Genomic DNA, 72,089 nt, shown 5'->3' with positions numbered 1-72,089 from the left:
GACATTGTAATATAGACTTTCATTTTTGAACCCTACTTCTTACTACTTCTCCCATGACTGGGAAACACTTATTTGACAAACGTAGTTAGGAATACACTAACGTGTTGTTTCACTGAGGTGGCGGTACGATTGTGCGCGGTGGCCAAATTATTAATGAAATGCTGCATAACATGCAAAGATGTTTATTTTCATTAGTTAAAATCTTATGTTTTCTTCATTTTTATGGTGATGGAACCATCAGCTAATATTTTACCTCGGTATTATTTGTTTATTCTTTCACTCCCTGACATATCTGTTTAATGTGATATAGCTTTGTGCAATCACTGCGATTTTCTCTTTTATCGTACATAATAGTAGCAAGTTTTGTACCGCTCTGTTTTAATTGTAACCGCACAACTGAAATTATTCAGTTTCGTTATTTTGTCTTTCATCTGTTCAGTGACAGCACAATATTTCGTAATCGTTTACGTTCATAGCTCACGGTCATTCTGTATGGGCACATTTACTGCCGTTTTTGGCTATGTGTATACAATTACTTCATAATCGTTTGTGTAATCTAGCGTCGGTACAACCTTGTGTAACCTTTGGCACATGTTCTTTTCATGTACAGATAAGTACGTAGAAAATTCAATACAGCTCGCTTGTAATGCATTAGAAACACGTGACAAGATCTATCCAGTTCATTTATGTTTTGTCCTTTTATTAGTTCAATCACAACACGTTGTTGGTTGTAACTGCTTCTATTCTGTAGTTTTATATAATCACAAGTACTGTTTGACTTATATTCTATGTAATTACTTCAGAACCTATATTATAATAAGTCGAATAGTTTTATCAACCTAATGACGATAAAGTTTCGGGTAGCAGGTGACATTTGTTCTCTTCCACAGCAAATAATTGTAACAAGTAAGTCAGCTCGTTCGTAATTTTACTAACAACTTTCGACGATAACCGCCAGTTTGGTTGTGTTAGCTCTTTTACATTATCATTTACATTGCGTCTTTCGTAAATACGTTATTCATGACTTATAATCGTTCTATTAGGTCGTGTTTACCGTTCCTCATATATTTTATATAATTACTTTGTAACTGTAGTTTACAATTATCCACTTATTGTCATACCTGTCAAATGAAGACGCAGTTTTTTGTAAATAGCCACTTGTTCCTTTGTTATTAAGCATAATTATTTGTTCCTATCTATTTCTCAATTTTTTGAGTCCTTGTGTAGTGGTTTCTGACTCTTTGATATCAGTTCTGTAGTTAGTGTTTGTTATTGCTTGTAACATTTATGATCGCGCTGTCGATTATCGCCCTCTACAGAGTGCAAGTACTACTGTTACATGTTTACCTATTTCGTGGAGCGACTATATTTGGATACTTTACTTTTCCAGCGTACTGTGCCTGCTCATCATGCTTCTGCCAAGCGGTAGGCAAAATATTTGAAATCATTGTTTCTGTATTTGACATTTAACGTTACATACGGCAACCAGACCATTTATATTATGACTGTAGCACAACTAAGTGAGGATTCGGTACAAAACTGATGTCAGTTTGAGCTGTTTATTTCATTATTTAGAATGCCTTAGCTTCAGTTTCATTTCTTGTTCATTTCACTGTAGGCAGTATGAAAAAGATCCGAGAACGAAACTATAGCGCAATAAACGTGTAATAATACAGGTGATTCGGTTCACGTTAAAGTTTAAAGTCGGTGTTAGCTGTGGTGCTCATCATGATCAGGATTTCATCTCGCCTACTTTCCAAATTTTTCAGGAAGTTTCCAGAGTCGCTAACGTTAATGGGAATAACTTGTAATCATTTCCACTGCTCTCACAATTTTCCATTGAAAAATCAACAGCACTGTCATGGAGAGTGCTACAGGGGCCACGTGCCATGAAAGAAAGAAATCCTGATGTGTATGCCTCCCATGATCTCTAGGCAGTGCTAACAGTATCGGACCAATTTCGTACATAAAAGAAGCGGTGAGTCAGGTCATCTCCTGTGAACGGCGTCGGCCTCATTAAAAACGGGCAACGGGGCTTCTTCTTGGAATGGTAGTGCTCATTTAAGTAGACACGAGGGCTGCTCTAGATCTTACGTCTCTGGCTCAAATTTCAGCGCTCTGCAAAGAGACAGGATTAACGGCGCATAATAAACATTTCTGCTCTGTACTGATTAAAGTTTTCTGCTTGGCCGGCTCCTTTCGAGTTCAGAATGCAGGCTCCTTTTAAATTTGCATACACGTAAGCTGAGGCAGTAGCTCGTTAACAGGAAGCGGTATCTGCAAACTTCGCCACGCAGATAAAACGGTTTATTTCATATCTGCCGTTGCTCTGGTAGTCTGCGTGAGCTACGCGATAATTCGCCGATTTAGTTACGAATGAACTACCAGAAATCGAAAGCGACTAAATAATTCGGCATTTTTACCTTGAGCTTACAGGAGCTATCCACGTCATCCTTGTACTGTCTTTGCTTCCTCGTTAAGAACCACTTCACTAACATAACGGTTATTATCTCCTTCTCTTCCATATTTCAAAGCACCCCCTCTTACATTTGCATCCCCACCTCCCACCGCACACACACACACACACACACACACACACACACACACACACACATTTCCCCCACAGACACATAATACTAATTGTTGCACACTAGATATGGTGACAAAAATGTCCCAATCCGTAACGGATCTTGCGGACCGTTATTAAGTACTGTATTAGTCGATAGGATCTTAACAGTTTCTCTGTAAGGAGAGGGGGGGAAGGTTATTTTGGACTGTTTATAAAGTCGTCTAATCTAAAGCAGAACCCTAATTACATCACATACACAGTCAGTCAAGTTGGTAGCAGCATCTGTTGTGTAGTGGACTCTTAAGCTATTTTAGAGGGCCCAACAGTTCTCAGCCGAATGGTACAAGCCTAGGAATACTATGCATAGCTAGTCAGAGGTCCTTCGATGACTGTGGTTCAAGCCCATGGAAATCAATAAGAAACCAACGGTCGAAAATAAATATTTCATGTTGTATTCGTCTTGAACGAGCAGTCCATGAGACTCATGAGACTGTGGACTGCTTCATTAAAAATCGTCTGCCTGCTGCATCGACTTCGGTGGCGATACCCCAGATTTGTTTGCGCTCTCTGTAGATTAGTTCAGACGCTCTTTGCAAAACAGTTTTTAGCATGGATAGGGACTGCAACTGCTGTGTTCGGATGCAGGCTGAGTTGGCATCCCTTCGCTCACAGCTTCAGGCAGTGTTGGCTTCGGTCACACAGCTTGAGGCTGTTGCCAATGGGCATCACTGTGGGGGTCCGGATGGGGGTTTGTCGGGGACGGCCAGCTCGTCCCACGAATCCCTGATCGGACTAAGACTGTGGTTGCCCGGGATACTGCCCGCATTGAGGCTGATCCCTCACCTGTGGTAGAGTGGGAGGTCGTTTCAAGGTGTGGCAGGGGGCGAAAGACATTCCGGAGGGCTGAACGGAAAGCCTCTCCAGTCTGTCTGACGAACCGGTTTCAGGCTCTGTCTCAGGCTGATACTGATCTTCGGCCTGACACGGCTGCTTGTCCCGTTCCAGAGGTTGCCCCTCAGTCTGCAAGATCCGGGCAATTGCAGAGGGTGGGCTTACTGGTAGTTGGGAGCTCCAACGTCAGGCGCGTAATGGGTCCTCTTAGGGAAATGGCAGCAAGAGAGGGGAAGAAAACCAATGTGCACTCCGTGTGCATACCGGGGGGAGTCATTCCAGATGTGGAAAGGGTGCTTCCGGATGCCATGAAGGGTACAGGGTGCACCCATCTGCAGGTGGTCGCTCATGTCGGCACCAATGATGTGTGTCGCTATGGATCGGAGGAAATCCTCTCTGGCTTCCGGCGGCTATCTGATTTGGTGAAGACTGCCAGTCTCGCTAGCGGGATGAAAGCAGAGCTCACCATCTGCAGCATCGTCGACAGGACTGACTGCGGACCATGGTACAGAGCCGAGTTGAGGGTCTGAATCAGAGGCTGAGACGGTTCTGCGACCGTCTGGGCTGCAGATTCCTCGACTTGCGCCATAGGGTGGTGGGGTTTCGGGTTCCGCTGGATAGATCAGGAGTCCACTACACGCAACAAGCGGCTACACGGGTAGCAGGGGTTGTGTGGCGTGGGCTGGGCGGTTTTTTAGGTTAGATGGCCTTGGGCAAGTACAGAAAGGGCAACAGCCTCAACGGCTGCGGGGCAAAGTCAGGACATGCGGGGACCAAGCAGCTATCGGTATTGTAATTGTCAACTGTCGAAGCAGCGTTGGTAAAGTACCGGAACTTCAAGCGCTGATAGAAAGCACCGAAGCTGAAATCGTTATAGGTACAGAAAGCTGGCTTAAGCCAGAGATAAATCCTGCCGAAATTTTTACAAAGGTACAGACGGTGTTTAGAAAGGATAGATTGCATGCAACCGGTGGTGGAGTGTTCGTCGCTGTTAGTAGTAATTTATCCTGTAGTGAAGTAGAAGTGGATAGTTCCTGTGAATTATTATGGGTGGAGGTTACACTAAACAACCGAACTAGGTTAATAATTGGCTCCTTTTACCGACCTCCCGACTCAGCAGCTTTAGTGGCAGAACAACTGAGAGAAAATTTGGAATACATTTCACATAAATTTTCCCAGCATGTTATAGTCTTAGGTGGAGATTTCAATTTACCAGATATAGACTGGGACACTCAGATGTTTAGGACGGGTGGTAGGGACAGAGCATCGAGTGACATTATACTGAGTGCACTATCCGAAAATTACCTCGAGCAATTAAACAGAGAACCGACTCGTGGAGATAACATCTTGGACCTACTGATAACAAACAGACCCGAACTTTTCGACTCTGTATGTACAGAACAGGGAATCAGTGATCAGAAGGCCGTTGCAGCATCCCTGAATATGGAAGTTAATAGGAATATAAAAAAAGGGAGGAAGGTTTATCTGTTTAGCAAGTGTAATAGAAGGCAGATTTCAGACTACCTAACAGATCAAAACGAAAATTTCTGTTCCGACACTGACAATGTTGAGTGTTTATGGAAAAAGTTCAAGGCAATCGCAAAATGCGTTTTAGACAGGTACGTGCCGAGTAAAACTGTGAGGGACGGGAAAAACCCACCGTGGTACAACAACAATGTTAGGAAACTACTGCGAAAGCAAAGAGAGCTCCACTCCAAGTTTAAACGCAGCCAAAACCTCTCAGACAAACAGAAGCTAAACGATGTCAAAGTTAGCGTAAGGAGGGCTATGCGTGAAGCGTTCATTGAATTCGAAAGTAAAATTCTATGTACCGACTTGACAGAAAATCCTAGGAAGTTCTGGTCTTACGTTAAATCAGTAAGTGGCTCGAAACAGCATATCCGGACACTACGGGATGATGATGGCATTGAAACAGAGGATGACACGCGTAAAGCTGAAATACTAAACACCTTTTTCCAAAGCTGTTTCACAGAGGAAGACCGCACTGCAGTTCCTTCTCTAAATCCTCGCACAAACGAAAAAATGGCTGACATCGAAATAAGTGTCCAAGGAATAGAAAAGCAACTGGAATCACTCAATAGAGGAAAGTCCAGTGGACCTGACGGGATACCAATTCGATTCTACACAGAGTACGCGAAAGAACTTGCCCCCCTTCTAACAGCCGTGAACCGCAAGTCTCTAGAGGAACGGAGAGTTCCAAATGATTGGAAAAGAGCACAGATAGTCCCAGTCTTCAAGAAGGGTCATCGAGCAGATGCGCAAAACTATAGACCTATATCTCTTACGTCGATCTCTTGTAGAATTTTACAACATGTTTTTTGCTCGCGTATCATGTCATTTCTGGAAACCCAGAATCTACTATGTAGGAATCAACATGGATTCCGGAAACAGCGATCGTGTGAGACCCAACTCGCCTTATTTGTTCATGAGACCCAGAAAATATTAGATACAGGCTCTCAGATAGATGCCATTTTTCTTGACTTCCGGAAGGCGTTCGATACAGTTCCGCACTGTCGCCTGATAAACAAAGTAAGAGCCTACGGAATATCAGACCAGCTGTGTGGCTGGATTGAAGAGTTTTTAGCAAACAGAACACAGCATGTTGTTATCAATGGAGAGACGTCTACAGACGTTAAAGTAACCTCTGGCGTGCCACAGGGGAGTGTTATGGGACCATTGCTTTTCACAATATATATATAAATGACTTAGTAGATAGTGTCGGAAGTTCCATGCGGCTTTTCGCGGATGATGCTGTAGTATACAGAGAAGTTGCAGCATTAGAAAATTGTAGCGAAATGCAGGAAGATCTGCAGCGGATAGGCACTTGGTGCAGGGAATGGCAACCGACCCTTAACATAGACAAATGTAATGTATTGCGAATACATAGAAAGAAGGATCCTTTATTGTATGATTATATGATAGTGGAACAAACACTGGTAGCAGTTACTTCTGTAAAATATCTGGGAGTATGCGTGCGGAACGATTTGAAGTGGAATGATCATATAAAATTAATTGTTGGTAAGGCGGGTACCAGGTTGAGATTCATTGGGAGAGTGCTTAGAAAATGTAGTCCATCAACAAAGGAGGTGGCTTACAAAACACTCGTTCGACCTATACTTGAGTATTGCTCATCAGTGTGGGATCCGTAACAGATCGGTCTGACGGAGGAGATAGAGAAGATCCAAAGAAGAGCGGCGCGTTTCGTCACAGGGTTATTTGGTAACTGTGATAGCGTTACGGAGATGTTTAATAAACTCAAGTGGCAGACTCTGCAAGAGAGGCGCTCTGCATCGCGGTGTAGATTGCTCGCCAGGTTTCGAGAGGGTGCGTTTCTGGATGAGGTATCGGATATATTACTTCCCCCTACTTATACCTCCCGAGGAGATCACGAGTGTAAAATTAGAGAGATTAGAGCGCGCACGGAGGCTTTCAGACAGTCGTTCTTCCCGCGAACCATACGCGACTGGAACAGGAAAGGGAGGTAATGACAGTGTCACGTAAAGTGCCCTCCGCCACACACCGTTGGGTGGCTTGCGGAGTACCAATGTAGATGTAGATGTAGATCACGTGATCTGGGGTGATACCTTAAAAAATTATAAGCAGTCGTCTGTGATACGTATATGATAGAGTTGTTTGATTGAAACGGAGCATTGCTCGATACAAGAGCTGGAGGCATGAGTCTATCGTATGAGCAAAATTTAACTCGTGGAACGCAGAACGACTGCAAAGAGAGTAGTCATCATAACCTCAAGATATTTATCGTCGTTGAAAGAAATTTACAAGAACATTGCGTACCGCAATTCGAGCTACAGAGCTGAGCATCTTAGAAGGAATTTTACGTCATGAGGTGTAGCAGATGGTGATGTGTTCTTTGAGAGGAGATGAATCAACATGCAACCGTCAGCTTACCTGTATAATTCCCACTACGAAGAATACTATGTGGGGAGTAACACCAGTTACAATCTTCATCACGAACGACGTGTGCAACCAGCAATCCCGAATGGTTTAAAACCGAGAGGTCAGGCATATCACTGGACTATGTTGAACAGCGTGGAAAAGAGTGTGCGTAATTTTCTACAGTTTAAATGAGACAGAGATTTGTCTCTAAAAATCCAAAACTAAATATTTATTACGGACTCCTTGCTGTTTTTCTTAAAGTTTTCCGTTGAGGATCCTCTATCAGTTGTATAAATTTCGTTCTGAAGGTTTGAGATCTTCTACACAAAATGTTTAGGTTGACTTTATAGTACAAAATGTCAAGAGCATGTACAGAAGAGGTTTTCCATCTTGCAAATCTCTTTGTTCACGGATACTGTTCCATACGAACATTTGTAAAACTAAACCCAAACATAATTCTCAGTTTAGAAGCCTTCATGAAAGCCAAAGCAATAACTTAAGGCTTCTGTCATAACAAGGCAGAAAGGTCGAAAAAAGTAACCAATATTGATTAGACTTAGCCTCGCTTCTGGCAGTACTTTGATGGTGCCCATTCCTTGACCATGTGTGGTTAACACACTTGCCTTGTGCAACTATTTCTCATGGCGTGTGAAGAATAAAGAAGATAATATTGTGAAACTCCATGCGACTAACGATTTTGGCTACAAAACCCTGTATGAAATTATGAAACAGTGTGAAAGCAACGGAGTTGAAAAAGTTTGGAACACTTCATATCTCATTTACAGCGTTACATATTTCATTAACTCTTTTGGGGAGGGAGGTGGGGTGTGTGTGTTTGGGGGGGCGAGGGGGGGGGTGTTGGGTTGCGTGCACTCCACGGGCATCTTGTGTAATTTACCAGTATACACCCTAAATTTTAACAGAAAGTGTGAGGAGTTTCCTGTTAACAACCTCAGGCGTAAGTTTAACTCTCTTCATAGTTCGAAGCCTCGTACCCTAAAGTGTTTAACATGCCTATATCCTCTTGCCATAAAGTCGAACCCATCTAACGAACACTGGCTTGTGGATATTATTGGGGAATTCGAACAATATTGACACTGACAATGGTGGCATACATTACAGAAAAGGGCATACTCCTTAGCTCAAAGAATGGAAATTTTCTTGTCCCCGTTACAGGACCGTTATGTGGCAGTATTGTAGTGATTAAAATAAACGGTCAACTGTGTGTCTAGAAAAATTATAACGTCTGTCAAGTTAAATAATGAATTGTGTGGTATAATTAACAAATATCTATATTTTAAATTATCCTACTTGACATTTGTGAGACACACTATCAGTACAACATCACCGTTTAACGAACAATGTAACGATATCTGCCATGTGAGAATAGAATTACTGTACGCCACAAAGATATAATTTGAAGAGTACTCGGGTGCCACTGACTGCGAGAAAGCAGCATTATCACTAACTCTCTCTTTATTTCTTGAACTAAGAGAGCTTTGGTTTGATGTTAACTACTGTGAAAAGAAATAGTCTAACTTCTGGTCTTAATCACTCTTACGGCTTAAGAGAGAAGGCACTGTTGCGAGACCGCCATCTTTAATTCAAAGGCATTTTCTTATTTTGTGCGAGAATAATAAGCCAGTAAACCACTTTCTAGGCAGCACAAACAAGGCTTCCATAGAAAGGAGAATTGGACCGTAGTTAAAGTAAACTAAGATTCCTACAGATTCAGCACGCAGTTCGACGATCGGCAGAGCCATCGAGTACAGCTTACAGTCAGTGTGCTGCAGCAGATCTCTGTCTAGTCTACCATGGACAGTTCCCTGAACATAAATGTCGTCTAGAGAGATCTGTTTGGTTATTTATTCATTTCGAAGACCTAACCCCCTTTCTTAGAGAGACTGAATACTAAATAAATAATCCTTGAATCAGTAATAATGATAATAAATCAATTGACTAATTAAATGAATAATAATAATAATAATAAAAGCATTTCACTCGGTTACTTTTTGTCTCTGAAATGTAATTTTCAACACAGATCTCCGTACAAGAATTGGGTTCATGGTGAAATAATGACTCCTCTCATGAATCGTTCCACCTCAGCAAAAGTATAACGGTTTACCTTTCACGAGAGAGAGAGTAACAAGATGTGACAGCAGTATAAATGCTTCAAAATCAACAAGGAAGTACCTTAAAGTCTTGCGGCCATACCACACAAAGTAGTCTTGGCCGACGTTTGAAGTGGTTATTCTAGAGGACCGTCTCCACGGAATATTTCGTAACCCTTTTCAAACCGAGAACTTTTCTGTTGGACTTGCATTCTCGTGATTCTCTACAGGATCTTCTACATGTTGTTTATTAATTCCAATCTTTCTCTATAGCCTATGATCATTTTCCTTAGGATTTCCAATACCTGTTCGCTACCCCATGTGAAATCATAAACGAATATTTCATACGAATTGATTTTTAAAAAATGTTAACTGATTTCATCACAAATTTGACTGGTTTCTACACAAAATTCGCAGTTTTCGACAGAAAATCGATTTAAACACAAAATTCAACGATCATGTACGTATACCACATAGCTAACAAAATTAAATGATTTTAAAATATGCTGCATGAGATCAATGTCAACAAGATCATACAGAATGGAGATGTCTCTACCCTTAAAATAATCTGTTTTGTGTTACATGCTGTCAACTTTCCTTAGGATAATTACACCTGCACGAGGATTTCATCGCGACGTCAGTAGAGCAATAAAGAACGGCTGCTAAAAGTCTTTGTAAGGAAAAACCAAAATCGCTGTACTGTGTACGATCGTTTTACTTGGAGTGATTGCAGTCTCTCCGACAGGCGATGTCTTACTTCCATCCTCATGTTCACACCCGTTCACACCTGATGAATGCTCGCAGGATAATTGCCCTAGTACAAGGCCTCAATCATAATAGAGTGGTCTGAGCGTGTACGTAGCCCTCTGTAAAGACACTCTATTACACAAACTCATGGCATTCCTGCTCGCTATTTTTACTCGATATGTTAATGGGATGCCACTGGATATTGTCTGCAGTGTTTAGGTGAAAAGACTTTTGTAAAATAGACCGCTGTGAAAAATTCTATGAAATTGTAATTTAATATTTTGTACGAAACTATTTTGGAACAAAATTCACCCGATTTCGTTTTACGAAAATGTTTGTTGATTTCGACACAAAATAGACTGATTTAGACATAACATTTGTGATTTGGATACAAATAAAGTTGTGTTCCCTATTGACCGAATGTAGGATGGGAACTTGACTATATCATATCTAGTACGTTTTCAGTCAGCTTGGACAGAAAGTATAGTGATCATTACAAATGCAGTGCACAATGTTTTATGTGGAAAGATAAGTGGATGTTCACTGCATATTTGTGCATCCTGGTACTGGGTTTATGAAAAATGTCTAATACTTCTCGGCTGACTGCCTCGCTCTGTAATAGAATGCTTATGCATTCTAGCGCTGGCGTGGGTTTAGAAAGAGGCCAAAGTTTAGTAATTATTCATGTTCGTATAAACAGCATGGTGAATTTAGGTCAGTAACAGCATCCCTGCTAAGTGGTTTCCTGCGTTGAAATGCGGCATAAATTGCTTAGTATCATATGACATAAAAAAATCCAGACACGTATCGTGCAGGTTGTTACCTGCTGGCTGATGCATGCCTATGGTGAAAACATTTCACGCGATCGGACGAAGACGGGACTGATGATGTCACACGGGAACTGGTAGTCAGGCAAAGCATTGAGGTGAGGCAGCTTACACTTACAAATACACCACTCGACTTTCCAGTCGGGTGGCTGAGAGGCACGATTCCGGGTCCAACAGTGGCTGTTAACTCTGCTGACAAACCGGACAGCAGAGGCCCAAGTAGCACGTAGAATAATGGCAACAAAGTCTAGAGAATGTTTAAACAAAAAATAAATTGTCTAGGAATTTCTCATTTTGCAGGTCTTTTTGCTCATTTGGTACTCTGTCTGACTGATCTAGTAGACTGACGTAAATTCGAATTTCTTCCATTACATCCATGATTTCTTTCTGTAACTTACGAAGTATTTGAAGTGATACATCTATGTTAGGTATTTTATGGTTGGTGTCTCTTAAGTGTGCAGCAAATGTCGTGGGTTAATGTCGTTTATTGTCGTGTGTTCTTTAAATGGTACACTAACTTTTCTTCCTCTTTGTCCAATACAAAATTTTGGGCGTTCTTCACAGTTAATTTTGTAAATTCCTGATTGAGAAAACGGTTCTGATTTGCGTGGAATGTGTCCCAATAGACGTTGTAGGTTGTTAGTGTTTCTGTAACTGGTGCATAATTTTATATTTTGGAAACATCTAGTAATTTTGTCGGAAATAATACCTAGATAAGGGCATACAAGAACTACATATTTTTATGGTTCGTTTTTGTCACAGGTTAAAGTTACTTCATTCATGGGATTAGCATGTGTTTGATTGGTTTTCTTTTTAAACTTTGTGCCTACTATGTTTTTAGGATAACTATTACTTGTAGCTACATTTGCGAGATCATTTAGTTCCTTCTCAAGTTTTTTCTTTTTTCAGTGGTATGTTGTTTAGTACACGTAACATAGAATCAAAATAGGCGACTTTGTGAGCTCTCGGGTCGCATGACTGGTTGGGGATAATTATTTCTGTTAATGATTTACGAAAAATATCGAATATGTGTTCAGATTTTCCGTTAGAAATTTTTAAATGCAAAAAATATATGCACAATTTTTTTTTGTCTTTCCATAGTTAAATTAATTGTTGCGCGCAAACTGTTGAATTGTGAATGCATTACGTTACTCCCATCTATTGTGCCATCGAATGGGATTAAAATGTCATCGACATACACATAGTAGTAAACAATTTATTTGGCTGTTTGAGTGATTATGTTAAAATTTTCTTTTCTGAAGTGTTAACGAAAATATCAGCTGATGTACCTGATAGGCACGAGCCCATTGCTACCCGATTTTTTTGTAGATAAATTTTGTTGTTTAGAAATGAGGAATAATTGTAGAAGCTGATTAACTGTAGAAGTTCCATTATTTCACGAATTTCTACTTAAGTGATTTCCTTATGTTTGAGAAAGTTGATCTCAACGACTTCTGTACTTTCTGTTATTGGAAGGTTTGTGTACGTGTTAGATATATCGAGTGATAAGAGTATTCAATTTCCTGGTATTTTTATATTCTTATTTTATTGACAATATCGTAACAATTACTGGTAGTGTATTCCTTCTCGTATGAGTTATATTGCTTAAGATGTGTGGCGAGATTTTTAACTGGCAGAATGTGCTGGGGGTAACAATTGGACGAATCGGGATTTGTTCTTTGTGTGTCTTGGTCTGGGCACGCAATAATGGTGTTATTGGATTCATTATAATTGAGTCTTTTATGTTTCTTTCTGTGGATGTAAAGTTACATATTTTTAATACTCTCTTTAGTTGTCCATTAAATTTGTTGGTTGGATCCTATTCGACAATTTTGATATTTTTTAGTTGAAACTTCTAGTATATTTCTATTGTAATCTTCTTTTGACATAATCGTCTATGTATTTCCCTTATCTGATTCTACACTAATTGCATTATGCTTTGGGAGCTAATTTTTTATCTGTTATCTATTGCTCATACTCTCATATTGGTCCTACTTTCTCGTTTTACTTGTGTTTACTTTATTTTTGCAAATTTACAAGTAATGTTATTTGCTCGTGTGGTAAGAACTGGGTCATATCACTTTCGTGCCTGCAATAATATTTTTAATCATGGTGTTAATGATGAGGCCTTTGTTTAGTACATTCATTTCTATGTGAGAGAATCTAATGTTGGTCAGCTTTTCAACCTTGTGGAAGAATTTGAAGTTACTCTACATGTGATGTTTATTTTGATCAATTCTAAATCTTTTTCTTGTGTGAGGCTATGTATCTTCTTTTTATGCCTTGTCGAATGTTTGAACCGATGTCACATATACGTAAGGGTGATAGGACACTAGCAAGATCTAAATGAGTTACATATAGTTAACATTTAAAGATGGTTTAACATTTAAATTATTCTTATGTTTAAATTTATCACGAATTTCACTGGTCACCCCATTGCTCTTGGACTGTTTTTATATGTTCTGCCGTTCTAGATTTGTTTTTTATTTTGATTCTGGCTTATTTCGGTGTGATAAAGTCTCGTATTCACTGTTTGTTAAACATGATGTCTTCTGTGGCGGTCAGTGTCTACACTTTTATGTGTAGATCCTGCCGTACTTAACCCTTTGCCTGGTTGGGCAGCGATTCTGTTATTATCAGTTCAAATGGTTCAAATGGCTCTGAGCACTATGGGACTCAACTGCTGAGGTCATTAGTCCCCTAGAACTTAGAACTAGTTAAACCTAACTAACCTAAGGACATCTCAAACATCCATGCCCGAGGCAGGATTCGAACCTGCGACCGTAGCGGTCTTGCGGTTCCAGACTGCAGCGCCTTTAACCGCACGGCCACTTCGGCCGGCTTATTATCAGTTCGATAGGGTCTGCAACTGCGATGAATTTCTTGAAAGATTTTTTCATGCCACCAGCTGCCTTTATCTATATTTCATGTACGATTGTACAATTTCGGGCTTAGGCAAATTTCAAGTGTCTAAAACGGAATCATTATACATTGGATACATTAGCGACACTTGTCTGTAGATATACTAGACGCTGTTAAAATTACTTTGTGTATAGTTCTTTAGTAGCCATATGTGGTGTTGTTCCTGTGACTCCACATTATGCTCACAAAATAGATCCGAAATGCTTTACGCTATTTTAGGAGCACATTACTTTCGAGCCGTAATAAGGTCTATGTTTCAACGTACTTAACACTGAGAAGTTTATAATTATTTTACAGAAATTTGTTAATTAACTTGCATATTCTTTTGTTCCAAGTGATATTTAACTATCTCCCATCATTGGCGTAAATGAGACTATATGTAATTCCTTTTAAGTAATTTGTAAGTACTTGGGAGCATGTCGCTTTTAAATGGTTGGTACAAAGATCTTACACTACTGGCCATTAAAATTGCTACACCACGAAGATGACGTGCTACAGACATGAAATTAAACCGACAGGAAAAAAATGCTGTGATATCCAAATGATTAGCTTTTCAGAGCATTCACACAAGGTTGACGCCGATGGCGACACTTACAACGTGCTGAGATGAGGAAAGTTTCCAACCGATTTCTCATACACAAACAGCAGTTGACCGGCGTTGCCTGGTGAAATGTTGTTGTGATGCCTCGTGTAAGGAGGAGAAATGCGTACCATCACGTTTCCGACTTTGATAAAGGTCGGATTGTAGCCTATCACGATTGGGGTTTATCGTATCGCGACATTTCTACTCTCGTTGGTCGAGATACAATGACTGTTAGCAGAATAGGGAATCAGTGGGTTCAGGAGGGTAATACGGAACGCCGTGCTGGATCTCCACAGCCTCGTATCACTAGCAGTCGAGATGACAGGCATCTTATCCGCATGGCTGTAACGAATCGTGCAGCCACGTCTCGATCCCCGAGTCAACAGATGGGGACGTTTGCAAGACAACAACCATCTGCACGAACTGTTCGACGACGTTTGCAGCAGCATGGACTATCAGCTCGGAGACCATAGTTCCGGTTACCCTTGCATCACAGACAGGAGAGCCTGCGATGGTGTACTCAACGACGAACCTGGGTGCACGAATGGCAAAACGTCATTTTTTCTGATGAATGCAGGTTCTGTTTGCAGCATCATTATGGTCGTGTTTGGCGACATCGCGGTGAACGCACATTGGAAGCGTGTATTCGTCATTGCCATACTGACGTATCACCCGGCGTCTCGGTCACCTCTTGTTCGCATTGACGGCACTTTGAAGAGTGGACGTTACATTTCAAATGTGTTACGACCCGTGGCTCTACTCTTCATTCGATCCCTGCGAAACCCCACATTTCGGCAGGATAATGTACGACCGCATGTTGCAGGTCCTGTACGAACCTTCTGGATACAGAAAATGACCGACTGATGCCCTGACCAGCACATTCTCCAGATCTCTCACCAACTGAAAACCTCTGGTCAATGGTGGCCGAGCAACTGGCTCGTCACAATACGCCAGTCACTACTCTTGATGAACTGTGGTATCGTGTTGAAGCTGCAAGGGCAGCTGTGCCTATACACGCCATCCAAGCTCTGTTTACTCAATGCCCAGGCGTATCAAGGCCGTTATTACGGCCAGAGGTGGTTGTTCTGGGTACTGATTTCTCAGGATCTATGCACCCAAATTGCGTGAAAATGTAATGACATGTCAGTTCTAGTATAAAGTATTTGTTAAATGAATACCCGTTTATCATCTGCATTTTTTCTTGGTGTAGCAATTTTAATGGCTAGTAGTGTATATTTAGAATCTACCACAGTACTCTAATGAAACAGTACGGAAAACTATGAGAGTCGAGTAAAAACCGCTTTATTCTGACTGAGGTTTCGCATTACAGTCAAATTTATTAATAAGTGCAGCGATAATTTTACATTCTGTGGTTCTGTAATGCTACGTTGTGAACTCATAAAAGGATGTCTAGGTATTTACCATTTCGCAGGTGTGTTTTCTCATTTAAACATTTTCTGACTGATCTTTTAGATTGGTGTAAATCTCAGTTTCTTCCTTTACATCCATCTTTTTTTCCTTTCTGTAACTTATATAATATTTGAAGTGATCCACCTGTATTACATATTACAACGCGCCTAGTATACCTACATATATGACTTGTTCCTACATCAGAATCACAAGTGTCACTAGTGTATCCAATGTATAATGCTACCGATTTAGATACTTAAAAATGGCCTAAGGCCGAAATTGTACAATTGTATTTGAATTAAAGGGAATGGCAGCTAAAGGCATCACGATATCTTTCAGAAAATTCATCGCAGCTGCAGTCCCTGTCGCATTGAAAATTATAGAATCACTAACCAGCCAGGAACACAGTAAAGTAATACAGTATCAACGGATCAAAGTGAAGGCAGTGACCGCTACAGAAGCCATCAAGTTTAACAAACAGTGAATACGAGACTTTATGACACCGAAATATGCCAGAATCAAAATTAAAAACAAAAATAGAGTGGCACAACGTATATAAAACAGTGCGAAAGCAATTGGGTGACCTGTGAAATCCGTGATAATTTTAAACAAAGGAATAATTTAAATCTTAAACTATTTTAAAATTTTAAACCATATGTAACTCATTTAGATGTTGCTAGTGTCCTATAACCCTTACAAATAAATCATATTATATCCGCAACTGATAAATTTTTAGTGATATGGGTTCAAACATTTGACTGAGGCATAAAAAGAAGATACATAGGCTCATATAAGAAAAAGATTTAAACATGATCAAAATAAACATCACTTGCAGAGTAACTTCATATCCTTCTACAAGGTTGAAAAACTGACCAATATTAGATTCAGCCCCACAGAAATTTAACATAGAACCACACTTGGAAAGAGTATATTAAAAAACATTAACGTAAACACGAAAGAAGTAGCTACCCCATAAGTAAAACAAAATTACTTGTAAAATTCCAAAAACAATATAAACACGAGTAAAACGAGAAAGTAGGACCAATGTAAGAGTGAAGGAGAATAGTATTATACGTCAGATAAATAATTAGCCTCAAGAACATAATGCAATTAGAGTAAAAACAGGCAAGGGAAATACATTGACGATTATGTCAGAACAAAATTACAACAGAAAAGTACTAGAATTTTCTCGTTCACAATAGTATTAAATTTACCCGCCACTATCCAGTTAATTAATTTAAGGCACAACTAAAGAAAGCCTTAAAGAGATGTAACTTTGCATTCAGAGAAAATGATATAAAAGGCACCATTATAATGAATCCAACAAGACCATTATTACGTGCCCAGCCCAAGATATACAAAGAATAAATCCCGATTCGTCGAATTGTTAACATGGTTAACAGCCCAGCACAGCTGTCAGTAAAAAACTCAACATACTCCTTAAACAATATTACGAGTACTAGAAAGAATACTCTACAAGAAGTTAACCCTAGGATGCATATACAGGGCCTCCGAGGCCCTTGTATGTCTTCATTTTTAAAAAAATTCTGTGATTTTTTTTTGTTTGATTTCAAACTGCTTTCCAGTCCTCTTTCACTAACACTGTGACATTCCTCCTATCAAGTCTGAACGAGTAATCTTTTTAAGTTTTTTTGTATAATTCAATACGTTTATCCACACACCGTGAATGCATAAGCAGGGCTTCAGAAGCCCTCACACATTTATAAATGCTCTTTCGCCTATATTGTCTTCAGCATTTGTTTGGGAGCAGTTATTAATTCAACAATGACTGTAGTGGTACTTCCAGCAACAGGAGTGCCAACAGCAGCAGCAGCAGTAGCTGTAGTAGTAATAGTATAACTAAAAAATAATACACACTACTGCCACATATTGGCGACGTCTGAGTATTATTGATCTTTTTGCTATCAAATGTTTTATTATCGCATAGTATCGTTATCCTGTGCTGCTCTTGTCAGCCTCATTGTTACTGCAGTTTGTTTGTTGCTGCAAGGCCCATATTGTTACGAGTATGACTCGTTTAGTGCTGCACAAGCTGCTGTTCGAGAGACACGCCTTTTGCTATGGCTTCGACACGCAAAGCAAGAGAGTCAGTACGTGCAAATGCAGCTAATATTGAAAGTGTTGTGGCTCAGTGGTTTAACGAAGATGATTCTTACGAGGAAGGAAATATTTTTGAAGATGCAAGTAGTGAAGAATCAGCCAATGAACCTGCAGATGTGAATACTGAGGCAGATGACAGTCCTTCCAATAATATTACTTCATCAGAGTCTGAAAATGAAGAGCCACTACAAAAAGGTATAGACGACCACACATATATTAGTCGGAATGGAACGATTTGGAAATTAGATCCTCCTGAAACTTTTCGTACGCCTCTCCATAATATCGTAAAGAAGGTACTTGGTCCTGCCCGTGGTTTGAAAACCTGTAAACATAAGGATGCCTGGGACTATTTCATCTCCAAGGAAATAGTAGAGGAAATCACCAACTGCACAAATATTTAAGGCAGAAGAGTGGCTGCTTTACGTGGTAAAACATGGAAAATCATTTCGCTTTCTAAAATGGAGGGTTTTCTTGGTCTTTTACTGCTTTCTGGTGTTGAGAAGAGTTGGGATGTCCTTATTAGAGAATTATTCTTAGATGAAAAGGCAAATCCTACATATAAGGCCACCACATCAGTAAATAGAGTCGAGGATATAAGGAGAATGATTAGATTTGATGACAGGCATACCCGTGAAGCTCGATCTGCAGATGGCAAACTTGCAGCTGTTCGCTACGTATGGGAACTATTTCTTGACAAGTGTAGAAATAGAATGATTCCCAATGATTCGCTCACAGTTGACGAACAGCTAGTCCCATTCCGTGGAAGATGCAGCTTCACCCAGTATATGCCCTCTAAACCAGCCAAGTATGGCATAAAAATATTTTGTTTGTGTGATGCTACATCTACATATGCTTTAGACGGAATTGTTTACACGGGAAGGAAGCCCCATGAACCTATTCAGAAAAATCTTGGATAGAATGTGGTGAAAGATCTTGCTAAAAGCATTGAAGGATCATCAAAAAATATTTCTGTTGACAACTTCTTTACTAGTGTGCAGCTGGCAAAAGAGATGATTCAGAAGCAAATTACAGTGGTGGGAATAATAAAACAAAATAAACCAGAAATTCCTAATGAGATGAAACCATTCGCCTCAAGAGCGATTCATTCCTCTTTGTTTGCATTTAGAGGTGACATTAAAATGGTGTTATGTTTCCAAAAAGAAAAAGTATGTAGTTCTCATGTAGTTCTCATTAGCACAATGCATCACGACAGAAACATTGATGAAACTCATGCAAAAAAGAAACCAGATATAATAAAGTTCAATAACTCCACGAAGGGTGGAGTAGATCAAATGGTCCAGAAAATTCATTATTACACTTGCAAGAGACAAAGAAGAAGATGGTCATTTGCATTATGGATGAATATGATGGACGTAGCAGCAATGAACAGTGAAATGTTATTTTTCGCCAAACTTCTGACATACCATAGTGGAAGAAGTGATAAAAGGCGTTTGTTCCTAAGAGATTTAGAAGAGGAAATGGTAAGAGCACTAATGGAACTTCGTATTCAGATCCCTAATCTTCCAAAGAAAATCGTTGATGCCATGCAAAGATGTGGTGTTCAGAAGATGTCATATTGCCGAACCAACTGCATGTTTCAGGAAAGAGAAGAAGATACAATTATTGTCCATATAGTAAACACAGAAAAAGTGCTATGACATGGATTAAGTGTAAAACCAACATTTGTAAGGAACATAGTGGCGTTCTTTGTGCTTCTTGTTTGTCACATGTTGAAAACTAAGAAAAATGCAAATTTATGTGAACAATGAATAATAACTTTTTGTCAAAATATTGCCTATGTACATAATATTGTGAGTAATGAGTATGTTTTAATTGACGAAATTGGTTGTAATAAATGTTATAAAATGTAAACTGCATCTTATAAGTGAATTAATAAAATTATTTGTATATGTTGTATGTAAATGGATGTAACTAATAAAAATTCACTCTTAAAAGTTTTTAAAAAATTAATAAAATGTTAATCTGGCCCACCAGATCCTGTTACGGTATCTTAGGAATCTTTCAATATGAGAATAAATTTGACAGAAATAAATTTAACTCCAAAGAATGATTATACGAAAAGTGGAAAATTTTTAATTAGGGCAGGGCCTTGGAGGCCCTGCATATGCATTCATGTGTGTTTTCGGCACCATGCATTCTAGGGTTAATATAATTTTCTCAATTAAATTAAAAGTATAAACATACCAGAAATGGAATACACTTATCACTCAATATGTCTAACATGTACACAAACATTCCAGTAACACGAACTATAGAAATCACTAAAGCACAACATTTTGGATTAAAGAAAGTCACACAAGAATAAATTTGCGAAATAATAGTTCCTACAGTAACTGCTCGTTTCAGCCAAAATTTGTCTCAAAAAATACGGGGTAGCAATGGACTCATATTTTCGTTTTCTCTATACATGAGAAAGTTTTTAACAAGTTCATTCAAACAGCCAAAACAATCCTTTATTACCACAGATATGTCGATGACATTTAATCCTATTCGATGGCGCAAGAGTGATAGGTATATACACAGGGTACGTTAATTCAAGTTTCTAAAGAAAATATTATATTGCACCAGAGATGGTCACATGTAGTATCGATTGTGCAGTGTCACTTCTCAACAGCGATCGCTGATTCCAGGCGTTGCGGGTAATCTGTCTGAAAAACTTCAGATCGAGTGATGTATGGAGGACTCTCAAGTGAAGACACATTTGTATATGATGTGTGCTGGGTTACTCATTACGGGCAGTAATGATTCTTTTATTTGCAAGATACTATGATGTTCGCTAACTATGAAAGAAATCTCAACATAAGTTGAAAATAATGCCGGCCGGTGTGGCCGTGCGGTTCTAAGCGCGTCAGTTTGGAACCGCGTGACCGCTACGGTCGCAGGTTCGAATCCTGCCTCGGGCATGGATGTGTGTGATGTCCTTAGGTTAGTTAGGTTTAAGTAGTTCTAAGTTCTAGGGGACTGATGACCTCAGTAGTTAAGTCCCATAGTGCTCAGAGCCATTTGAACCATTTGAAAATAATGGAAGTAACGAAAGTTGTTTTGTTAATAATGCAGTGCGCGTATTCATAATTTATTGTAGAGACAATGTATAGCACTCACATCCAATGATTTTGAATAGCTGATTAGTAATGTGTAATCAGTTTGTTGAGTACGTCAGCTGTGAGCACCATTAAGTTTCTGAGAGTCAAAATACAAGTTTTAAAGTTAGTGCCATACTGTTAGTTACACCAAATCGATACCATTTCCCAGATCCATCCATGTCAACTTCATTACCTATTTTCCAAACGAAGTTATTGTCTCAGTCGTATTCGATTAATTAAATTATGCTGAGCAACAGCCTTGCATAATAGCTGTTTGCTAACTATACAATTTAAAGTACACACAGCCGGCCGCTGTGGCCGAGCGGTTCTAGGCGCTTCAGTCTGGAACCGCGTTACCGCTACTGTCGCAGGTTCGAATCCTGCCTCGAGCACGGATGTGTGTGTGCTGTCCTTAGGTTGGTTAGGTTTAAGTAGTTCTAATTTCTAGGGGACTGATGACCTCTCAAGTTAAGTCCCATAGTACTCAGAGCCATTTGAACCATTTTGAAAGTACTCACAGTGAGTAGTGCGAAGCGCCTTACCATTGCGCAGAGAGAGGTAAGAAATTTTATTTTTTCAGGGACAGCATTCAATAAGCCCGGAAAGACTATTTTCAAATAGATCACGTTTCGTATTATTGCCACGGCCAATTTCAAATCAATAGCGTTGCATCAGATTCAGTTTTTGTATTACGTAAATTCCTACAGTTTTGGTTTGGTCTGAAGTTAGTGACAGTTTACATTCCCGCAGCTAAATTAAATTTACATTCTTGCAGTCAGGAAAGTTCCGTACAGGGTAATGCGCGTAAGTGACGAGCTAAAACACACGCTCACATGCCATTCCGAATCTGACAGTTTTGTTTTGGACTACTGGCAGTTACGTATGTTCAAATGCACATTTTTCCATGCGTGGGAGTAATGTCATGCACTCACATTTTAACAGTTTGCGTCCGAAAATTAATTTCACTGTTGAAACGGAAAAAGTAGAAGTATAAACTCTTTGGATTTAAAAATTTCAAACGAAAAATGGGAACACATATTCGAAACTTTTTGTAAACCATTGACAACAGACATAGTTATCCACAACCACTCATGCTAGTCGACAGCAGTCAAACTCGCCTATTTTTATTCTATGTTACATAGACGAAATGACTGACAACTGTAAAAAAGAAAAATTTGATAAAGATCTAGACCTACTCCGAAACGTAGCTGTTAGAACTTGTTACGGGTATCCTAAAACCTTAGTAGACCCATTATTCAAAAAGAAAACCAATCAAACACATGCCAATGCCATAGATGAAATAGCTTTAAACAGAGGCAAAAGCGAACCAAAGAAAAATGAAGTTATTGTATGGCCTTACCTAGGTACTATTTCCGACAGAATTACTTGATGTTTCAAGAATATAAAATTAAACATCAGTTACAGAACAACTTACAATCTACAAGGACTATTGAGACACATACCACAAAAATTAGAACCGTTTTCACAATCATGGATCTACAAAATTAACTGAAGAATGCACATAATTTGTACTGGACAAAGAGGTAGAAACGTCAGAACATGATTTAAAGAACCCATAACAATAAACTACAATAGTTCATCCGCATTTGCTGCACACTTAAGACACCACGTACAAAGTACATAATATAGATGGATCACTTCAAATATTAAATCAGTTACAAACAGAAAAAATTATCGATCTAATGCAAGAAATTGAAATTCACATCCATCTAAAAGATCAGTCAGACAGATTTTAAATGAGTAAAAAGACGTGAAATATGGGAAATTCCTGAACAACTTTTTTACCAGTTCTACGACGAAGCATTACAGAACCACGTAACAAAAAAAAAAGGATATTTCCTAACCTACCTCGGGCCATGATGATCTAGGAGGAAAAGCAGTAGCCTCTGGCCCTATCAGATTCAAACCCACTAGGGGGAGGTTTTTCTTCTTGTTCCATTTCCTCCTGGACAGCCCTGGATTTCCTCTGTTATGAACGGTGTCTGGAGTAACAGAGCGGACATCTCTCAAGCATCCCCCTCCCCCACCCCCTACTGCAGTGGAGGAAAGGTCTGCATTCTGCCACCAGTCAGTCGAATAGTCCACTCATGGACTTGTGCCACAGGCCTTACATTTTATCTATACCGTCCCAGCATTGGTAGCTCAGCGTGTTCGGTCAGATGGCCTCTGTAATAAAAACACTAAGCCAAGGAAGCAACGATCAACTTGAACGTATGTCTTGTGACGTCCGCCCAGACCATACGTAACGAACTACCGAACGAAATGAATAAAATACAATAAAATAAACCTGTTCTAGGCGCTTCAGTCAGGTTCGAATCCCGCCTCGGGCATGGATGTGTGTGATGTCCTTAGGTTAGTTAGGTTAAAGTACCAGGTGATCAAAAAGTCAGTATAAATTTGAAAACTGAATAAATTACAGAATAATGTAGATAGAGAGATAAAAATTGACACACATGCTTGGAATGACATGTGGGTTTATTACAACCAAAAAAATACAAAAGTTTAAAAAATGTCCGACAGAGGGCGCTTCATCTGATCAGAATAGCAATAATTAGCATAACAAAGTAAGACAAAGCAAAGATGATGTTGTTTACTGGAAATGCTCAATATGTCCTTAGTCAGTCCTCAACAACAGCTGAAGTCGAGGAATAATGTTGTGAACAGCACTGTCCGGAGTGATGGTGAAGCATTGACGTCGGATGTTGTCTTTCAGCATCCCTAGAGATGTCGGTCGTTCACGATACACTTGCGACTTCAGTTAACCCCAAAGCCAATAATCGCACGGACTGAAGTCTGGGGACCTTGGAGGCCAAGCATGACGAAAGTGGCGGCTGAGCACACGATAATCACCAAACGACGCGCGCAAGAGATCTTTCACGCGTCTAGCAATATGGGGTGGAGCGCCATCCTGCATTCACATCCTACGTTCCAGCTGGTGTTTATCAGCCAGGCTGGGGGTGATGCGGTTCTGTAACATATCGGCGTACCTCTCACCCGACACGGTAGCAGTTACAAAACCAGAATCACGCATTTCCTTGAAGAAAAAAAGAGGCCCGGTAACGGTAGATGTGGTAAACCCAACCCATACCGTGACTTTCTCGTCGTGCAATGGAGTTTCCACGACAGTTCTAGGATTTTCGGTAGCCCAAATTCTGCAGTTGTGGGCGTTGACAGGCCCTCGGAGCGAGAAATGAGCTTCGTCGGTCCACAACACGTTACTGAACCAATCGTCATCATCCACCATCTTTTGAAACGCCCACAACTCAAATGCCCTCCACTTCACTAAATCGCCAGGTAACAGTTCATGATGCCGATGGACTTTGTACGGTTAGCTTCGGAGGGTACGCCTAAGTGCCAACCAAACAATAGTGTATGGAATGCCGGTGCGACGTGCGACTGCATGAGCGCTGACGTCCACGTGCATAGACGAACCCGCTACAGTCTCCATTTCTTCCTGAACTGTCTCAGTAGCGTTACGCCTTGTGCTCGGTCGGCCACTACGGGGTCTATCGTCTAAACAACCCGTGGCTTCGAACTTCGAAATCATTCTCAGCACAGCTGCATCTGTCAACGGACCTTTACCCGTTCGAATCCCTTTCCTATGGCGTTAGGATCGTAACGCTGAACTAACACATTCCTCATTCTGATAATACAGCTTCACTAAAAGCGCCTTTTCAGGTAACGTCAACATGCTGTGACTGCTGGCGCATATGATTCTCTCTCTTTTTTTTTTTTTTTTACTTTATTGTTATTTTAAAACCTGTACAACTCAGGTAGGCTGGCAGCGGCACACTACGCCGCTCTTCAGCCATAGCGTTTTACAAGAGTATAAAACATGGTGAATGACAATGAACAAAGTGACGGGCAAAAGAGAGAGGTCACAGAGACATAAAAAACACGGAGTCGCTCACATGTGATGATAACAACACTGAAAACACGTTGGCACGGCGCACAAAACACTGATGAGTCCGACGGCACAAGTGAACGTAGGAGTGGGACGGCGGACACCAAAAACACTATACGACGTCACACACACGAGACACAGAAGGCGACGATCTCCGGCGCGCAAATGTTTATACGTGTGCGAGTCCGGGGACCTGCCAAGAGAGGAGGAGGAGGAGGAGGAGGAGGAAGGGGAGTGGGAGAGGGAGAGGAGAGAGCGGAGATGCCACGGGCAGGGGAGAAAGGGGGGAGGGAGGAAGGGGGAGGGGAAGCCCGGGGGGGAAGAGTGGTGGAGGGAGGGGACGGGTGAAAAGGAAAGAGAAGGGGAGGGAAGGGAAGAGAAGGGAGGGAGGGAGGGTGCCTAAAGGAAAGGACACCGGAAGTGGGTGGTGGGGCAGGGTCAAAGTTGATAGGAGGGGTAGATGGAGGGAAGGAGGACATCATCAGGGAGGGGGAGCTGGCGGAAGCCACCTTGGGAGAGAGTAAGGAGGGTGGAAAGATGGAGACCGGGCGGGACGTGGGAATACAGGCGCGGCAGCGGGCGGGGATGGGAGAGGATTGGGGAGACGAGCGGGTGAGGAGGATCGAGTTTATGGGAGGTGTACAGGATCCGTATCCTTTCAAGGAAAAGGAGGAGGTGGGGGAAGGGGATGAGATCATACAGGATCCGCGTGGGGGAGGGGAGACGGATGCGATAGGCGAGGCGGAGAGCATGGCGTTCAAGGATTTGGAGGGATTTATAAAAGGTAGGGGGGGCGGAGATCCAGGCTGGATGGGCATAACAAAGGAGAGGGCGGATGAGGGATTTATAGGTGTGGAGGACTGTGGAAGGGTCCAGACCCCACGTACGGCCGGAAAGGAGCTTGAGGAGACGGAGTCGGGAATGTGCCTTGGCTTGGATTGTATGGAGATGGGGAGTCCAGGAGAGGCGACGGTCGAGGGTGACGCCAAGGTACTTAAGGGTGGGAGTGAAGGCGATGGGACGGCCATAGACGGTGAGATAGAAATCAAGGAGGCGGAAGGAAGGGGTGGTTTTGCCTACAATGATCGCCTGGGTTTTCGAAGGATTGACCTTGAGCAACCACTGGTTACACCAAGCGGTGAATCGGTCAAGATGGGATTGGAGAAGGCGTTGGGAGCGTTGCAGGGTGGGGGCAAGGGCGAGGAAGGCGGTGTCATCGGCAAACTGGAGGAGGTGGACGGGGGGCGACGGCGGCGGCATGTCCGCCGTGTACAAAAGGTACAGAAGGGGGGAGAGGACGGAGCCTTGGGGCACACCGGCGGAGGGGAAAAAGGTGTAGGAATCTGTGTTATGGATGGTGACATAGGAAGGACGGCGGGAGAGAAAGGAACCGATCAGACGGACGTAGTTAATAGGAAGGGCAAAGGTTTGGAGCTTGAAGAGGAGACCGGAATGCCAGACGCGGTCATAAGCGCGTTCGAGGTCAAGGGAGAGGAAGATTGTGGAGCGACGGGAATTAAGCTGTTCGGAAAGGAGATGAGTGAGGTGAAGGAGAAGATCGTCGGAAGAGAAGGATGGCCGAAAGCCACACTGGGTGACGGGAAGGAGGCGGTGCTGATGGAGATGCTGGTAGATGCGGCGGGTGAGGATAGATTCCAGGACCTTGCTGAAGACCGAGGTAAGGCTGATGGGACGGTAGGAGGAGACGGCGGACGGCGGTTTGCCAGGTTTAAGGAACATGAGGATACAGGAGGTTTTCCACAGGTCGGGGTAGTAACCGGTGGACAGGACTACATTGTAGAGCCTGGCCAGGGTGGAGAGGAAAGAGACAGGAGCTTCACGAAGGTGACGGTAGGTGGCACGATCGTGACCAGGAGCGGTGTTGCGTTTGATTCTCTCTCTCATTACAGCTCCTTTTATACACGATTGTCATGCGCAGTCACTGACGTTTTGCTGTCCAGCGCCATCTGTCGGACATTTTATGAACTTTTTTTGGTTCTAATAAAACCCCATGTCATTCCAAGCACGCGTGTCGATTTTTAACTCTCTATCTACATTATTCCGTGGTTCATTAAGTTTTCAAATTTATACTGAATTTTTTATCACCCGGTATAATAAAACGGGATGCTTCCTCACATTCCGAACTTACATACACAGCAGTACAAACAACAGTTAACATGGTTTTATACTTAGCGCAAGTAGGGTGTGAGAGATTTTTTAAACATGCGTGATGTGCCACTGACCTGCGATGCTATGTATTTTCAGCTTAGGACAATTGGACTTCCACCATTTTGTACTTAGGACAAGAACTCTTCTTCAATATTTTAACTACCCACAGTTCCAAATTTAGTACAAGTTGTCTACATTCACTATCTTGGATTTTTTAATTTCCATTTTTACACTTAGGAAAGTTGTATTTGGGGTATCTCCCACCAATTTCTTAATTTTCCCCCATTTTACACTTACGACAAGTGCTCTAGGTCCACAGTATTGATATCAGAGGAGTGGTTGGAGGATTGAGGGAATTCTGAGAACCCGCTTGACGTCACTGGGTGACATTAACAGAAATCTGGCAACACTATAGACTGCATCAGTTGCGGCAGTTATCCACTGCTGCTGGCAAAGTCGTTAGTTGTACTGATGGTGACGGGTTGAAAGATGCAATGGTACCATCAGATTAGGCGACTGGAAATGCAAGCAACTGTTGACAGATAAAATATAATATTTCGGCAGCGAACAAATTATGTGAGAGTGGACACGAAGCCAAGCGAAAATGCACAATGCAGATATCTACCCCGAAGAAGAAGAGAAAATACATGCAATATAAATTTAATTAATGGTACAGATAAATAGGTCATTAAATAGTGATTTCTGTGAGATGATGAACAATGTCAGGAAATACCATATTTATAATAACTTTACATCTCTGTCGCACTTAACTGAACATCCGGACTAACAAGGACCCTTTGCAGAAAACTTTTCCGTGTAAGTGACTTGGTTTTAAAAGTTTTTACTTGCAAAACTTTGACATTACGTAAGATTTTTAGGAAAAAAATAAAGTATCAGAATTATTTAGACGACACTTGGATTCGTACACTTACAATGTGAGTACAAGTTGGCAAAATAACATTGGGTGAGATGTATTTTCAAAGAGAGTTGCTGGTCAATGGTTCATTATTGTACATGCATCCACTGAAACGTGTTTTTTTTTTTTTTTGTTTTTTTTTTTTGGTATTCACATACCGTATGTGATTATAGTAGCAAAACGTAGGACTGTCATAAAGGAAGGAGAGATTAAAAATGGAAATACGTAGAGATAATGAAAACTGAACTTTTGGTATCATTCAAGGAACATCAGTTTTCTATTTACTCGACTCACATAGTAATGCAGGAAAATGGTTCTACTACTACTGGTTCGATATCATCAAGATGTAAATTCTGTAAAATTTGTCTTAACGCTTTCAAAGCATAAGATCTGCAGTCGTAATACATGAAGCATCTCGCTATCGAGGAAGAAAGAAAAAACTACTGATGTTTTTGCTGTTAAAACAAGTGGCAATCACTTTGCAGATTAGCTACTGTATCCGGGAGCTAGAAATTAGTTCTAGAAAGGCTGTCCACCACAGAAATACGAGGAGATTACCGGGAATCGAATCTGGTGTCATGATGATGCAAGCCTAAACGGTAACTGTTAGACAACATGGAATGGCTACTCTCGCTGCTGTGGCATTTTCTTCTGGTTTGATGACATAAGAAGAAGAAGAAAAAAATGGTTCAAATGGCTCTGAGCACTATGGAACTTAACATCTATGGTCATCAGTCCCCTAGAACCTAGAACCTAGAACTACTTAAACCTAACTAACCGAAGAACATCACACACATCCATGCCCGGGGCAGGATTCGAACCTCCGACCGTAGGGGTCGCGCGGAGAAGAGGAAAGACGCATGTCACTTCAAACAAGTGCGCGCGCGTGTGTGTGTGTGTGTGTGGCGTGTGTGTGTGTGTGTGTGTGTGTGTGTGTGTGTGTGTATGTATGTATGATGAGTATTAGAAACAAGCTATTTAATTAACGAGAAAATGGATTACCATCCGTGGCTGAAACAGCAGACATCTTAGGAAGATGGTGGCATCACTGGGACAGGTGGTTTCACGGATACTGAAAGCCAAGCGTCATGAGCACGTTGATGTACTTGCGGGTGTGTGGATTCCAGTTTTGAAGTTTCGTGGTTCGCCAGAGTGAGGGAACCTGGCTGATCACCCTTAGATCCATTTTTAATGCCAGAGAGAGGGAGGTTATCAGATTAATTCTACCAGTGAATAGGGAATTTTGTTCGTGGAAAAATATAGGTTGATGCCTAGTAAATTAATCACAACGGCAAAACAATACCTCTACAATAAAGCTATGGTATCCACCCATTTGTTGCTTTAGAAGCAAAATTTTGTCGCTAGTATAAAAAAGGTTGGAAAACACGGTTCAGCTACTAGCTCTCACTTCGAAACGATAGCTTATACGGGGTGAATAGAAATAGTCTCTAAATATTGTCAGGATGTTGCGGGATAGGTTGTGCCGAGAAATAATAGTTCAGGGATTTGATGCGCACAAATTCAAGCTGTCCGCCAGGTGCAATTAGTGTCAGTTGTTCTCATAGCGTAGATGCTAGCTCGCGACACTCTTCGGTTGATCCTTACTGTCGTCCCACGTCCAGTTTCAGTATCGCTCTTTTGTTCAGTTTTCGGAAACCAAGCGAAGAACGTGTATGAGGACAACGTGTGTGTTTGCCACATTGAACTTGGGCGCGAAACGGTCTGATTTGTTAATTTCAAAGCTAATGAACTCAGAAGCGGCACAACGTAACGAATTTTTTCCTTAACACACATTTTTCAACACAACGTACGCTGCAACCACTTTACGAGCTTTTCAGACAGTTTCTGACCACCCTGTGTAGGAAATACTGCACCCATAAATACTGAATAGTCATTAGGGATGGAAGGAAACGTACACTGAGCAAGTGAAGTAAGTCATGGAGAAAGCTTCGACTAGCCTCAAGGCTAGAGACTTACGCCTAAAGCTCGTGACGACGGAACCAGGAGAGTAAATGAACTGTAATTGATGATGAGATTACTTTATGAAGATTCCGACATAGTGGCCATAGCATGGACTCTTTGGAACAGCGCCTGAGCGTAGTCGATAGTAAACCATATAAGAAGGCTCCTACTTTCTCCAGGCCTTTCAGGATACGAAGGACTGGTGTCCTGTGCTGTGTTAACATGAAATCACATCCTAAGGACGTAATTGGTCTAAGACAATGCTAACATGATCAGAGAAATGAACTAAAGGAATGGGAGCGAGTCGTATTACAATCGTCCTTGCATTTCCTCCTCTCCAATTCACGTAAATTTCAACACTACTGCCTAATATCTTTGCTTAATGCAGAGGCAGCAGAGGAGAGTCTGCTTTCTAATGCTGCTAGATACCAAATAACCGAGAGATCGTCGAGATCTTACGTTACATGTTTTAACGGAAGCCTGCCAGGAGATCGTGCTGTGCAACGGACCTTTCGGCGTGTTCAGGTGTAGCCAAAGAAGACAAGGCAGTATGAATAAATAATTCTGCACCGTGCTTAATCTTGGATAAAGTTTGAGGTTAGACGAGTCTCTTCCGCATCCATTCCACAATCGCTCCTTACAATTGTTAGTTTCGTGGTTTGTTCTCAGTTTTCTCAGACAAATGAAGCATCACATATTGCTTGTCATGTTTCTGTTCTTCTTCTGAATGGGCATTTCGGTTTTCAGGTCACGGCAAGTGGAGACACAAGGTTGTCTAAGAGAGCAGCAGTACGTCACAAACAACCTGAATCCTCATGTATTACTGCTCGTGGGAAAGTGTCGTGATCTAAGGAATTTTAGCTTATTGCAGCCGCCTCAGCAACTGTGATAGACTGATATTTTGAGGAATCAGCCTCAGTTGCACAAATTTTCTGGTCATTAGCAGGTTTCAGCTACATTAATCTAGCCTCCTTCAGAAACATAAAATAAGTATAACATGCCAGAGAAAGGCACAGTCAACATTAAAACTAAAACCTATGGTACCGTGGTACCATGTCGAATAAAACTACTTAGCTGAAGTCAGGCCCCGGCATCTCTTCACCACGCTGTCGGTTGGCAGCGGCAACTACGTTGGCACTGACCGTTGCACGCGGAATTGCACTGAGCGCATACGGAGAGTCAAGGCTGTATATCATTGGCGGTCTGTATATCACGTGTTGGAAGTTGATAACCGTAATGCTAAGAGGCCCGCAGCTCGTAGTCGTGCGGTAGTTTTCTCGCTTCCCGCGCCCGAGTTCCCGGGTTCGATTCCCGGCGGGGTCAGGGATTTTCTCTGCCTCGTGATGACTGGGTGTTGTGTGATGTCCTTAGGTTAGTTAGGTTTAAGTAGTTCTAATTTCTAGGGGACTGATGACCATAGATGTTAAGTCCCATAGTGCTCAGAGCCGTTTGAACCATTTGAACCGTAATGCTAAGCAAACTAAGCATTATGTAGATAAAGCCCTTACGTGTATTAACTACACGCAAATTGTATTAAATGCTAGGAAATGTATCCCCACCGAACATGCCTAATTGCGAACACCTTACTTGTCTCACTTTTTTAAAATCTTAATCATTATCTATAATTTAACTAGGGTGTAAATGGGCGTACAACGCCTCTATCATCACATTTAACTAGTACTTACCGACATAGGTCGTAAGTAGGCTGTTTAGTTTTTTATGTTGGTAACGCCACGTAGCGCTCTGTACGAAAATCACTAGCTGTGCTGTGTGCAGTCTGTGACTGGTTGGCATTGTTGTAACATTCGCTATTGTAGTGTTGGGCAGTTGGATGTGAACAGCGCGTAGCGTTGCGCAGTTGGGGGTGAACCGCCAGCTGTGGTGGATGTGGGGAGAGAGATGGCGGAGTTTTGAGAGCGGATGATCTGGACGAGTGTCCATCAGAGACAGTAAATTTGTAAGACTGGATGTTATGATCTGATATATACTTAATGACGTTTGAATACTATTAAGGAAAATAAATTGTTTGTTCTCTATCAAAATCTAAATCTAACTATGCCTATCAGTAGTTAGTGCCTTCAGTAGTTAAAATCTTTTATTTAGCTGGCTGTATTGGCGCTCGCTGTATTGCAGTAGTTCGAGTAACGAAGATTTTTGTGAGGTAAATGATTCATGAAAGGTATAGGTTATTCTTAGTCAGGGCCATTCTTTTGTAGGATTATTGAAAGTCAGATTGCGTTGCGCTAAAAATATTGCGTGTCAGTTTAGTGTTGATCAGAATAAGTAAAGAGAGAAATGTCTGAGTACGCTCAGTTTTGTTCAGCTGTTTTAAAATCAAATAACGTAAGGGGTTTACCAGCACAGTAATTCATAAATTTTTCCAAGGGGATGTTTCAAGGTCAAGCGTATTACTTAAAGTGTGATGGAGGGTACAACGACTTCGTCAACACGGTTACGTGCTATTGACTGACATAGGTCAAGTACACTAAAATATAGTCTATGATGTACTTTCGATGGGAAATATTTTCTATAGGTAACATTGCGAGTAACGCGGTACACGTGTGACATCGTTATCATTAGAAGGGAAATATTTAGAGCAGCTATGTTCTACTTTACTTTGCTGCATAATTGTTAAATTCATCTATGCTAATGGCCGACATAGGTCACGCATATTCGGTAGAATGTCGCGGAGGGTACATCACCTCCATCATCACGCTTATGTGCTATTGACCGACATAGGTCAATGTAACTTTGACGGGAATATTCTTCCACAGGTAACATTGTAAGTAACGCGATATGCGCATAACGTTATCGTATCGTAGAAAGGGAAGTATTTAAAGCAGCTAAGTTTTACTTACTGTACTGCATAATTGTTAAATTCAACTGCAATGGCGTCCAAACTCTCGTGAAAGAGTAGTGGGCCAAACTTAAATTTAAAGGGTATCGCGAGGCTTGATGTTTGAACATGGTATACGACAGCCAGGAGAGAAACATGGTGGTCGATGTAACAGGGATAAATTATACCAAACGTAACAAAGATTGGAAACTTCCGAAAAAGTTTCAATTTCATTACGACAGTGCTCATCCGCACACTGCACTTGTCTCTATGAACTGTCTGTCAGATGTTGAAGTACTCCTGTGGCCATCGAGGTCCCAGATCTACTCCCGATAGAACTGTCGTACAAAATAGAATGTCAGCTCCGTCCCAGTGCGAGTATCAAGGACGTCAAGAACCAGTTACAACCGTTGAGAGGCACCTTGTGGCAGAAGGGAATACTAACGATTCGTGACACGCTTCCTAGCTAAGTCAGCGCATGCATCCAGGCCAGAGAAAGTGTAGTGTTATACTGCCAAGTTAGTGCTAGATCTGACTCGATTTTTGCGAACACGGAAATAATATGACATATACCTTCAACCTGTGAAGTTTCTTTTCGTTTCCTCCTCCTCTTCTGAGTGCTTCGCTTTTTTTTCAGGCAGTTGATTTATATCGGTGGGGGTGGGAAGCGATATTAAAAAACTGGACCCGGGTACCGCACTTGGGTGGAAGCAAAGCTTTACACCTTAGGTATTTACGTGAAGTAGTGTACTCTGCTGAGACCGGTTGGCGGTCCACCGGTGTCCGCTGGCTGGCGCGACCGCCTCGGCTCGCTCGCCCGCGGCCCTCGCCGCGGCCAGAGCGGAGGTGCGCAGGCAGCCGCGACCGCCGCTGTCGGCCGGATCAATGCGCGTGTAATTGCGGCCGTATCAGTCGCGCCGCCAGCCAGCACTCAATTACCTGCGGCCGTGTCACTCACGCAGATAGCGGCCGCTCTGGTCTCTCTCTCCCATCTCATCTCCAGCAGCTCCGCTGACGCTGGAAAAAAGTGCGAGTTCTGGGCCCGCATTCGATGACCACCGAGCTCTCCGTCGTACAAGTTGCGGCCGAGTAAAGCCTATCTACACCGGCGGAAAAACGTCCAGCTCAAAGAAGGAGCTATGCGACGTGAACGAAAGTTGGTAGGAGTGTTTCTACACTACTGGTCATTAAAATTGCTACACCAAGAAGAAATGCAAATGATAAACGGGTATTCATTAGAAAAATATATTATACTAGAACCGACATGTAAACACATTTTCACGGAATTTGGACGCATAGTTCCTGCGAAATCAGTACTCAGAACAACCAACTCTGGCCGTAATAACGGCCTTGATACGCCTGGGCATTGATTCCAACAGAGCTTGGATGGCGTATACAGGTACACCTGCCCGCTTCAACACGATACCACAGTTTATCAAGAGTAGTGACTGGCGTACTGTGACGAGCCAGTTGCTCGGCCACCATTGACCAGACGTCTTCAATTGGTGAGAGATCTGGAGAATGTGCCGGCCAAGGCAGCAGTCGAACATTTTCTCTATCCAGAAAGGCCTGTACCGGACCTGCAACATGCGGTCGTACATTATCCTGCTGAAATGTAGGGTTTCATAGGGATCGAATAAAGGGTAGAGCGCCGGCCGCGGTGGCCGTGCGGTTCTGGCGCTGCAGTCCGGAACCGCGGGACTGCTACGGTCGCAGGTTCGAATCCTGCCTCGGGGATGGGTGTGTGTGATGTCCTTAGGTTAGTTAGGTTTAAGCAGTTCTGAGTTCTACGGGACTTATGACCTAAGATGTTGAGTCCCATAGTGCTCAGAGCCATTTGAACCATTTTTTGAGCCAGCCAAAGGGTAGAGCCACGGGTCGTAACAGATCTGAAATGTAACGTCCACTGTTCAAAGTGCCGTCAATGCGAACAAGAGGTGACCGACACGGGTAACCAATGGCACCCCATACCATCACGCCGTGTGATACACCAGTATTGCGATGACGAATACACGCTTCCAATGTGCATTCACCGCGATGTCGCCAAACGCGGATGCGACCATCATGATGCTATAAATAGAACCTGCATTCATCCGAAAAATGACGTTTTGCCATTAGTGCACCCAGGTTCGTCGTTGAGTACACCATCGCAGGCGCTTCTGTTTGTGATGCAGCGTGAAGGGTAACCGCAGCCATGGTCGCCGAGCTGATAGCGCATGCTGCTGCAAACGTCGTCGAACTGTTCGTGTAGATGGTTGTTGTCTTGCAGACGTCCCCATCTGTTAACTCATGAGTCGAGACGTGGCTGCACGATCCGTTACAGCCATGCGGATAAGATGCCAGTCATCTCGACTGCTAGTGATACGAGGCCGTTGGGATCCAGCACGGCGTTCCGTATTACCCTCCTGAACCCACCGATTCCATACTCTGCTAACAGTCATTGGATCTTGACCAACAAGAGCAGCAACGTCGCAATACGATAAACCGCAATCGCGATAGGCCACAATCCGACCTTTATCAAAGTCGGAAACGTGATGGTACGCATTTCTCCTCCTAACACGAGGCATCACAACAACGTTTCACCAGACAATGCCGGTGAACTGCTGCTTGTGTATGAGAAATCGGTTGGAAACATTCCTCACGTCAGCACGTTGTAGGTGTCGCCACTGTCGCCAACCTTCTATGAACACTCTGAGAAGGTAATCATTTACTTATCACAGCATCTTCTTTCTGTAGATAAAATTTCGCGTCTGTAGCACGTCATCTTCGTGGTGTAGCAATTTTAATGGCTAGTAGTGTATATCTGAAAGACGATCTCTATTGAGAATTTGCGCCATTCGCATAAGAGTGGCGCTAGTAGTGCACGTGTTGAGTCGATGTTAGTAGAAATGCCTTAAGGCCATTATCAACACCTCGTTGTGTTTGGACGAGGTCGTGTAATATGGCTACGAGTAGCTCCATGCTCCTTCTGTGATATTGCAAAAAGGCTTGGCAGTAATACAGCCACTGTGCATGACTACTGGTAGCTGTGGCTACGAGAATGTACGGTACCAAGAAGCCCGGGTTGCTGACGGCCACGTAGCACTACCGAGAGGGAAGGCCATCGTGTACGGCGTATGACTGGCGCATCGGACTGCATCTGCAGCTGCAATTTTAGCGGCAGTTGGCACTACAGTGATACATCCAACCGCTGCTTCAAGGAGAGGTACGAGCCAGTCGCCCTGTAGCGTGCTTCCACTTGCCCAAAACCGCCGTTATTTGCGAATTCACTGGTGTCGAACGAGAGTTCATTAGAAGGCAGGGAGGAGGGCTATCGTGTTTTCTGATGAAAGCTGGTTCTGCATCGGTGCCAGTGACAGCTGCGTCTTGATTATGAGGAAGCCAGTTGAGTGACTGCAGCATAACTGTCTGCGTGATAGAAGCATTGGATCTACACTTGGAGCTATAGTCTGGGGGACAACTGCATATGGCAGCAGGAGTACTCTCATGCTTATCCAACACCCGCTCACTGCAAATTTGCACGTTAGTCTGGTGATTCGACCTGTGTGTGCTGTCATTCATTATCAGCATTCCAGGTTGTAGTTTCCTACAGGGTAACGTTCTCCCACGTACCACTGTTGTATCCCTACTTGCTTTACAATGTATCGACATGTTGGCTTGGCCCGCTCGATCACCAGATCTGTCTCCAATCAGGCACATGTGGGACATCATCTGGCCACAACTCCAGCGTCATCCACAAACAGCATAAACGCCTCTGTATTGACGGACCAAGTGCAATAGGCATGGAGCTCCAGCCCACATACTGACCTCCAGCCCCTGTACAACGCAATTCTTGCACGACCACTTGCAGCTATTACCTAGGCAATTGTATCTCTGAAACTTCATTACTCTAGATTAACTTCTTCTTGATGTTCCGATTCTTTTTTCGTCAGTCTATTTTTATGAGGGACTTAAGTTACTCATGTCCCTATTCCATATAATCAGTGTCATTGTTTGCAATACTCACCTTATCCCTAAAAGAATTTTCTACTTACGGGTGATGTCACTTAACCTCCGTTCCCGGTTTGTCCCACTCTGAGCTGCCATTGCAACAATGCCGTCTACAAGAGCCCATCAGAAAGACACTGCATCACTGTTACTTGTCGGCCTGTTGCGATTACGCAGAAGGAATCAGATATACTAGCCGTTAGTGAACTATGGATTTGTCGTCATCTGTATCTACGAAAAAAAAAAAAAAAAAAAAAAAAAACTGAACAGTCGCGAGTAGGACTCGCACACCAAGGGTTACGTACTAAATGAAGGACGTAGACAGTTCATTCCATCCCGGGACGGAGTATATAGAATATTTTTTCCTGTTGTCGACATTGATACTAGCAAGAGACCAATCCCACGTATTTCAAAACTTGCTAGAATCTTTTAATTTCAATTTTAAGGTGGGATAACGAACGACAAATGAAAGATTTCTTCATGTGATATAATCATAAGCTAACAATTTTCTGGTTATTTTCCTGTACTTGTAGTGTGAAAGCTTTGTTATTGTGAAATTTCATAATTGTAGGTAGACGAAATATCCTGTACATTTTGATAAGTGCTTGCGAATATCAAAATGTGTGACATATCCCGTAGATTTTTATGACTAAGTTTGAGATTATCAAGATATGTGACATAAATGGCCGTATCTTTTGACCTCGTTGGCATAGGAGCTAATGTTTATTGTATCACCAAGAGACCGTAGACTTTAATATAAGACATAAATTTCAACTTTTAAAATATCCACCCGTTACTGAGGAAAAGGGTTTCGAACAGACACAAAAACAGACAGACATACAGATGGACAATGAAGTGATCCTTTAAGTGGCCGTTTCTACCGAGTGAGATACGGAACCCTAAAAAGGTAGTATCCTATGACTACAATATCAGTCCCAGAGCTGCAATCAGTGAACTCACAAAAACACCTGGTACCACTCTTTATAGCGGTATGAGGCGAAAGGCTTCGCAGGTGCTGATCTCGATTCATTCACAGTTTAATGACAAACCTACATCTGAGGGAAGAATTTTACTTATACTTCACTTGTCCTTCAGCCATCATAACCAAAACACCTAATCCGTTGATATGAAGACACCATTATACAAATACACTGATCAGCCATAATATTATGACCATCGACCCGCCATCGCTAGAAACCAATCCAGGCGAAGGAATGACTGCTAGTAAGACAAACGCACGTCGCGTGAGGTATCAATGAGCGCGCTTTCCGTGTGTAGAACGATGAGGACGCGCTGTGTATCATAATTTGACTTCTTGCAAACTGTGATGGCCTGGAGACTCGGCCCGAGCATTTCGGAAACTGCACGACTTATCGGGTGTTCATGGGGTGCTGTGATGAGTGTCTTCAACACGTGGCGAAACCAAGGTGACACTACGTCCGGAAGACGTGTGTAACCTCCCCCTCACTTATCGACCTTAATGACAGTGAAAAATTAAACCGCGTGTACCTAATGGAAATTTGGGAAAAGCAATCGTCACCGAAGTTAATCTGTCGGTAAAGAGGGAGGAAAGGGTTACATCTAAATGAAAGGAAAAATGCAAATGAAACTGGTGGAAATTAATTTTGAAAAGGGGTAAAGTTAATGAAGAAAGTAAATGTGCGGCCGTTACGTTAACAATTAACTAGCGGTAATTAGATATTTGAGATTTGGGGGAAATTACGGTCGCCAGTCCTAAGGACAATTACTATAGTAACTGAAAAAGAAAGGTAATTACACATATAATTAGCACTAGAAGCGTGGCAACTGAAGGTTGACACGTGTGGTGTGAAAACTGAAAATTTGTCAGTAGTAATAAATTTCGCTACACTCTGACTTAATTTAGCAAAAGAATTAATAAAACTGGAAAATCGAAAGTTAATTTAGTGACTGAAGTTAATAGTGAGCTTTCTTTCTGAAGCACATCGACATTCAGTAAAATAAGGTTAGTCTTGGACTACCTCAACAATCATTTCAAAAGTTACTTGAATCTACGCAATTTAGAAATAAGAGAATTAACTTTGAACTTGAATTAAATGATTCTGAACAATTAACAATAGTAAAATTTAGTACGTACCAAGCTGAGCTGCAGTCACAGGTAACTAAAATACGGTAACAAAACTCGCACTCTTAATTTGTGCTTGTGCAATCTAAATATTGTAGCCAGCTGAACTTTGAAATTAAAGCAGTGAAATCGAATGATGCTGGCGTTTGAATTTCAACGACCCTCGGGCTCATTTCGGAAAAGGAAGGGACCCTGCTTGGCAATGCAATTGGGACAATGAGCAACAAAGGTTCATGCTAAGATGCTGTAATTTTGCGAGGCAAATGGAACAATTTGAAAAGCTGAGGTCTGCCATACAGTTCTGAAACTTTACGTGCTTTTAGTCTTCCTTGTTGGTTGATTGAAGGTTTGAAGCCGTCGATCGAGGAGGTGGCGGCAGTCACTCATTGTTGGCCGTCGCTGTTGCAGAAGCTGGATGTTGGCGCGCCTTCTTCTCGACACGGTCACCAGGCGAAACGGGCTCTTGATATGCGCCAGCTAATGCTTCCCGTCCGCGACACAATGTCAGAAACTATCATCGCGAGTCGAGCGCAATTACATGCTGCCAAACCCCGAAAGCGCGGCAACTCGCGGGAGCGTCACACAACACACCTGCTCCACTCGCTACTCCAGCCAGAGTCTTTCTGCTCGCGCTCCACGCGGCAGAGTTAACACTACCAAAGATCCTACACACTTTGATTCTTCACACGACCCATCGATGTAATCGTTCGATAGCAGTTTTCCCTAGGCAAGACCCAGCGTAAAAATACAAATAATATTTACGAAACAAACCAATTATACATTGACATGAGTGCATAAATATATATATACAAACAGTAAAACAATTACAATATATAAAGAGACAGAAATGTCATATCTTGAGGTAACAAAACAAGGAAAAAAATAATAGTACAATAGATGGAAATAGGAGGATATGCATTTCCGGCGTTACACGTGCCCCACATTGTCTGAGGATGTTCGTGTAACGTAAACAGACTCAGAAAATGTCCCAAAAAAGAAACAGCGGAAATACATATGCTCAAAACATCAACAAAATTTAGCATTCGTCTAATTAATCATAAATCAATTTTTAGACCAAAATAATTGAGTGGAGACACTCCTAATCTTATTCCACTCTGTCATCTTGCACAAAATAAAACAGGTTGACAACATATCAGAATTCATAGAAAACACAGAAAATGGTTTAGCTATTCCAAAATCATTAAAATTCGTAACACTACAAGAAATGGAATACTATTTACAAAATTAATCAGAGTACATGGTCACAAAAACAGGTAGATTAAAATACGAAAATCAATTATTAATTACATAGAATACACATTTTATATAACCTTTTCGTAATTAATACTCTTGCCGTGAGAGTCCACTTAATGCTAAACAAGAAAATAATATTCAGCAGATCGAAAAAACCCTAAATATTGACAGTACAATTCTTTCAGCTGTCCAGGAAGAAAAACAATTCCGCCTTCCGTACCCGCAAGTACAAAGAATGCCGACAGCGGCACAAGAGCCGACAGCGGCACAAGAGCCGACAGCGGCTTCGCCTCGCGAGTATTGTTGCGCCCGCCTGTGCGGCACGATTGATCTCACTCGCCTGTGTAACGGCATTTCCAGAACGTCCGTTTCACTGAATTCTTTAGGAAAAACTCACTCCCGAGTAATCTCAAGGAGTCCCATAATACTATCACAGTGGATAACTCAACACTGTCCATCATCACACGCATGTACTAGCCTGAAACTTAAAACAGCGTCTAAGTACATCGGCAGTGACTAATAAAACACACATTCATGGAATCTTACAGCTAGTTACAAAATCATATTTACATTGCTTAATCTACTGTGACTCAGCTGAAAACTTAAACTAGCAGCTTGGATTTTTAAATTGATTAACATTCAGTAACTCTTAAATCATTTAATCAACATAAATTACTTATTAATTACAACTTCTTTAATGACCTCTAGGTCAGGCAAAAGCATCGCCACATGGCACATCCTTAAATCTTACACTCTATATCTACGTACTGTACAAATTACCCTATCTGTGGTACTAATCAATCCTTGGTTGGTACAATTTCAGGTCTACAATGTTTCGTATACCTAATAGCTTTCCAGAGCTTGGATACTCTAAGCAATAAGCATTTGTGTGAGGTATACCAATGACTTTATATGGTCCATTATAAACAAACTTGAATTTAGAGATTTCATTGTCTATCTCGCTCGATTTCTCATGAGCTTTTACAAGTACTAAGTCTCCGATCGCAAACTTAGCAAAACGCGCTTTAGCGTCATGACGACGTATGCGAGCATCGGCTTTTAGCTTCATTACTTCTCGCAAACGATCTTTTTTCACACCAATACTAATGTCAATCCGTGGAGGGAATTTGATTATCTCTTCCACTAAACTTTTACTTCTGTCATCCAGCAGGATTTCCTCTGGAGAAAATCCCGTCGATTCATGTCTCAAGGTGTTCATAATTCTCTCAAATACTGCTACATATTTTCCCCATGCCCTATGATTGTGATGGCAATAGGTACGGCACAGTCGGCCTAGCTCGCGCATATGCCTCTCAGCGGGATTCCCAGCCGGACAATAAGCAGAAATATGGATCACCTCGATCCGATTACTTTCCATGCCTTCATTCCACAACTTAGAAGTAAATTGTGCCCCATTGTCTGATAGAATCGCCTTGGGCTTACCAATATGAACAAAATAATCGTTCACAAGCTTGCTATAGACCGCTTTGGCTGTAGCTTTCCTAATCGGGTATAGTTTGATGAACTTGGAAAAAGCTTCTAGCACTACTAAAATGTAGGCAAAGTTTCCTGATGACTTGGGCAAAGGTCCGTACAAGTCCACGCACAGTAACTCAAAGGTGTCATTAGGCCTTATACTTTGCATAGGACCACGACTCGTACAGTTAGTAACCTTCACCTTCTGACATAAATCGCAAGTTTTCACTCTGTCAGTAACTCGTTTTAACATGTTGTCAAAATGCACTACTTCACTCAGCTTTTCCGTACATTTCTTTGGTCCACAGTGACCATACGCCAAATGGTAGTAGTCTATTATTTCCGTGACGTATTTGGTGGGCCAGCATACCCGCCAAATATTACTATCTTCACCCTTACGTATGTACAAGATATGATCGTATATCTTGTAATACGTCCTTAATTTCTCTCCTTCTGGACCCTTTTCATCATATCGGGTTTTCACCATATTTAAACAACCATCCTCGTTCTGATGACGACGTAGATTCTTACAGATGTTCATTATTAATTTACGTCCCTCAAATTCTTTAAAATAGTACAATTTGACCACACCATCTGCCTCATCTTTCAATAGACCTTGATTAGACTCGGGCAACCGCGACAGCGCATCCGCTACGCAATTGTCGGTCCCTTTTACGTAACAGATGTCATAGTTAAATTGCTGTAAATACAGCGACCACCTAGTCAGTCTTTCGTGAAGTAGTTTACAATCCTTCAGATAAGTGAGCGCCTTATGGTCCGTATGAACAATCACCTTACGGTCGGTCCCATAGGTAACCCTTGAACTTCTTGAATCCCCACACGATAGCGAGACACTCTTTCTCAGAAATCGTGTAGTTTCGCTCACTTTTTGATAAAGTTCGACTCGCGAACGCTATCGTTCGGTGTTCCTTATCCTCTCCTTTACCAACTTCATGGAACAGTTCTACCTCCACCCCGTAATTCGACGAATCCGTTCCCAGATGGTAGGGTAGCGATAAATCAGGATGAAATAGTATGTTAGATCTTAACAACTCGTCTTTTAATCTCTCGAAAGCGGTCTGACACCCGTCAGTCCACACAAACGGAACATTTTTGCGTATGAGGTTATTCAAATTTTCATCATTAAACACTTGTCCTTTTACAAATTTACGGTAAAATCCTGTGAGCCCCAGAAAACTTTTCAACTGTTTCCTAGACTTGGGTGGAGGACAATTCCTTATTGCCTCTAGTTTCTCTGGGTCTTCCGTAATACCAGCAGTGGTAATTACATGCCCTAAAAATTTCAGTTCCTGCTTCACAAATTCGCATTTCTTTAGCTTTAGAGTCATTCCGCCACGGCGCAATGCTCTAAAAACTTCATCTAACAGGTCACAATGGTCATGCCAAGTGGCATTGGCCAACAATAGGTCGTCAACATATACATTTAATCTTGAATTCAAAGCCGGTCCTAGCACTTTATCTAGGGCCCTGATGAATACGGACACAGATATATTAAGTCCAAACGGCAGTACTCTATACTGATAACACCTGCCCGCAAACAAGAAGGCGGTGTATGGCCTAGATTCTTCTTCGAGTTCTATTTGCCAGTAACTAGCCGTCAGATCGAGGCTAGTCATGAATTTAACGTCATGAAAACGTTGCAAAATGTCCTCCATACTCTCTGGTCTGTCTGTTTCACGTTGAACGACCCTATTCAACGTGCGTGCGTCAATCACAATACGCACACTACCATCCCGTTTTGCTACAATGACCAAACCGTTATTATATGGACTCGTACTTCTTTCAATCACTCCCCATTCGATCATCTTATCTATTCCCGTTGCACTGCTTCCTTTTTGGACAGCGGTATAGCATACGGCCTCACGAAGAATGGTTCGTGCGGAATCACATGCAACTTGCATTTATATCCTTCTACAAATCCCGGTTTTTCTGAAAACACACTCTTATTCTTCATTATTACTTCATACAGGCCTCGTCTTTGTACGTGTGTTACGTTTGACACACCGTCTACAATACTTTCCAATTCACTTTCTACATTATTGTCAATGCCGAGATTCCTCACATTACAGTAGTTCAAATTCATACCTACATCAATACCATTCGGCCAGTTAACAATGTGTATAGGCTGGTATTGCCTATGCACACCATCTCCTGCCTCGTCAAAGCTAACTACTATTGTTTTATGTTGTGACGTACATGTCAAAGTTTTGCTTTCGCAATTAATCACTGCACGGTACTTTAATAGCCAATCTAACCCGATAATTACTTCCGTAGTTAAGTCTGGCACGACGACAAACTCTTGCTCAAATCGTGCCCCACATATCTCGAAGCTGACAAAAATCTGTTTTGTGACCGGTTTACTGGCCTTCCCAGTAGCACCGATAATTTTCACTCCTGTTACTGGCATAACTACGATGCCAGGTCTATCTTTCAGTAACTCAAATATTTTCCCAGATACAACACTCAATTCTGCACCGGTGTCAATCAACACGTTTAGTTGTAGGTTGTGCATATTAACAGACACTACTACCCGTCTACACTTGTCCTCGACTGTTTCTTTATTTTCCCACAGTAAATCCTCGTCTATATCCGGGTCATTCCAGAAAAAACCATCCGGCTTTGATCCCAAATCCGGCTTATCTGGCGGCTTTTTCAGCCTCTGTTCACATACAGTTTTAATTTCAACACGTTTGTCCTGAGGCTTTGCCTGTAGCTTCGCCTCCAATACCGAAACCTTTTCCTGTAACTCGTCAACTAGCGAGTGTTGCTTTGCTATCAATTCACTAATTGTCACCTTCGTTGATTCCTCTTTAGCCAGATTGATCTCATCTGCCAATCTACCTGGAGGAATGTGCCCAGTCGCATCTGAAATTACTTCCTCTGGATCTGCGCAACCCACACTGCTACCGTCTGACCGCACAACGTCAGCTCTAACCTCATACACGCTGTAATCTATGTGCTTTTCTACCAGTCGTGTCCGGCTATCAGTAAAATTTTCGTAATCTTTCTCCTTAATACTGTCGCAATGTTTAAACTGGATGTTCGCGTCGGATGGGTCGGCTACTTCTACCACTACAACTTTCGGTAAGGTCTGCCGGTTAGGGCCAGAACTTTCCGTTACTACTTCAACATCCAACTCTTGCGGGACGAAACACGACCAATCTTGCTCGTGATCCCCATTAACATCAACTATTTCTAGTAAAGTCTGCCGGTTAGGGCCAGAACTTTCTATCATTTCACAAACACTATCTTCCTGCGGGACGAGACGCGGAAAATCCTGCACGCGCTCCCCATAAACACTTCTCCCATACAGGCCCCTATAATCTCTTAGTTCGTCGTATAAGCGACCGAACTGCCTTAACCAGACCTCATCCCTCTCTGCATCCCCTCGCTCGATGACGGACGTTTCATCCGACATCTGATCTTCTCTCAACACTTGCGAATCATTATTAAACTCAATCTCCAGTTCCGCTGTGGGTATTACAGCTGCCACTTTATAATCGATTTCCGGAACACTACTTAAATTGTTATCACTGACAGTGAATGTACTTCCTACTGCCGTGTATACAGCTGATCTACTACTTGTGGGCGCACTCCTTTCTCCTAACACTGGCACACTCTCCCGCCGTTGATTATTCCACACGGAATTTTCATATCGACGACACCTGGGTTTTCTCCTGTTATTGGGCCGCCAAAATTTCTCCACGCCCGGTCGGCCCCTCACCGGCGCGGCTAATGGTTTCCCTGTCTCGTCCCAGCAGATACGGTCCCCGGATGCTGCTGAGGCGGCTGATCACACCCTCTGGCGTTATTACTATTCTGTGAAGCCCGTATCACGTTAGTATGATACTGGTTTCCGTCATTCCTGTTATTATTTGCATTGTACCGATTGTTATTACGATCCGAACCATTATTGTTATTGCTGCCATGGTTGCGGTGTGCATTATTCCCATGGTTATCGTTGTTGTGGTTGCCGTGGTACCCGTTGTTGTTACCACGGCCTCTACCACTGTCGCGATTATTGCGCCAGTTGTCCTCGTCCTCCACTCTTTCCAGGAAATCATTTATTGTCCTGTGATTGCTTCCTACATAGCGTTTCGTATCATCTGGAAGCTTCTTGTAGAGTTCCCAGACTATTTCGGATTCCGAGCGGCGATCACACAAATATTCCAACTTGCGGATCCAGCCCTCACAAAACTCCTTCATCGAACCGCGCGAATTCGCATCGAAAGGCCTCGATACGCCAAATTCGCGCCAGACACTTTGCTGTTTTTGCTCTGACCAGTATTCAGCCAGAAACAAATTTTTAAAATCGTCAAAGGTCAGGTTCGTAAGGTTGAGGTTTAAGCCCCAACGCTTGGCATCACCAGCCAACACATCAATAATCGCATTAATTTTTCTCTCATCAGTCCATGGTCTGGGTAAAACTCTTTCACAATTCTTAATGAAATCCGTCGCGTGTATACCGCCTTTTTTCAAGGGGTCGAACCGCTCCTCTTTCGTCAACAATTCCGAACTATGTGCATAGTTTGGCACATAGCTCTGTTTTTCGTCAAGTTTCTTTTCTAATTCCGACACTCTCGTAATTACTTGGCAAGTGGTTGTCGCAAGCGTTTCTACTTCCCTTTTTTTCTCTTCGCAGGTATTAGCCTGCTTCGTCACTTTGGTATCTACTTCGGATACTAAAGCCTTTAAAGTTTCCACCTTTTTTTGATCCTCTTTTTTCACTAATTGAATTTGTTCCGTCACCTTATTCTCGATGATCGGAGCAACTGATTCTCCTACACTTTTCTCGATTCTGCTAATTTCAGAATTAAAACGAGTATTTATGCTCGCAATTTCCGCCTGAACGCCTATCATTTCCTGTTTAAGATTACCGATTTCGGTATTAATTACAACAATATCTTCTTTGATTTTATCAACTTTTGTGTCAACAACTCCAACATTGTTTATAACAACGTTAATAGCTTTGTTCTGATTGTCTAGCATCCGTTCAAATTTTTCAGACTGAGCTTCTTGCTTGGCAGCCTGATCTTCTTGCTTGGCCGATTGACTCTTGATTTCGTTAATCAAAACATTCAATAAATCAGTTAAATTCCCGGAAACTACCGGTTTTACTTCCGCAGCGGCTTCCTCTTTAATTTTCCCCCCGTATTCGTCATCAAGGGATTCAGATTTGATTTTCACTTCCGATTCCGAAACATTTTCTAAAGTTTGGAATTCCATTTCTGCTCTTTGTTGCGTTTCGGCGGTCGCGTCTTTCATGTTCGCCGCCTGCCCCTGAACAATGGGTACCGCGGTGCGCGTTTCCCACTGTTCGACCAATTGTTCCGTATCCAAGTCTACCAAATTTTGGTAATTGTTGCCTTCACTCATTTTAATAATTTTCAATATAAATGCCAAATCTCAAATATAATTAGGATTACTCCCACTACTTATTCTCGCTGACGTAACGGCCTGTACGTAACCAGTACTTCGTTACGAGATTTGCAACATACAAAATTCGTGCCCAGAACAACCTCAAAACTGAAGATTGTCCTGTCACCAGGTCGCCACGTGTAACCTCCCCCTCACTTATCGACCTTAATGACACTGAAAAATTAAACCGCGTGTACCTAATGGAAATTTAGGAAAAGCAATCGTCACCGAAGTTAATCTGTCGGTAAAGAGGGAGGAAAGGGTTACATCTAAATGAAAGGAAAAATGCAAATGAAACTGGTGGAAATTAATTTTGAAAAGGGGTAAAGTTAATGAAGAAAGTAAATGTGCGGCCGTTACGTTAACAATTAACTAGCGGTAATTAGATATTTGAGATTTGGGGGAAATTACGGTCGCCAGTCCTAAGGACAATTACTATAGTAACTGAAAAAGAAAGGTAATTACACACATAATTAGCACTAGAAGCGTGGCAACTGAAGGTTGACACGTGTGGTGTGAAAACTGAAAATTTGTCAGAAGTAATAAATTTCGCTACACTCTGACTTAATTTAGCAAAAGAATTAATAAAACTGGAAAATCGAAAGTTAATTTAGTGACTGAAGTTAATAGTGAGCTTTCTTTCTGAAGCACATCGACATTCAGTAAAATAAGGTTAGTCTTGGACTACCTCAACAATCATTTCAAAAGCTACTTGAATCTACGCAATTTAGAAATAAGAGAATTAACTTTGAACTTGAATTAAATGATTCTGAACAATTAACAATAGTAAAATTTAGTACGTACCAAGCTGAGCTGCAGTCACAGGTAACTAAAATACGGTAACAAAACTCGCACTCTTAATTTGTGCTTGTGCAATCTAAATATTGTAGCCAGCTGAACTTTGAAATTAAAGCAGTGAAATCGAATGATGCTGGCGTTTGAATTTCAACGACCCTCGGGCTCATTTCGGAAAAGGAAGGGACCCTGCTTGGCAATGCAATTGGGACAATGAGCAACAAAGGTTCATGCTATGTATCTGTAATTTTGCGAGGCAAATGGAACAATTTGACAAGCTGAGGTCTGCCATACAGTTCTGAAACTTTACGTGCTTTTAGTCTTCCTTGTCGGTTGATTGAAGGTTTGAAGCCTTTGATCGAGGAGGTGGCGGCAGTCACTCACTGTTGGCCGTCGCTGTTGCAGAAGCTGGATGTTGGCGCGCCTTCTTCTCGACACGGTCACCAGGCGAAACGGGCTCTTGATATGCGCCAGCTAATGCTTCCCGTCCGCGACACAATGTCAGAAACTATCATCGCGAGTCGAGCGCAATTACATGCTGCCAAACCCCGAAAGCGCGGCTACTCGCGGGAGCGTCACACAACACACCTGCTCCACTCGCTACTCCAGCCAGACTCTTTCTGCTCGCGCTCCACGCGGCAGAGTTAACACTACCAAAGATCCTACACACTTTGATTCTTCACACGACCCATCGATGTAATCGTTCGATAGCAGTTATCCCTAGGCAAGACCCAGCGTAAAAATACAAATAATATTTACGAAACAAACCAATTATACATCGACATGAGTGCATAAATATATATATACAAACAGTAAAACAATTACAATATATAAAGAGACAGAAATGTCATATCTTGAGGTAACAAAACAAGGAAAAAAAATAGTACAATAGATGGAAATAGGAGGATATGCATTTCCGGCGTTACACGTGTGGTTGGCCGGCCACCTCATATCACTGATGTCAGAAGTCGTAGACTGGGCAGACTCGCAACTCAGATCAGGCGGCTAACTGTGACGGAACTAACACCACTCTTTTATGCTGGGGAGAGTACAAGTGTGTCTGATCACACAGTGCACCGAACACTCCTAATGATGGGCCTTCACAGCCAACGAGCCATGCATGCGCCAATGTTAACACCCCGACATCGGTAATTACGACTGTGGCCATCGGTACTGGACATTGGCGCAGTGACAGAGTGTTGCAAAGTCTGATGAATCCCGATATCTTCTTCAACATGCTGATGGGATGGCGCGAATTCGTTGCCTTCCAGGCTAACTGCGGGACGGAGATAGGCTGGCGGCGGCTCCATTGTGCTCTGAGGAACATCCACGTGGGCATCCGTGGTCCAGCGGAGTTCGTCCAAGGCACCATGACAGCCAAGGAGTATCGTACACTGGTTGTAGGCCACGTAAACCCCTTCATGGCGACCATATATCTTTTAACATAATAATTCGCCTCGCCAGAAGGCCAGGAGTGTGATGGAGTGGTTATAGGAACAAAGTGGCAAGTTCCAGTTGAAGTGCTGGCTCACAGCTCGCGAGATCTGAACCTGATCGAGCACATCTGGGGTGTGATTGAACCTGGCGTCAGAGGTCATTGCCCTTCTCCCCGTAACTTCTATGAGCAGATGCGGTGTTAGCGCCCTCCAGCGACATACCAACGTCCTATTGCTTCCATGCCACGTCACGCCGCCGCTGTCATCCGTACCAAAGTTGGACATACCAGCTATTAGGTAGGTGGCCATAATGTTCTGGTTGATCAGCGGGAAGCAAATTTCCGAGGTAAGCGTTACTTCTTTTTTCGTGTTCCTGTCGACTAATGTTAATTAAAGTGTATGTTAAAATGAGCTAGGGCAGATTGCTTTCTGATTTATCTGAATACGTAATTAACTCAACTATGAAATTCTATCTTTGGAGAAAGCGAATGAATCAAAGAAATCGCTACATCAACTGCTGCATCCAGAGCTACGAAATTTCTGTTAGCAATGGTTGATAATAATTTAGGAAAAAAATAGCAGATTGGAAAGCGTTACTCTCTAGCTCGTATGCAAGACAGAATTTAGTTAACGGTTAGAGGCAGGAATATGAAATAAGTAGTCGCCATTTTGTAAGTAATGCTCCCCCTTCAGATTTCCTTATATTTATGTCAAACTGGTACGGGGAAATTGGTGTAAATATGCTAAAAATCAAAGTTTACGTCTTTTGACTCTGGTATCTGAGGGCCAAGTGAAATTTAAATAAATAACATTTCATAAGATCAGTCAGCGAGTAAAATTATAACATATTCAAACTGACCACGCGGCATCTCTGGCGTCTTATATATATGCTACTCTCTCTCATAAACAAATCGTGTTTTAAAATATATCTATATGTAAACAAGTTATACAGAACTGCGACCAGTCGCTTTTTTCAATAAAAATGCTTTATTACATGAACCGGTTTTCGAACCTTTTCAGGTTCATCTTCAGATGGTTTCGGGAAGATCCTGGAAGTTACATCATTACTGGTAGTAGCATAATGCTGGGTGCTGGTTTGCGACAGTATAGGCGGCTTTTTTTGTATCTGTCTGCCTCCATTTTGATGTCCAGAACACTTTCACCCGAACTATATTAGTTTACACTTTGACAGTGACACTTTACCAGCATCCGGCATATGTTAGTTTACACTTTGACAGTGACACTTTACCAGCATCCAGCATAGTTCGTGTGAAAGTGTTCTGGACATCAAAATGGAGGCAGACAGATACGAAAAAAGCCGCCTATACTGTCGCAAACCAGCACCCAGCATTATGCTACTACCAGTAATGATGTAACTTCCCGGATCCTCCCGAAACCATCTGAAGATGAACCTGAAAAGGTTCGAAAACCGGTTCATGTAATAAAGCTTTATTATTGAAAAAAGTGACTGGTTGCAGTTGTGTATAACTTATTTACATTCAATATACAGTCACGGTTCTAAAATATCCGTAATGGATAAGCATAATATCTATATGTATTCAGACGCTGCAGAGAATTCTCACAAAATTACTTCGGATTCCCAGCTTAGAAAACTGCTGAAGTATTTGGATAAGCAGTGGATACCGAACGTACGCAAACAGTACGCCACGAATGGTCACTGATTTTTTTCACCCAGGTCAGCGTGACAGAACGTCGAAAAACCAGTAATGATGAACTTCTGAAGTAAGACTCAAGTTATTCCGCGAATGCCTTCTTATAAAATTTAAAGAACCAGCATTAAGTGAATAATCTAGAGATATGGTTCAGCCGCTTTCGTATCGTTCTCGTAGGCACGGAATGGGCTTCAAGCAGCCTTTTATCCCACACTGTATACGTGTTTGGAACGGGAAGAAACCTCAATCTCTATTGTCATGTTAATTACCCTTAGTCATCCACTTGACCTGCTATGTACGTATCAGGTGTGCCCAGATGAAAAGGAGACTGCAGTTACATGTATTTATATGCAAATACATGTTATTAACCACATTATAGTTACAGTTTATGTGGAAAAATACAACACATAACTGCCATTGACATTGATACACCGATGCCAGCACATAGGAATGGGGTAGATGGCTTCAGAGTTGAAACTCCTGGTTTGCTAACAGACCTAGTTTTCCACGGTCTCCTCCACTTCCTTGTCACAGATGAACCTCTAATGTGAAATTGTTTCAAGGGTCGAAGATATGCCAATCACATACACATCGGGATGTAAGGGGTGTAACCTCCCCACAAAATAAAATATAATATGAATAATATTCACATTTAGTGTAACCTCAAAACAGAAAAATTTCTAAACCTCCCAATATTACAATGTGACAAACCTCTCAATTAAATTGCGACTCACTTATAACCTTTCAATAACTGTCAATTTAACCTGGTAAATATTGGACGTCAGCAGTGCTGCGTCCTGGCCCTAAAAGATCATAATAAATTGAAAATTCTTACTTCAATAAGGTCGCCGGATAACGCATATCTGCTCCTATAAGAAATTATTTTGGCACAGCCCTGTGCAATGCTGGCCGATAGATTTGTCATGTATAAAAAGAAACAGCTGATTTTTCTTTTCAGTAATCGGGATGACCAAGGATTGGAGAAATTAGTAAATTGTTTAAATTAAAGTGAATGATTGTCAAAAGTTACTTTTTATGAGAAAGATTATTATCAAGAGATTTTTTTTAAAACATTTACATGGGACTTGAGATAACAATACTACATATGCGCAAAGCTGCTTTTACCTTATACTACAACGCTGAGACTCCGCCATCGCTGCACACGACCGGCCCAGCCAACACGATACGCCAGACGAGACTGCTCGCTAGCAACAACTTACTGCTACCGCTACACAGTTCCTACTGCAGTCAACACTGCTCTCTGGTCTGAGATTCTCTTATACTTTACATATCGCAGGCAGCGCGTGAACAATACATCGAAATTACATCTGCTCGCACCTCTTACAGGAGGATTGTCCAAGCTCTCCCGTCGAAAATTTTGAAGGGGGCGAGGCTTTTCGTGGCCATACGTGGCGTAGCCTTATCGTGGAGACGCACTATCCCATTCGAGAGCTTGCCCCTGCGCCTATTCCCGATGGCCTGTTTAAGCCGCAGCAAAGTGTTGCAGTACTGCTCAACGTTAACTGTAGCTCCCCGTGGTAGCCATTCGGCGAGCAGGGGTCCTTCTTCGTCGAAAAAGAAACTGAGCACCACTTTTCCGGAAATCGAGGCAGAGAGGCCTCTTGTTAGGTGAGATGAGCCGGTCGAAATGGCTACACCACATTTCATCACATGCCACGATCAGAACAATAAATCGGTTCCTTGTTCAGCGTATTTCAGCAGATGGGTCAGTCATTCTCGCCGTCTTCTGATTCTCTGAAATATGCTTGGACACCCACTTATTCTAACTTTGCCATAATAAAGCTTCTTGTGAATTACGTTATGCACATTTCTTTCGTTTATCGACATCAAAACAGCAATATATAATGCGATGATCCGACAATTCGTATGTATGGCCTTTTCCACAGCCGAAAAAGTGGCATTGATGGCGAGAATGCGTGCCACCCCAGCGCGTGTCGCGTCCTCGATGTTAACACGACCCGCTCATAATACTAAAATCACCGAAGTATTGTGCACCGTGCGAGACATTGATCTCCATATAACTCTTTCATCCTGCGATAAATTCGTGAAACATATTCCCCCTCGGCGGGAAAAAATTTCATAGACGATATTTGTGCTGATCGGGAGGAACCCATTATGCAACGAACGGTGCAAAGAATTCCCCAGAAATGAGGAAATTGCTGTCAAGCCGTTAACTCCACTTATGCAAGTCGGAATATCATCAAGGCATATGTCGGGAAACATATTCACCCACTGACATTATATACAACATTGCTACAGTGAAATCCTTATTTTCAATTGGGCCCGTAAGAATAAGTGCGTATCATATCTATGTTAGTAAATAACAATTCAGAAACTACTTTCCAATCAATTAGCCACGGTGTCCCAAGAGGTTCTTTCTTGGCGTTCTCAATTTTATTTATTTATTTATTTGGGTCGTCAGACTTCTTAATGGTCTGATACGGCTCGCTACGAATTCCTCTCCTGTGGCAACCTTTTCATCTCAGAGTAGCTGTTGCAGCCTACTTCCTAAATTATTCGCTGGATGGATTTCAATCTCTGTCTGGGGATCTTATGGGCGCCCAACGGCGAGGTTATCAGCGTTCCAATCTCTGACTTGGTCTACTCTTTTCACCCTCTACAAGCCCCTATTGTAGCATGGAAGTTAAACCCTGATATCTTAACGCATTTCCTATCACCCTGTTCCTTCTTCTTGTCAATGTTTTCCATATATTCCTTCCTCTCTTGTAGTTGTGAAAGACTATATCACTATCTTAAGCCGGCCGGAGTGGCCGAGCGGTTCTAGGCGCTACAGTCTGGAACCGCGCAACCGCTACGGTCGCAGGTTCGAATCCTGCCTCGGGCATGGATGTGTGTGATGTCCTTAGGTTAGTTAGATTTAAGTGGTTCAAAGTTCTAGGGGACTGATGACCTCAGATGTTAAGTCCCATTGTGCTCAGAACCATTTGAACCATGTTTTTCTTCCCGGATCTTCCGGCCTTATCCAAATATACACCCTCCTCTTGTGATTCTTAAACTGAGTGTTCATTATTAGTAGCTGAAACTTATTGCACAACTCAACTAGTCTTTCTGCTCTCTCGTTCCTACTACCAAGCCCATAATCTCATGTAACCATTTCTTCTAATCCTTCCCCCTACAACCGCATTCCTGTCCGCCATCACTACTAGATTTTCATCTTCCTTCCGTACTGAATTACCAGTGAATATCCTCATATATGCCCGCATCTCGTGGTCGTGCGGTAGCGTTCTCGCTTCCCACGCCCGGGTTCCCGGGTTCGATTCCCGGCGGGGTCAGGGATTTTCTCTGCCTCGTGATGGCTGGGTGTTGGGTGCTGTCCTTAGGTTAGTTAGGTTTAAGTAGTTCTAAGTTCTAGGGGACTGATGACCATAGATGTTAAGTCCCATAGTACTCAGAGCCATCTGAGCCATCCTCATATATTTTCCCTATCTGTTCATCCTCTGCTTGGGAAGTCGGCATGTATAGCTGAATTACTATTGTCGGTGTTGGCTTTCAGTCGATTCTGATAAGAACAACCACTTAACTTGACTGTTCCCAGTATAACACACTTTGCCCTACCTTCCTATTCATAACGAAGCCTACTCCCGTAATACCATTTCCTCTTTTGGCATTACGCTATACTCTTCTCACTATAAATCCTTGTCTTCTTTCCATTCCACTTCGCTGACCCTCACTATATCTAGATTGAGATTTAGATTCTCTAGATTTCCTACAACGATCAGCTTCTGAAATTCTACGCTCCGACTCGTAGAATGTTATCTTTTCCTGGGTTATCCACCCTTTTTCTTGTGCTTCTCTCCCCGTTGGCAGTCCTCTTCTGGAGGTCCGAATGGGGGACTAGTCCGGAATCTTTTGCAAATGGAGAGAACACCATGATACTTTTTACAATTACAGGCAACATGCTCTGTGGATTCACGTTATACGTCTTTAATGTAATGGTTTCCATTGCCTTCTACATCCTCAGAGATTAAACTGACGAAGATATCAAATTAAGAATAACCGATATGAGACTTCCTGACCATTCTGTATGATTACATACAAACAGCAAAAAAGTAGAAATTTTTAAACTAAGAAAGGAAAAACTAGGTCCTTAAATATCATTCGAAAAATAATAAATCTCAAGTAACACTCTGGCACCAAAAATTCAAAAACCTAAGTATGATAAAATCGAGAGTTTCGCTCTTCAGGATCGGTTACGAGACTGGCCTGGAAGATATTATTTATGAAACTCTTTGCAACAAAAAAATAAAAAGTCTTAAGAAATATCAGAAGACTGTAATGTCATAAATCAGCATACGGTGGGGAAGATGGAATGAACATGAAATGCAATGGTTCGACGTAGATATAGGATGAGTTAGTGAATTGGAAGTAATTTACGGATTTCTAGTAAGATGAGTATAGGTTATTATCAATAGTAGCATAAAATGGTGCAACGAATGTAGGAATTGTCATGAATAGGAAGGTAAGGCAAAGAGTGATTTACTGTGAACAGTGAAGTCATTATTCTTATCAGAAACGACACCATATGAACGTCGACATCAACAAACCTGGTACACATGTTAAAATCACAAACAGTAGATGATAATGCCAGAGAACATTAAACAGGAAACTTAGAAGGTAAATAGTGCTGGAACTCGAGTAGTCAAGGGAAGGCTATCTGTGACGAGGCCAGCTTAACCTACGATTCCTGAAGAGGTGCAGGAGCCTTTTCAGTTGCTGCAGAGACAACAGTCTGGATGATTGACTGACCTAGCCTTGTAACGTTAGCCACCCCGGACATTCTGTGCTGATATTTCTCCTGTATAGTGTTTGCTCCCGTATAGTGTTTTTTGTCAGCCTAGGAGAACGAGGGCGAGCGTTATCGTGAAGTACCATCACTTCATGCAGTCTTACTGGTCGTATTTCTTGGACTGGGTTTGCAAGATTTGCTGATAATAAATGTCTTCATAATGGTCACATCTCGAGGACAGAATTCGTAGTACACAACACCGTCGTTGTTGCATATTTCTTTTGTGAATGTGAGTATGTCTTTTTATTGGGAGTTGCTGCTTTGTTTGGTCTCAACCATTCCTTTCTATTCTTTATGTTAGAAAAAAGGCAGCATTTCTCGTCACCAGTAACGATATAGAATAGGAATGGTTGGCGCTGTTCATAGAGCCAACTGATGATGACCAAGTAGACATGCATGTATGGCCACACCCGATTCTTGTGATTTTGGAATGCGGTACCCACACACCCGAATTTGGAAGCTTTCTCATCTGCATGTCACACGATGGTGGAATGATCATAGTTCATCACATCTGCCAGTCGTCATCTACACTGACATCTGTCATTGTCGATTAATGCATCAAAGCCACGCGGTGTAGCCGAGCGGTCTAAGGCGCTTTGTCACGGTCTGCGCGGCTCCCCTCGTCGGAGGTTCGAGTCCTCCCTCGGGCATGGGTGTGTGTGTGTTGTCCTTAGCGTAAGTTTAAGTCAGATTAAGTAGTGTGTAAGGCTAAGGATCGATTAACTCAGCAGTTTGGTAGCATAAGACCTTCACACAAATCTGCAAAAAAAAAAAAAAAAGAAAAATCAATCAACCCCGAAGATCTTCTTGAACGTGGAGAGTCACTAATGTCAAGATAGTCGTTCTTAAAACGCGAAAACCATTTTCTTGTCGTGCTCTGTCCAGTGGCATCATCCCCATAGACGGGGGAAATTTTTATGGCTGTCTCTGGTGCTGTTATACCTCTACTGAACTCAAACAGAAGAATATACTGGAAATGTTCCAGCTTTCTCCATTTTGCACTTCCATAGCTCCACTCACCATCTACAGATGACAAAATGACAGAATGTAAATTCTAATAGCAACAGTGAACTGCAGATAGAAAATGAGAATCGATAAATAAACCCTTATAAACCGGACTGACTACATCCAAATTAAATAACTCTATGAACGTATGCATCAATCTGATACCTAAACTATGTGACGGGCCGGGCGAGCGACAATCTGTAACTGTTTGCTGATGATTCTGTAGTGGACGGGAAACTGTCGTCACTGAACGACAGGAGAATACAGGATGATGTTATATAATTGCTCTTTGATAGACGGATCGCACTAAATGTGGTGAATTTTATGTGAAAACAGATGAGTGAGAAAAACAGTTATCTATTGTTTGAATAGTATTACTAGTGTGCTGCCTGAGTCAGCCACGACGTTTCAATATCGAGACACAATGGAACTGAACGAAATAGAATGAGCACGACAAGGTGGGTTGTAGGAAAGGCGAATGGTCGACTTTGGTTTATTGTAATAATTCTAAGAAGGTGTTGCTAATCTAAAAAGGAGACCTCATACGGAACGCTAGTGCGATCCATTCCTGAGTACCGTTCGAGTGTTTGGGTTCCGCATCAGGTCGAATTAAACGAAGACTTCCAAGTAATTCAGACGCATGCTTCTAAATTTGTCACCGGTAAGTTCGATCAACACTCAAATGCTACGGATTCGCTCCCTATGTGAAGTCAAGTGGAAATCGCTGGAGGGGTGACAACATTTATTTTAATTGAGAAAGTTTAGAAAACCGGAATTTGTAACAGACTTCAGGGTGGTTGTACTGCCGTAATCTTGCGTAAGGACCACGAACATACGAGAAAGCAGATAGCCGTTATCCACTCTCTCCAACTGAAAGTGTAAAAGGGAAGGAAATAGCTAGCGGTGGTAGAAAGCACACAACGCCATGGACCACGTATTGCCTTGCGGAGGTGTAGATGTCTCAAGTTTCGTTATCAATTCTGCTGGCACTATATGGCGATGCACGATCCACCTCATAAGTCGGGTCTGAAAATATCCACGGCATATACACTCGTAATGGTCGTAGTAGCAGCCGTTTCGGAGCCTTTTGAACGTGACAGATAGTGGTGGAGTCCTAATTAAGAGCCCTCCGCCCCGGTTCGCCATCAACCACGGCTGCGAAACCGGTGGCCACGGCCGATAGTGGCGCCGCGCGGCGGCCATATTAACAGGGATTACCAGCCGCTGCAGAAGCGCCTTCTTTGATCGCTGCTAAGCTCATGCTAATTACGAGACACACTCGGACAGGAGCGCGCGGATGGGGGCGCGCCGACCCCATCGCTAACAACCGGCGGCTGCCCCGCACCCCCAGTAATACCCTCTGATTAATTGCGAATCTTAATTACCACCAGAAGGGGAGGAAGAGGACAGTCCACGAGACAGAGACAAGCAGCGTCACAAATCTTGTGCTTACTTTGCCTGATAAGCTTCCTGCGTGTGACTCACTGTGCTCACAATGAAGGAGATCTGCTCCAGCATCTTCATCTGTGTTCCGGTAGTTACCGTAAGATCTGTAAAGGGCGCATATAGTATTCCATCTGTCACTTTGCTCTTTTATTCCTCCCCGTTCCATACGCAGACTACGTGCGGGAATCACGGCAGTTGGTATGCCGGATAAGAACCCAAGCCAACTGCTTCTTTACAGGGTGGTCCATTGATCGTGACCGGGTCAAATATCTCACGAAATAACCGACAAACGAAAAAATCTACAAAGAACGAAAGTTGTCTAGCTTGAAGGGGGAAACCAGATGGCGCTATGGTTGGCCCGCTAGATGGCGCTGCCATAGGTCAAACGGATATCAACTGCGTTTTTTAAAATAGGTACCCACATTTTTTATTCCATATTCGTGTAGTACGTAAATAAATATGAATGTTTTAGTTGGACCACTCTTTTTGCTTTGTGATAGATGGCGCTGTAATAGTCACAAACATATGGCTCACAATTTTAGACGAACAGTTGCTAACAGGTAGGTTTTTTAAATTAAAATACAGAACATAGGTACGTTTGAACATTTTATTTCGGTTGTTCCATTGTGATGGATGTACCTTTGTGAACTTATCATTTCTGAGAACGCATGCTGTTACAGCGTGATTATCTGTAAATACCACATTAATGGCCGACCGAAGTGGCCGAGCGGTTCTAGGCGCTACAGTCTGGAACCGCGCGGCCGCTATGGTCGCATGTTCGAATCCTGCCTCGGGCATGGATGTGTTTGGTGTCCTTAGGTTACTTAGGTTTAAGTAGTTCTAAGTTCTATGGGACTGATGACCTCAGAAGTTAAGTCCCATAGTGCTCAGAGCCATTTGAACCATTTTTGAACCACATTAATGCAATAAATGCTCAAAATGATGTCCGTCAACCTCAATGCATTTGGCAATACGTGTAACGATATTCCTCTCAACAGCAAGTAGTTCGCCTTCCGTATTGTTCGCAGATGCAGTGACAGTGCGCTGACGCATGTTGTCAGGCGTTGTCGGTGGATCACGATAGCAAATATCCTTCAACTTTCCCCACAAAAAGAAATCCGGGGACGTCAGATCCAGTGAATGTGCGGGCCATGGTATGGTGCTTCGACGACCAATCCACCTGTCAAGAAATATGTTATTCAATACCGAATCAACCGCACGCGAGCTATGTGCCGGACATCCATCATGTTGGAAGTACATCGCCATTTTGTCATGCAGTGAAACATCTTGTAGTAACATTGGTGTAGCATTACGTAGGAAATCAGCATACATTGCACCATTTAGATTGTCATCGGTAAAATGGGGGCCAATTATCCTTCCTCTCATAATGCCGCACCATACATTAACCCGCCAAGGTCGCTGATGTTCCACCTGTCGCAGGCATCGTGGGTTTTCCGTTACCCAATAGTGCATATTATACCGGTTTACGTTACCGCTGTTGGTGAATGACGCTTCGTTGCTAAATAGAGCGCGTGCAAAAATCTGTCATCGTTTCGTAATTTCTCTTGTGCCCAGTGGCAGAACTGTACACGACGTTCAAGGTCGTCGCCATGCAATTCCTGGTGCACGGAAATATGGTACTGGTGCAAACGATGTTGATGTAGCATTCTCAACACCGACATTTTTGAGATTCTCGATTCTGGCGCTGTTTGTCTGCTACTGATGTGTGGATTAGCCCCGACAGCAGCTAAAACACCTACTTGGGCATCATCATTTGGTGCAGGTCGTGGTTGACGTTCCATACGTGGTGAACACTTCCTGTTTCTTTAAATAACGTAACTATCCGGCGAACGGCCCGCACGCTTGGGTGATGTCGTCCAGGATACCGAGAAGCATACGTAGTACACGCCCGTAGGACATTTTGATCACAATAGCCATACATCAACACGATATCGACCTCTTCCGCAATTGGTAAACGGTCCATTTTAACACGGGTAATGTATCACGAAGCAAATGCCGCCCGCACTGGCGGTATGTCACGTGATACCACGTACTTACATGTTTTTGACTATTACAGCGCCATCTATCACAAAGCGAAAAATGTGGTACAATTAAACATTCATATTTCGTTACATACTACACGAATATGTAATAAAAAATGGGGGTTCCTATTTAAAAAAGAACGTTGTTGATATCCGTATGACCTATGGCAGCGCCATCTAGCGGGCCAACCATAGATCCGTCTGGTTTTCTCCTTCAAGCTAGACAAGTTTCGTTCATTGTAGTTTTTTGTTTGACGCTTATTTCGCGAGATATTTGGCACGGTCACGATCAATGGACCACCCTGTATACGAGTATTACATAGTTAACATCCTTGGAAGAATTTCATTGTATGTTCAACAGGTACACTTTATTTGTTCGAGATCACTGTGGAGTGGACTGACGGAAATGGACATCCTGTCTGTTGTTTTTACTTTCATAGCTCCGTGGCTCGATTGGGGTTATCCCAGAACCGTCGTTGCTTGTCGGCTATTTCCTTTCGCGCTTCTTTCGAGCTGTGACCTGTGATTGACGTAGAGTGAATCATTGTTCTTTCGATGGCGTATTATAAAAGAGCTGAAACGATATCTTGTAAAAACTGAAACCGAGGTAAGTGGAATGGATTGTTTAGTAATTCGTAACAAATTGTATCAGTATTGTATACATGATCGCCATCACTTCAGATACTGTGATATACAGGTTGACAATTATTGGACTGTATGAAAGAAACGTGAATTAGTTACATACTATGGCGTGCACACGCTTTATTGAACATGTAAACTTCACTATATATTTCAGGTTGTAGGCAATGTTCAACATGCCTGCCATCACTGGCGATGATATGGCACAGAGGAATAGCGAAATTCCTTGTGACCCGCTGAAGTTTCGGAATATCGATGTTGTCGATGACCTCCTGAATGGCTGTTTCCAGCTCAGCAATGACTTTGGGGTTATTCCTGTACACCTTTAACGTAGCCCCACAAAAAGGAGTAGCATGTACTCAGATCGGGAGAATATGGCGGCCAATCGAGGCCCATGCTAGTCTCCTCCATGACACCACTCTCCTGCTTCGATGGGGTCGAGCTTCGTCTTGCATGAACCACAACTTGTCGACATCAGGGTCACTTTGGATAATGGGGATGAAATCATCTTCCAAAACCTTCACGTTCCGTTCGGCAGTCATCGTGTCATCAAGGAATATCGCACCAATTATTCCGTGACTGGACACTGCACTCCACAGTCACCCGTTGAGGGTGAAGAGAGTTCTCGATCGCAGAGTACGGATGGTCAGCCCCACAGATGCGCAAATTTTGTTTACTGACTAACCCATCCAAACGGAAGTGGACTTCGCCGCTAAACTCAATCATACTAATTCCCACCATGCTCTGATTCCAACTGTGTAGTTTGAACATCCTAACGCAAACCGTTCAGAAGTTATGACGATTATGTTTCAAATAGTTCAATAATTGCCACCCTGCAATTCAGGAGTGATAATACAGCCACGAGTTGCACTTGAGATGGAATTTGTACTTGGCCTGTTTCGTTTAACGTGAGCTATCAATTTTCAAAACTTGCATGGGTAAGCATAATGACAAGTCTGTGCGTGGATGGCGTAGTCACATAAATAAATCATAACAGCAGTGGTAATAATGACTTGTCAATTAATCATGCTGCACGCAGCTCGTGCGTCTTGGCAGTGTCATTTCTGTTAAGGTTATGTTGGTGAGTTATGCTACCCACGTACAAACATGTCTTAAATCACATGGTGTAACGTTTGAATGTGGACAGCGTATCCTAACCGATATTAGTTGTAATGTTACCGAATTGTTTTTGATATGTAATGTGACGCTTAGTAAACACACGTAGCAACGAATATTTCATTTCGTGTAGTGGATCTAAGCAGCTAGGCGAGCCATATTTCTGCTGTGATATGTGAAATTTCCAAAGGTACAGTCACCCTTTGTTTGAGCACAGGCTGCTCTGAGTAGAGGCCATTGTTTAAGAATTACGAAACGGTAGTGGCGCACCAACCTAGCATTTCTCGAAAAACTCAGGAACTTCAAGTAGTATCTGTTACTCATTGCCTTCCAGCGCATTTTTTCGCAGAGTAACACAAACAACTAAAGTTATTTTCACAGTATATATGAACAACTAACGCGTATGGAGAGTGTTACAACTTATCTGCTAACGTAGGTTGTATATTTATTCATTAAAAAGTGTCTTTATTATAATATGAATACCTATAAGCCTACGAGTAAATATATTTAGAATACGTAAGGTCAATTACACGAAATGAGATTATCTCTGTTACTTAGGCACGTGCACGGAAGACGTAAAAATATCCTCTAGAGATTCGTACATCTAAAAGAAAAGTGTACTTCAGCAGTGAAAAGCAAAACAGGCTGAAACCGTTGCAGTTCAAAGCAGATCTGGAGCCATTTTCAAATATGTTACAAAAACTGATGAGAGCCAAGTTAATCAAAAGAAACTGACAACTTTATTTCTGGAAGGAATGGCTCAGATAATATCAGCACATCTACATAAGGCAACAGTGTTGCTACAGAACTGATAATAACACATGAAGAAGACGAATTAGAAAAAAAAACTGAAAATGACTTTGATAACATTGACAATGTCGCTACTATCAAAGACAATAACAATGTGAACTTGAGGGCTTGAGAGTTGTCTCTCCCTGGAGCATACCCTCCTGATAGTGCTCGCTCTGCGATCGTAAAACAGGAAGTGAAAATTTCCAACAGAGAGGGGTCCATTTGGCACTGCATTTAGGCACGGATCAAAAACAGAAGATGATTAACGGCATTTTGAAAAAGTATTATTTCACTAAGTGCTGCCTAACAGTGAAAAAATTCAACAGGCTTTGATAGTTTTCTCTCACGTAACTAATAACACTTACTGTCTCTGCTCTCGTTTAGTTGCTGTCACCAATAGTAATAGTGCAAGATCTACATTTATGTCTAGATTTCAGAAGTAGTGGAAACTCAGTCCTGAAGTGGCCGACCATGAAACGACAAATGAACATCTGGAGATGTTGGAAAGAAGACAATTTTGGAAATTAGCCTAAAATAGATCACACAACTTTTTAATTAATGACTACTAGAAAACTGAAGTGGAAGCACCTTTTATCTAGATTATTGAATGTAACTTTGTTTCTGGCTAGACAAAACCCAGCATTTCGTGGGCATGACGAAGGACAAGGCACTACAACTACAAGCAATTTATTAGAACCTGTCAAACTGCTGAAGAAGTATGATGTATAGTTGAAAGAACGGTTTTAGGCCTTGGAACCATGTAAATCATAAAACGTATCAAATTTTTCGCCAGAGGAACAGAATGAATGTTTTAGCCAACCACATAAAGTTGAAGCTTCTCAACGAAATTAAATCGGCTTAATGTTTTGGTATTATGTTTGATAGCACAGCTGACAATTGACATATTGATGAAATGTCTGAAGTGATTCGCTTTGTAGAAAACTGATAATAAAAAGTGGAATTTAAAAAAAGTATCCTTTGGATTTTTTACTTTGAAAGGAAATATAACTGGCCAGGTGCGAGTAAGAATCGCGCTCTAAGGGTTCCGCACAAATATGAAAAATGTATATAGACTATCCGACCAACCCGAGGATCGAGAATCTCGACTATTTTTATCTGTTACCGACATTGGTTCTTGCAAGATATCAATCCCGGGAATTCTAAGACTTTCGAGAACGTTTCAGTTTAACGTTCGACATCAGACAAGAACAGAAATGACAAAATAAATGTTTTTTCGTGTGATATTATTACAAATTAAAAGCTTTCTGATTTTTTCCTTTACTTGTTCTGTGAAACCTTACTTTCTCCTAACTTCATGCATCAAGGTCAACAGAGTTTGCTGAGTGAGTTCGCGAGTATCAAAATATGTGACATACGTAGACGTATCTCTTGATTCTATTGACTTATAGGTTTAACATTTTTACACCGACGAAGGACCATAGACTCAGTATAGATATAATAAATGTCAACTTCATACACCTGCCCATTCATGCGAAAAAAGGGGCGTCATTAACAGATGGACGGACAGACAGTCAGATAACAAATGACAATTTTTTTCTTGTGATAAATTACAGATTAACAGTTTTCGGATTTGTTCCTTTACTTTCACTGTGAAACCCTGCTTCCTGTCAAATTACATGATCCTAAAACAAAGGCAAGTACGTTACAGGTTATGATGAGTGTATTTTAGAACAACAAAATACGTCACATAAATGACCGTATCCTTTAATTACATTCACCTAGAAGCTTCCGTATATTACACCAACAAGGGACCGTAGACCTTAGTATGTGACAAAAATTTCAATGGGTCTACTAGTTCCACAGAAAATGGGTTTTTATCATTCCGACAGACAAACGGGCAACAATGTGTTCTTGTATTACGGAACCCTATAAAAAAATGAAAAAAATCCGCTCTTCTAACTGACGAAATTCTCAAGACTCTTAATATTCGTGGTTTAGAAGTTAAGCTGTGTCGTTCTGAGGTGTCTGACAACGCAGCTGTTATTAGCCGCGTATATGGAGGAGTACAAGTTAACAATAAAGTAAAAAATAATAATAAAGCCATTCTTGTTGGATGAATTGATTATTCAATTAGTATATGTTGCCAACTCTTACCTGTACAAAATGTGTCTTGTGCAACATTTTTGATACAGTATATTAGATACCGTTTTTACGTTGTTTCCAGCTTCCACTAATCACTCGGAAGATCTTGTTGAACACAGCAAAGCAACTGCCAAAATACTCTCGATAACACTGCAATTGACGTATTATGTGAGCAACAAGAATATTTAGGCACCAGAGGTTCTGGACAAAAGCTGATGCCTGCTGTATGTAATTCGACATTTGTCTGTTATTATTACTGCTGTAGTGATCTACTAAGCGAAGTAAGCGTTAGCTTGCATTACAAAGTAAAGACATGAGTTTAGAATAGTTAGCTATAAAAACATAAGTACGATGTCTTATACTAAACGAAAAGGCGTTCATATTATAGAAGAGTCAATATGTCTTGCTGCGAAAAAATTGGAGAACTACTGCATTCCAATACAGAGACGAATCCCTCGTAAAAGATGGAATGGCAAGCGAATCTTTCACTACTGCAGGACTTCTACTGTGAGCTGAGCGTCAAAAGAATGTGTTGCAATTTTAAGATCTATTCAATATTGAACTTCTAACCAGTTCAGAGTTATTTAAGGTGTCACCTCACTGTTCCAGGATTTGCAGCCAAACACTTTGGTTGTGACAAATGTTCGGGGGCTGAATCAGCTGTTTCAAAATTTACTGCTTTTTTTTTTACGCAGTGTCAAACGCAGAATTCGTCCTTGAGGTTTCAGAGCTTAAAAGACATTTAAAAGCAGAAAACGTTACAATTTCTGGTTGGGTATATCTAGATTTTTTGAAATTCGTTGTAAAAATGGATTATACTCTCTTCCAAGTCCTATGCTCACCCTGAAGATATTTATGATAATTTACGTATCAGTTGCTGCGTGCGAGAGGATCTTTAGCAAATTAAATTAATTACAATCTACTTACGCTCAATAATGAGCGACACGATGTTAAAAAAATCTTGCTTCGTTAACTTCGAGCATGAGTCAACACAAGATATGAATTTGAAGATATAATATCAGAGTTCGCAGCTGTCAAAACTAGAAAAGTGTGGTGAGTTGTTTGTAGCTCACTTTAGCTGCCAGTCTTCTGAAGAATGTTTACTAAAGTATAGTGTATAATAATATGTATCACTGTATAATGCGTAATGCTAGTATATTATACCTATTACATTTTAATGTTAATGACTCTAAAATCATGCTTGACACGTATCAGGTTTTACGCAGGGTGCCACACACGAAAGCAACGTCACTGGCAAAACTTATGAATGGCACACTGATTCACGGTGAAATTCTGACAGTATATGAACCAAATACAATGTTGTATTCAGTATTAGTATAATAGTGGTAACCATTAAACTAAGACCGCAGAATGTGGGTAACGCTGATCAGGAACGAAGACCATCTACACCGACTAAATATGACAATGTCCGACATTCGAGGAACTGATTCGCAGAATTTCCGACAATGGGGATGTGCACACAGCAGAAGGGCTCAGTGACCGAGGAGGGGACATCTTTCGTCGGCGAACAGAACAATTGGCAGAAAGTTTCGACCATTGTTTACCGAGACTTGGTGACTATGTTGAAACATAAGTGTCTTGTGTACGTAGAACATTTAGGTGTAGTGCAACACTCAACAAAAGTTACTCACCGTTCCATAATAATGTGCAACTAAGTTTTCGTCGTCCATAGCACATAGGAGAATATATAATACTTTTCACAGGTTCATCAGTATTTCTGAAAACGTGCATTACAGAAACTTTATGTGTAAAACTGTAGCTCCGATCACTGTTGTAACACCTGTTCAGAGACCCCAAAGGTATTTAATAAAAAGTGTATTGTGGGACCTAATGCAAATACATTGATGCTAGTATGAGGAGGATTAAAGCAGTTCCACGGAGTTCTCAAAGGTTTTATAACCTAATAAAAACATTGTCTAAGTATTCCACAAGGGGACAGAAAAAAATTGTTTACGATATGTAATGAGAAGACAAGAATACTTGCTGCTGAATTTATATAAACCAAATCACACGATGAAGCCTTGTAACTTCTTAAATTAAAGCAACACACTAGAAAAGATAAAAATTAGAAAATTGTGCAGAGTACTTCCACAGAGCTGTACACTAATTTACTGTTGTCACATACATACTAAGTGGAAGTCTGCTGCTAAGCAGAATACTATGGGTGCTGAAGCAGCAATCCCAGCAGAATAAGCTGGACTCTGCTCCAACCGTCACACTTCTGACAAGATCATTTCTTTAAGTACTTATCTGAAAATTAACTATGCAGTGAAATTAAAACAAAAAAAAAAAATTATGGACCTGTCCAGTTTGCAGAGGAAAATTTATTGAAGCAGCTGGTTTCATAACTGAATGGAAAAATTTCCGCCATTAGTTTGATTATCCATGTAGTAGGCCTTTACCGAGACATTGAATGTTGCTAATATCCGTGTCCTTAGAGCTGAAGTATTGTCTGTGCAATAAGTTCCTTTAACATGCACTGTATTTTAATGGCATTCCCAACTGTCGATCCACAAACTTCGATCACGTTCGTCCGGTTCAATAGATTTTCCTCCTTGCTGTTATTGCACATTGATATATTAATTTCTTGTATATAAAAAGATCACAAAAGGTCACGCATATTTATTATAGGTGCTACTTACGGAGAGATGAATGGGAGTAATAACATTAATGCACAGGAATTAATGTAACTACAAATATTTATGATCTGTTGTAATCTTTCTATCTATAAGAAATTAATATAATAATTGAAATGAGCACGTTTCCATATTCTAGTGCGGCTCATTCATATTTTTAAAATAGGAAAACATATTTGTGTATATATAACTACCTAATGTAATAAGTGAATTGTGCATATATCCATTTTCTAGCGCAGCCAATTCATTTTTATAAAAAAGTAAAAACATATTAATGGAGACGTTTTAATCTTTTTTGTTTTTTGTTTTTTCAGTAAATCAGTTGTGGATGACGAACTGGGACTGTGACTTAAATTTGCGCTTATGTGGTAATAAATATGCAACCAGTCGCTTTTTACGATTTATTCAACCCTGAACATGTTTTTGAGCCACTGCAGGCCCATTCTCAGATGGAGGTGTTACAAGAATATTATGTTGTAGACCAAGTATAGCTAGGTGCAATGCTAGTGCTGCTGCCGGATATGACGGAATCGGTGACGAAACATTTACAAACCCGAACGTTTATATTTTAGGTACTTACAATGCACTGCCTTGTGGTATCCACGTTAGATTGCTTCTTATAACGTGCATTAATAAGCTACGTACACAAATAAACACCGTATTTAGCACCCACCGAGGCCGACATGCGCTGTTGCCATTTTTCGGGATGCACTCAGCCTCGTGATGCCAATTGAGGAGCTACTCATCCGAATAGTAGCGTATCCGGTCACAGAAAACCATCATAACAACCGGGAGAGCGGTGTGCTGACCACACGTCCATCCTATCCGTATCATCAACTGAGGATGACACAGCAGGCGGGTGGTCCCGAAACGCCACTTGTGGCCTGAAGACGGAGTGCTTTTACTATGGTACGCTTTATACCACATCGACATCGGCAGTTTCTTTACTGATTTGTTTAATGATAATGCATACTGATCATTTTGGTTTCGTGTTGTGTACATGACTTAACATATTTACAGGTATATTTGACTACGACTGGTCAACCATTATAGCATGGTATTTTTGTTGTACCATTTAGTTGGAATAAGGTAATGTATAGCTGCCAAAATTTTGATTTCTTTTTCTGAGGTGTACAATGCAATTTTCTCTCAGCTTGAACTATAATTTATGTGTCCTGGACGATAATAATTATTTAATATCATAAATACGTGCGTGCTAATTTCGCATGTCATACCTCAAAACAGTGCTTTCGGTCCTTAGCACGTCAATAAAGCTCTTCTTGAGAACCACCGAAAGCACGCAAGGCTCGATAGTGAAAGATATGCACCATTAGCTGCACTCACGGTTCGTTGCAGCTTCATCATATCTGCTACAGAGGACCGCAGCTCTCTCCCGGTCTCATATCCAGTTCGGTTGAGTGCGCGCCCGATGGAACGAGGAAGGTTGTAACCCAGGAATTAGGTAACTAGGTTTTCTTCCGTTAAGGGTCTTCATTGAGGAGGATCCATCCAATCCTATTTTCAGGCAGCTAAAGGACTGGAGGCGCTGGTTAAAAGACAAGTGACGGCTCTGCAGTCTCACTGACGAGATTTCAGCCAGATTGTAGACCCTTGATGGATTATAATGTTTTTTCAGTTGTTCATGAAAGTCAAAAACTCACGTAAATTATTTCTGTTTCTATACCAGTTTCAGTATCAACCATTTCCGACAGCAAAAGAAATGATAAAAAATTTAATGAGCATATGGCATTGTTAGCAGGGAGGCCCCATCCGGGGAAGTTCGGTCGCCGTGTGCAAGCCTTATTTCAGTCGACGCCACATTGGGCGACCTGCGCGTCGGTGTTGGGGATGAAATGATAATGAGGGCAACACAACACCCTGTTCACGAGCGGATAAAAGTCCCCAATCCGGCCAGGAATCGAACCCGGGCCCGCTTGCATTGGAGGCAAGCAGGTAACCACCCAGCTAAGCAGGTAGACAGCAAAACCAATGAAACTTGGTCTAACTCTGTGTCACCATACACGCCAGTCGCCTGCGCGCAGACAGAATAGGTCCTGTGCATTTTTGGCAAAGTGCTACAGGACTGCGAGCAGTAAAACACAAAAATTACCCCTCCAACCACCACTAGAGAAGCCTGTACTGATGGTCACGATGTGGCGACAATATTTCCAAATGTGTCCTGCTCGGTATGTGGCAACGGGCCATGTCCTTGAACTGAAAGATCATTCGATTGCGCAGCGTCAGACGGAACTCGAAGTCATAAAGAGGGCGGTTCATGTCCTCTTCTGTAGATCCAGATAAAGATTTCGCTTGTTCCTCACAAACCACTTTAGGCAAAAGCGGGGATAACACCTTAGATGAAGACACAGCCGATTAACTTTCCCATCCTTCTCCAATCCGAGATTTTTGTTGGTATCTAATGACATCGACTGGGGTGATCGGCTCACCACATGCTTATCACTTTATGAGACGTGGCTGGTTCACAACTAAAGAATGGGAGGAAGGTCGGTAGTTCGAAATAACGTCGTGGGTGCCTCTTGAATAAAATCTTATTCGCAATGATATTCACTGTATTAACATAATCAACAGGCGAATGTCCCCAGTGAATACTTAACTTCAAAATCGTCCCCAGAACGATGAAGAAGGTTTTTAATAATGTAATGTGCCAGTTACGGGTACTTTTCGCTACGGCTCGTGCGAGTCGTCTTTGGTTCGACAGTAGTGGGTGCAAGCCACCAGCCGCACTTGCGAACTGTAAAACACGATGAACTCTACAAGCTATTCAACACCATGTAGGCTTACAACACTACAGGATGACAGTCGAAATGTTAAGTATTCGTGGTGCTCAGTGCAGATGCTTGTGAAGTTTGATTTCCAAAAAATATATTCAAAAAATTCCTAAAAATGAAGTAAAACAAGTAATTTCCCCGGTTAATCAAAAGTGTTCGTAGTAAATGCACCTGTTTTACACTGAAACGCTGACACAGTGAGACCACAGTTCAGTCGTATAGAATCAACTGACGATATTTGTTAAGAGAAAAAGGTCGCCTTATCAGATAGTTGTAGGACAGAAAATCATATTTAACCGTTAATTCATTGATTCTTAAAAATTATTCTGAGTTCAAGGGAATTGACAACTGCCGTTCACTATGCTAAGGATAAAAATTAGTGATCTTGGTATTACAAACGTTTTTAACATATTTATGTTAATCAGTAGTGAGATAAAATTCCTGTCTATATTGAAAGCACTGAGTAAATGCTAAAGACATCTGAATGCTGTGTGGAAGACTATTACTCACGAAGAAAATGACTTTTCCGAGCAGCTCGCAAATTCATAAATACTGGAGAAGATTAGCTCTGTGATCCCAGTACACAATATCTACTATAAATTGTGTGTTGCACAGAGGAAAAGCAGCGTGAGTGCTGAACGTGGCACTTACTCAAAAAAGCAGTGAAAGAAGCGCCAGGCTGGGAATTACACCTCTAGAGATCTCTGCGACGAAACGACGCCCCTACTTTCACGAACGGTGAATACAAAATGTGTTACACCCGCCTGTTCCAACACTGCTCATCAGCGCCATCACTTGGAGAGAAAAAATCCTGAAATTCGACACGCGATAACCGAAAGTTTGTCCGCACCTTCTAAAGTGCAGGTTAACCCCGCAGAATTGTCTCCACATTTCCGAAAGGATGGACACCACGCATTCATATAATTGATTCGCCTCGATGGGCATCCATTCCACCTTCTTCAGTGGGGATGCACAATTAATTCTGATCTCCTGCGGGACTCCTTATGTAGTGAGCATGCAGGACATGGCCAGGGACTGTGGACAAGCCAAGCTCAGGTTCACAGCTCACGCCGACAGCCACCAAATGCCGCCGCCATTTTTGCTATGCCAGCAAGCGATATTCAGTTGACACTCAGAAATGCGATCGTCTCCAATATTTGCTTTTTTTTATTTTTTTGAACATATTCACCATTTTCGGGCTTAATTGAAGCACAAACACGTGAGATATCCGATTTAACGAAAGAATTGATGAGCCACTTTATGGTGCTTCATACTCTTAAGTTATAGAATTGTTTTAACTGTCTACTTCATTTTCATTGCTGTTTACCGCCCCCATTCAATTTTTGGTATTTTCATCGTGCATTTTAGCGTAATTAATATATCTGGCCCCAATTTTATTTAATTTGTTTGTATTTTTATCGACGTCCAGATATGGTCATCAACCATCTTACCTTTCAATAGTTTGGAATTTCGCTTCACGGTTGTGAACACCCAATA

The sequence above is a fragment of the Schistocerca serialis genome, chromosome 6 (genome assembly GCF_023864345.2).
Source record: "Schistocerca serialis cubense isolate TAMUIC-IGC-003099 chromosome 6, iqSchSeri2.2, whole genome shotgun sequence".
Taxonomy (NCBI): domain Eukaryota; kingdom Metazoa; phylum Arthropoda; class Insecta; order Orthoptera; family Acrididae; genus Schistocerca; species Schistocerca serialis.
The sequence above is the reverse complement of the archived record's forward strand: the minus strand, read 5'-3'. Positions refer to the sequence as shown.